Genomic DNA, 71,767 nt, shown 5'->3' on the forward strand with positions numbered 1-71,767 from the left:
TAGCTCGGGCCCCGGGGCGGCGGCTTATAAAGCCCCGGCCAGGCGGAGTCCTGGCCAGTTACGGCCCAGGGGCGGTTCGGACTTTTTTCAAAATTAATTCCGTGCAGAAAACTAACAAAAGAAATACTAAACGGACTCCAAAAATCCCGAAATAAATTTTCCCCGGCTTCTAAAATCAAGCCGCACAGGATGACATTTATTTGGGGCCTGAATGCAATTTTGAAAAATGCGCATTTTCCTAAATTCAAATAAAATAGCAAATAAAACCAAATAAAATCTTATTTGATTTTTTTATTAAATCCTCAATATTTCTTTATGTTGGGAAAGTCATTTATTCCTTCTCTCATAACTTTTATAATAGAAATAATTGAAGATAAAATAAATAAAATCAAATGATCCTATTTTCAAAATTTGAGACAACTCAAATATGAAAATAATGAAATCCCCAACTCTCTCCGAGGGTCCTTGAGTTGTGAGATTTTTAGGATCAACCAAATGCAATAAAATATGATATGCAAAGATGATCTAGTGTATAACATTCCAAATTGAAAATTTAGGATGTTACAGCGCCGGAGTAGCCGCCTCGGCAACCGCGTATCATTAATGTGGGTGAGAGATGAACGGACGGACGACACTTGTGTCGTTTGAAGGCGGAGCAATCACCTGCACCGGGAAGCGGGGCGGGCGGCGCTGACTGTTTCGGGCGGAAAGCGCGCGCGGGCGAGGAGATGACTTTATTTGGAGAGGATGACAATGGGGACCCACCAGGTCCATAGCCTCACGTACGCAAGTGCCTCCTTATATATATATATATATATATATATATATATATATATAACTATAATTTATTTTGCTTCCTCCTGGTTCCTGACATCACGGACCCACACCATTGTCAACCTATGTAGTACTCCCTTCTTTCCGGTTTATAGGGCTTATCTCAAAATTTTAGTTTTCCATTTTATAAGGCTCAATTTGGTTGTTCCCCATCACATGTTCAGACTTTAAGGTGCATTAAATCATTGCATGCAAATATTAAGAGAAAATTGACCAATGCATGCACTTTATGCATGCATGCATTGCAATTAATGCATTCGTAAACATAAATTTTTGAGGAAAACGAGAGCATTAATTGGGTGCTTTTGCAAACTACAAAAAATATTCCACCACTCATCATCTACCTTGGTTGGTGAGATTTTTGAATTGAGCCTTATAAACCGGAAATGAGGGAGCAGTCAATAAACGAGAGAATTGCACAAGAAGAGGCCGACAGCTGGGACCAATCAGCTCGAGCAGTATTTGTATTTTTAAGGTGTGAGCACTGCAGAGTTTTTCGTTGTTTAGCCCAGATATTAATTTTTCTCCTCTGAACAACAACGAAAACATCGCTGCAGGTATTAACTGGGCGGGCTGTGGCCCGTCTAGTCTAGGCCAGATATCCAGCCCAGATATTAATTTTTTTTCAAGCTAAAAATGGCTAGCTCAGCTATACTTTTTTTAGGAATACTCAGACAAGGTCAAGTTGTTATTCGCTGCCTCGCTGGGCTGCAAAACTTTTCTAGGAGGGATGCATTAGGCTTAACAAGAAAATGGGCTTTAAAAAATAATAAATGAGATGTAATTATAAAAACTGGACAATAACTATAAAAAATGCACCAAACACGTGATTACTTTATAAAATATTATTTTTGGATATTAAAAATTTTAATTTCATTAATTGTTGCGAGCATAATGTTTTGTTGAATTTTACGTAATATAAATTTATATTGAAATTGTATTTAATCTGACTAGAAATTTCGAGATAAAAATATTTCGGATCCCATCAAAATATGGGAAATTTTATTGAATTCTGTTTTGAACGGTTGGTTGAAATGGGTTGTACTTTTAACAAATTGTAAATGGCTGTAGTAAATTCCATTAAAATTCAAAAATGGGTTACACATTTTTACAAATCCCAAATGGGCTATAAGTTCTCTGCCATACACTTCTGGCCTTACTAAGTTGACGCGTCCCTAAAAAACAGAGTTGACGCGTATGCAAGGCTTTGTCAACTTATAATCAACACACGGTTCTAGCAGCAGTGGCCATTGGATGTCCATCCAATGGATGTCGTGCTTCTTTTTTAATCTCAGATATTCTAGCTTCACCCGCCCAAAAAATGATTCCTCCCCCTGACATCTGGGGCGCATCGTTTCGTAAGCTGACCTGTGGGCCTACTAAGTTGATGAACCAAGGGTTTTGTCAACTTAGTCAATATAAACGATTCTAACTGGAGTGACCGTACGATATCCATCCAACAGCCGTCGTGCTTTTTCAACCTCTGGTCTTCTTGCTCCAGCCGCCCAAATCAGCGCCGGTCGTGCCGCCTGCTGCTGTCTCCCGTGGCAGGTTGTGCTGCCGCAGAGGCCTCACCGCCCCCTACTACTCCCATCGCTGGCCAGGCCATCCCTCCACTCACCCACACCCCCTGTTATTCTGCAGCGACGGCAGCGCAGCCGAACCAGTGAACCCTTGTACTCCTCTCCGCGTGTGCATCCACTGCCGCGTCTTCACCGGCTCCGCGTCGTCCCCTTCCTAGGCCTCGCCGTCGTACAGCGCCTTGGTGCTCTCGGCGCAGCATGGTCAATGTGGTCAAGGAATGACTTCCATCGGACATGGACTGTACATGGAGAGGCTGACAGCTGGGTCCACGGTAGCCGCAAGGAAGTGATTCCTTATTACGCGCAAAATAATTATTCCTCCACCTGACAGCGGGGACCCACCGTACGGGCCACCGTATTTCGCGAAAAAATGATGCGCCCCCTGACTGCTGGGACCCACGAGCTACATCTTCGCACGCAAGGAAGTGCGTCCGAAAAAATGATTCGCCCCCCTGACTGCTGGGACCTACCAGTTACATCTTTGCACGCAAGGAAGTGCGTCCAAAAAAACGATTCGCCCCCGACTGCTGGGACCCACTAGCTACACCTTCGCATGCAAGGAAGTGCGTCCGGGCAAAAAAAAACATTTCGCGCCCCCTGACTACTGGGACCCAGCTGTTGGAAATATGCCCTAGAGGCAATAATAAAAGCATTATTATTATATTTCCTTGTTCATGATAATTGTCTTTATTCATGTTATAATTGTGTTATCCGGAAATCGTAATACATGTGTGAATAACAGACACCAACATGTCCCTAGTGAGCCTCTAGTTGACTAGCTCGTTGATCAACAGATAGTCATGGTTTCCTGACTATGGACACTGGATGTCATTGATAACGAGATCACATCATTGGGAGAATGATGTGATGGACAAGACCCAATCCTAAACATAACACAAGATCGTATAGTTCGTTTGCTAGAGTTTTCCAATGTCAAAGTATCTTTTCCTTAGACCATGAGATCGTGTAACTCCCGGATACCGTAGGAGTGCTTTGGGTATGCCAAACGTCACAACGTAACTGGGTGACTATAAAGGTAGACTACGGGTATCTCCAAAAGTGTCTGTTGGGTGACATGGATCAAGACTGGGATTTGTCACTCCGTATGACGGAGAGGTATCACTGGGCCCACTCGGTAATGCATCATCATAATGAGCTCAGAGTGACCAAGTGTCTGGTCACGGGATCATGCATTACGGTACGAGTAAAGTGACTTGCCGGTAACAAGATTGAACGAGGTATTGGGATACTGACGATCGAATCTCGGGCAAGTAACATATCGATAGACAAAGGGAATAGCGTACGGGATTGATTGAATCCTCGACATAGTGGTTCATCCGATGAGATCATCGTGGAGCATGTGGGAGCCAACATGGGTATCCAGATCCTGCTATTGGTTATTGACCGGAGAGTCATCTCGGTCATGTCTGCTTGTCTCCCGAACCCGTAGGGTCTACACACTTAAGGTTCGGTGACGCTAGGGTCATGAAGATATGTATATGCAGAAACCCGAATGTTGTTCGGAGTCCCGGATGAGATCCTGAACGTCACGAGGAGTTCCGGAATGGTCTAGAGGTAAAGAATTATATATAGGAAGTGCTATTTCGGGCATCGGGACAAGTTTCGGGGTTATCGGTATTGTACCGGAACCACCGGAAGGGTCCCGGGGGTCCACCGGGTGGGGCCACCTGTCCCGGGGGGCCACATGGGCTGTAGGGGGTGCGCCTTGGCCTAGATGGGCCAAGGGCACCAGCCCCTATAGGCCCATGCGCCTAGGGTTTCCACCATGGAAGAGTCCATGTGGTGGAAGGCACCCCTAGGTGCCTTGGGAGGGAGGGAAACCTCCCCTTGGCCGCCGCCCCCCCTAGTAGATCTCATCTACTAGGGCCGGCGCCCCCCCTGGCACCCCTATATATAGTGGGGAGGAGAGGAGGGATTTCACACCAGCCCCTGGCGCCTCCATCTCCCCCCGTTACGTCTCTCCCTCGTAGTCTCGGCGAAGCCCTGCTGCTGTGACGCCCTGCATCCACCACCACGCCGTCGTGCTGCTGGATCTTCATCAACCTCTCCTCCCCCCTTGCTGGATCAAGAAGGAGGAGACGTCTCCCGTCCCGTACGTGTGTTGAACGCGGAGGTGCCGTCCGTTCGGCGCTGGTCATCGGTGATTTGGATCACGTCGAGTACGACTACATCATCACCGTTCTTTTGAACGCTTCCGTGCGCGATCTACAAAGGTATGTAGATGCATCTAATCACTCGTTGCTAGATGAACTCCTAGATGATCTTGGTGAAACGAGTAGGAAATTTTTTGTTTTCTGCAACGTTCCCCAACAGTGGCATCATGAGCTAGGTCTATGCGTAGTTCTTCTTGCGCGAGTAGAACACAATTTGTTGTGGGCGTAGATTTGTCAACTTTCTTGTCGTTACTAGTCCTTTCTTGCTTCAGCGGTATTGTGGGATGAAGCGGCCCGGACCAACCTTACACGTACGCTTACGTGAGACCGGTTCCACCGACTAACATGCACTAGTTGCATAAGGTGGCTGGCGGGTGTCTGTCTCTCTCACTTTAGTTGGAGCGGAATCGATGAACAGGGTCCTTATGAAGGGTAAATAGAAGTTGACAAATCACGTTGTGGCTTTAACGTAGGTAAGAAAACGTTCTTGCTAGAACCCTAATTCAGCCACGTAAAACTTGCAACAACAATTAGAGGACGTCTAACTTGTTTTTGCAGCAAGTGGTTTGTGATATGATATGGCCAAAGTTGTGATGAATGATGAATGATCTATATGTGATGTATGAGATGTTCATGCTATTGTAATAGGATTCACGACTTGCATGTCGATGAGTATGACAACCGGCAGGAGCCATAGGAGTTGTCTTTATTCTTTTTATGACCTGCGTGTCATCGAGAAACGCCATGTAAATTACTTTACTTTATTGCTAAACGCGTTAGCCATAGTAGTAGAAGTAATAGTTGGCGAGCAACTTCATGGAGACACGATGATGGAGATCATGATGATGGAGATCATGGTGTCAAGCCGGTGACAAGATGATCATGGAGCCCCAAGATGGAGATCAAAGGAGCTATGTGATATTGGCCATATCATGTCACGTTTATTATTTGATTACATGTGATGTTTATCATGTTTTGCATCTTGTTTACTTAGAACGACGGTAGTAAATAAGATGATCCCTCACAATAAATTCAAGAAGTGTTCCCCCTAACTGTGCACCGTTGCGACAGTTCGCTGTTTCAAAACACCACGTGATGATCGGGTGTTTTATTCAGACGTTCACATACAACGGGTGTAAGACAGATTTACACATGCAAACACTTAGGTTAACTTGACGAGCCTAGCATGTACAGACATGGCCTCGGAACACAGAAGACCGAAAGGTCGAGCATGAGTCGTATAGAAGATACGATCAACATGAAGATGTTCACCGACGTTGACTAGTCCGTCTCACGTGATGATCGGACACGGTCTAGTTAAACTCGGATCATGTAATACTTAGATGACTGGAGGGATGTCTAATCTAAGTGGGAGTTCATTAATAATTTGATTAGTTGAACTTAATTATCATGAACTTAGTCTAAATATTTTACAATATGTCTTGTAGATTAAATGGCCAACATAGTCCTCAACTTCAACGCGTTCCTAGAGAAAACCAAGCTGAAAGACGATGGCAGCAACTATACGGACTGGGTCCGGAACCTGAGGATCATCCTCATAGCTGCCAAGAAAGATTATGTCCTACAAGCACCGCTTGGTGATGCACCCGTTCTCCCTGCAGAACAAGATGTTATGAACGCTTGGCAGGCACGTTCCGATGACTACTCCCTCGTTCAGTGCGGCAAGCTTTACAACCTAGAGCCGGGGCTCCAAAAGCGTTTTGAGAGACATGGAGCATATGAGATGTTCGAAGAGCTGAAAATGGTTTTCCAAGCTCATGCCCGGGTCGAGAGATATGAAGTCTCCGACAAATTCTTCAGCTGTAAGATGGAGGAAAACAGTTCTGTCAGTGAGCACATACTCACTATGTCTGGGTTGCATAACCGCTTGACTCAGCTGGGAGTTAATCTCCCGGATGATGCGGTCATTGACAGAATCCTCCAGTCGCTTCCACCAAGCTACAAGAGCTTTGTGATGAACTTCAATATGCAGGGGATGGAAAAGACCATTCCTGAAGTATTTGTTATGCTGAAATCAGCAGAGGTAGAAGTCAGGAAGGAACATCAAGTGTTGATGGTCAATAAAACCACTAAGTTCAAGAAAGGCAAGGGTAAAAAGAACTTCAAGAAGGACGGCAAGGAGGTTGCCGCGCCCGGCAAGCAAGCTGCCGGGAAGAAGCCAAAGAATGGACCCAAGCCCGAGACTGAGTGCTTTTATTGCAAGGGAAGCGGTCACTGGAAGCGGAACTGCCCTAAGTACTTAGCGGATAAGAAGGCCGGCAAAACAAAAGGTATATGTGATATACATGTAATTGATGTGTACCTTACTAGTGCCCGTAGTAGCTCCTGGATATTTGATACCGGTGCAGTTGCTCACATTTGTAACTCAAAGCAGGGGCTGCAGAATAAGCGGAAACTGGCAAAGGACGAGGTGACGATGCGCGTCGGGAATGGTTCCAAGGTCAATGTGGTCGCCGTCGGCACGCTACCTCTGCATCTCCCTTCGGGATTAGTTTTAAACCTTAATAATTGTTATTTAGTGCCAGCTTTGAGCATGAACATTGTATCGGGATCTCGTTTAATTCGAGATGGCTACTCTTTTAAATCTGAGAATAATGGTTGTTCCATTTTTATGAGAGATATGTTTTATGGTCATGCTCCTATGGTGAATGGTTTATTCTTTATGAATCTCGAACGTGATGCTACACATGTTCATAATGTGAGTACCAAAAGAAGTAAGGTTGATAATGATAGTCCCACATACCTGTGGCACTGCCGCCTTGGTCACATAGGTGTCAAACGCATGAAGAAGCTCCATGCTGATGGACTTTTAGAGTCTCTTGATTATGAATCATTTGACACATGCGAACCATGCCTTATGGGTCAAATGACCAAGACTCCGTTCTCAGGAACAATGGAGCGAGCAACCGACTTATTGGAAATCATACATACTGATGTGTGCGGTCCAATGAGTGTTGAGGCTCGCGGTGGCTATCATTATGTTCTCACCCTCACTGATGATTTAAGTAGGTATGGGTATATCTACTTAATGAAACACAAGTCTGAAACCTTTGAAAAGTTCAAGGAATTTCAGAGTGAGGTTGAAAATCAACGTGACAGGAAAATCAAGTTTCTACGATCAGATCGTGGAGGAGAATACTTGAGTCACGAGTTTGGCACACACTTAAGAAAATGTGGAATAGTTTCACAACTCACGCCGCCTGGAACACCTCAGCGTAATGGTGTGTCCGAACGTCGTAATCGCACTCTATTAGATATGGTGCGATCTATGATGTCTCTTACCGATTTACCGCTTTCCTTTTGGGGCTATGCTTTAGAGACTGCCGCGTTCACTTTAAATAGGGCTCCGTCGAAATCCGTTGAGACGACACCGTATGAATTATGGTTTGGGAAGAAACCTAAGCTGTCGTTTCTAAAAGTTTGGGGATGCGATGCTTATGTCAAGAAACTTCAACCTGAAAAGCTCGAACCCAAGTCGGAAAAATGCGTCTTCATAGGATACCCAAAAGAAACTATTGGGTACACCTTCTACCTTAGATCCGAAGGCAAGATCTTTGTTGCCAAGAATGGGTCCTTTCTGGAGAAAGAGTTTCTCTCGAAAGAAGTAAGTGGGAGGAAAGTAGAGCTTGATGAAGTATTACCTCTTGAACCGGAAAATGGCGCAACTCAAGAAAATGTTCCTGAGGTGCCTGCACCGACTAGAGAGGAAGTTAATGACAATGATCAAGATACTTCTGATCAAGCCCCTACTGAAATTCGAAGGTCCACAAGGACACGTTCCGCACCAGAGTGGTACGGCAACCCTGTCTTGGAAATCATGATGTTAGACAACGGTGAACCTTCGAACTATGAAGAAGCGATGGCGGGCGCGGATTCCGACAAATGGCTAGAAGCCATGAAATCCGAGATAGGATCCATGTATGAAAACAAAGTATGGACTTTGACTGACTTGCCCGTTGAGCGGCGAGCCATAGAAAATAAATGGATCTTTAAGAGGAAGACAGACGCAGATGGTAATGTGACCATCTATAAAGCTCGGCTTGTCGCTAAGGTTATCGACAAGTTCAAGGGGTTGACTACGATGAGACTTTCTCACCGGTAGCGAAGCTGAAGTCCGTCCGAATCATGTTAGCAATTGCCGCATTCTATGATTACGAAATATGGCAAATGGATGTCAAAACGGCATTCCTTAATGGTTTCCTTAAGGAAGAATTGTATATGATGCAGCCGGAAGGTTTTGTCGATCCTAAGAATGCTGACAAAGTGTGCAAGCTTCAACGCTCGATTTATGGGCTGGTGCAAGCATCTCGGAGTTGGAACATTCGCTTTGATGAGATGATCAAAGCGTTTGGGTTTACACAGACTTATGGAGAAGCCTGCGTTTACAAGAAAGTGAGTGGGAGCTCTGTAGCATTTCTCATATTATATGTAGATGACATACTTTTGATGGGAAATGATATAGAACTCTTGGACAGCATCGAGGCCTACTTGAATAAAAGTTTTTCAATGAAGGACCTTGGAGAAGCTGCTTATATATTAGGCATCAAAATCTATAGAGATAGATCGAGACGCCTCATAGGTCTTTCTCAAAGCACATACCTTGATAAGATATTGAAGAAGTTCAATATGGATCAATCCAAGAAGGGGTTCTTGCCTGTGTTACAAGGTATGAAATTGAGTTCAACTCAATGTCCGACCACGGCAGAAGATATAGAAGAGATGAGCGTCATCCCCTATGCCTCAGCCATAGGTTCTATTATGTATGCCATGTTGTGTACCAGACCTGGTGTTAACCTTGCCGTCAGTTTGGTAGGAAGGTACCAAAGTAATCCCGGCAAGGAACACTGGACAGCGGTCAAGAATATCCTGAAGTACCTGAAAAGGACTAAGGAAATGTTTCTCGTTTATGGAGGTGACGAAGAGCTCGTCGTAAAGGGTTACGTCGACGCTAGCTTCGACACAGATCTGGATGACTCTAAGTCACAAACCGGATACGTGTATATTTTGAATGGTGGGCCAGTAAGCTGGTGCAGTTGCAAGCAAAGCGTCGTGGCGGGATCTACATGTGAAGCGGAGTACTTTGGAGACATAGAGATTTGTAAAGTACATACGGACCTGAATATAGCAGATCCGTTGACTAAACCTCTCCCTAGAGCAAAACATGATCAACACCAGAATTCCATGGGTGTTCGATTCATCACAATGTAACTAGATTATTGACTCTAGTGCAAGTGGGAGACTGTTGGAAATATGCCCTAGAGGCAATAATAAAAGCATTATTATTATATTTCCTTGTTCATGATAATTGTATTTATTCATGCTATAATTGTGTTATCCGGAAATCGTAATACATGTGTGAATAACAGACACCAACATGTCCCTAGTGAGCCTCTAGTTGACTAGCTCGTTGATCAACAGATAGTCATGGTTTCCTGACTATGGACACTGGATGTCATTGATAACGAGATCACATCATTGGGAGAATGATGTGATGGACAAGACCCAATCCTAAACATAGCACAAGATCGTATAGTTCGTTTGCTAGAGTTTTCCAATGTCAAAGTATCTTTTCCTTAGACCATGAGATCGTGTAACTCCCGGATACCGTAGGAGTGCTTTGGGTATGCCAAACGTCACAACGTAACTGGGTGACTATAAAGGTAGACTACGGGTATCTCCGAAAGTGTCTGTTGGGTGACATGGATCAAGACTGGGATTTGTCACTCCGTATGACGGAGAGGTATCACTAGGCCCACTCGGTAATGCATCATCATAATGAGCTCAGAGTGACCAAGTGTTTGGTCACGGGATCATGCATTACGGTACGAGTAAAGTGACTTGCCGGTAACGAGATTGAACGAGGTATTGGGATACTGACGATCGAATCTCGGGCAAGTAACATATCGATAGACAAAGGGAATAGCGTACGGGATTGATTGAATCCTCGACATAGTGGTTCATCCGATGAGATCATCGTGGAGCATGTGGGAGCCAACATGGGTATCCAGATCCCGCTATTGGTTATTGACCGGAGAGTCGTCTCGGTCATGTCTGCTTGTCTCCCGAACCCGTAGGGTCTACACACTTAAGGTTCGGTGACGCTAGGGTCATGAAGATATGTATATGCAGAAACCCGAATGTTGTTCGGAGTCCCGGATGAGATCCCGGACATCACGAGGAGTTCCGGAATGGTCCGGAGGTAAAGAATTATATATAGGAAGTGCTATTTCGGGCATCGGGACAAGTTTCGGGGTTATCGGTATTGTACCGGAACCACCGAAAGGGTCCCGGGGGTCCACCGGGTGGGGCCACCTGTCCCGGGGGGCCACATGGGCTGTAGGGGGTGCGCCTTGGCCTAGATGGGCCAAGGGGACCAGCCCCTATAGGCCCATGCGCCTAGGGTTTCCACCATGGAAGAGTCCATGTGGTGGAAGGCACCCCTAGGTGCCTTGGGGGGGGGGGGAGGGAAACCTCCCCTTGGCCGCCGCCCCCCCTAGTAGATCTCATCTACTAGGGCCGGTGCCCCCCCTGGCACCCCTATATATAGTGGGGAGGAGAGGAGGGATTTCACACCAGCCCCTGGCGCCTCCATCTCCCCCCGTTACGTCTCTCCCTCGTAGTCTCGGCGAAGCCCTGCTGCTGTGACGCCCTGCATCCACCACCACGCCGTCGTGCTGCTGGATCTTCATCAACCTCTCCTCCCCCCTTGCTGGATCAAGAAGGAGGAGACGTCTCCCATCCCGTACGTGTGTTGAACGCGGAGGTGCCGTCCGTTCGGCGCTGGTCATCGATGATTTGGATCACGTCGAGTACGACTACATCATCACCGTTCTTTTGAATGCTTCCGTGCGCGATCTACAAAGGTATGTAGATGCATCTAATCACTCGTTGCTAGATGAATTCCTAGATGATCTTGGTGAAACGAGTAGGAAATTTTTTGTTTTCTGCAACGTTCCCCAACACCAGCAGCTACACATTCGCACGCAAGGAAGTGCGTCCAGGCAAAAAAAAACGATTCGCCCCCCTGATTGCTGGGACCCACCAGCTACATCTTCGCAGGCAAGGAAGTGCCTGACAGTCGGGACCCACCCGATCGAAGCGTACGTAGCATTGTCATTCTGGTCGCAAACGTGTACGTACATACTGGTCGATGTAGAGGCGCGCACGTGTTGTAGTAGATGCGCGCATGTGTCGTAGTAGAGGCGCGCATGTAGCATGTTGAAAGCATAAGTGCTCCCTGGATGGTTTTGGTAATTAATGTCAACATATCTCTTGTTGGACTAACACTTTTACCTAGTATGTTTCAGATAAGTTCAACAATGGAGTGGCATGGACTAGAGGATGTGGAACCCCTTCAAGATGCTAAGGACAAAGGATTGGCTCAAGCTTCAAGATCAAGACTCTACATTTTCTATTTTAGTGATCCAAGATCACATTGAGTCTATAGGAAAAGCCAATACTATCAAGAGGGGATGAGGTGTTGCTTAATGGCTTGCTTGCTCAAAGTGCTTAGTGATATGCTCCAAAACCCTCAACTACCTTCCCACATCCACATATGACCTAAACCAAAAGTCAAACTCGGCCCCACCGACTCTATCTATCCGGCACCTCCGAGTTTCAAATGTCATAGCCACTGCCACAAACCTAGCAAATCGTTTTCATCGATAGGGATCTCGGTCTCACCGAGATGGGATTGTAATCTCTCTGTGTATGTCCATTACCAAAATCGGTCTCACCGAGTTTGAGCAATTGGTACTACCAAAATTACAATGCAAACCCTCTGGTTAGCTTATTACCAAAATCGGTCCCATCGAGTTTGTGTAATCGGTCTCACCGAGTTTGCCTGACCAACTCTCTGGTTAGCTTATTACCAAAATTGGTCCCACCGAGTTTGTGTAATCAGTCACACCGAGATTACGTTATGCCCTAACCCTAACCATATCGGTCCTACCGAGTTGCATCTCAGTCCCACCGAAAATCCTAATGGTCACTAGTTTTGTTGAATCGGTCCGACCGAGTTTAACCATTCGGTCCCACCGAGTTTGGAAAATTGTGTGTAACGGTTAGATTTTATGTGGAGGCTATATATACCCCTCCACCCACTCTTCATTCGTGGAGAGAGCCATCAGAACATACCTACACTTTCAATACACATTTTCTGAGAGAGAACCACCTACACTTGTGTTGAGGTCAAGATATTCCATTCCAACCATATGAATCTTGATCTCTAGCCTTTCCCAAGTGGCTTTCCACTCAAATCTTTTTTCCACCAAATCCAAATCCTGTGAGAGAGAGTTGAGTGTTGGGGAGACTATCATTTGAAGCACAAGAGCAAGGAGTTCATCATCAACACACCATTTGTTACTTCTTGGAGAGTGGTGTCTCCTAGATTGGCTAGGTGTTACTTGGGAGCCTCCAACAAGATTATGGAGTTGAACCAAGGAGTTTGTAAGGGCAAGGAGATCGCCTACTTTGTGAAGATCTACCGCTAGTGAGGCAAGTCCTTCGTGGGCGACGGCCGTGATGGAATAGACAAGGTTGCTTCTTCGTGGACCCTTCGTGGGTGGACCCCTTCGTGGACTCGCGCAACCGTTACCCTTCGTGGGTTGAAGTCTCCATCAACGTGGATGTACGATAGCACCACCTATCGGAACCACGACAAAAACATCCGTGTCTCCAATTGCGTTTGAATACTCCAAACCCTTCTCTTTACATTCTTCCAAGTTGCATGCTTTACTTTTCGCTGTTCATATACTCATTGCATGCTTGTTTGATATGTATTGTGTTTGTTAAACTTGTGCTTAAACTCCACTTAAACTTAAGAATATTAAAAAGTGTAACTTTTGGCACTTAGTGTCTAATCACCCCCCCTCTAGACACCTCTTCTCGATCCTTTCACATGTACACGTACGTACAGCGGCCAGGGTGCAAGAAAAAAATACGGCCACATATGTGTACATACAGGCAGGGTCTCGAACGCCTACTCGCGCATACGTACGGCCAAGGCTCGTGTACATGGCTGGGTCGGAACGGAGAAACAACGTCGTCGTCGTGTTCATGGGGAGGCAACGGAATGCGTCATGTTCATGGGGAGGCAACGGAATGTGTCGTGTTCGTGGGGAGGCAACGGAATGCGTCGTGTTCATCGGGAGCAACAGAATGCGTCGTGTTCATCGGGAGGCAACGGAACGCGTGGGAGCGAACCGGATGGGTCGGAACGGAATGCGTGGTCATGTTCATCGGGAGGGCTTGGACGGAACAAGCGATGGAAATGAGGCTTGGCGTACCGCAGAACGGAGGAAGCGGACCTCCTATGGTCGAAACGGGGGTCCTTTTGATCGGGAGGGGTGTGGCGTACCGCAAAACGGAGGAAACGGACCTCCTACAGTCGAAACGGGGGTCCTGTTGATCAGGAGGGGTGTGGCGTATCGCAAAACGGACGAAGCGGACCTCCTACGGTCGAAACGGAGTCCTGTTCATCGGGAGGGGTGTGGCGTACCGCAAAACGAGACTCCACGGGATATTGTTCATCTCCACCGTCGACCTCCTCCAGCCTCCACGGGCTACCGTCGACCTCATCCAACCTCCACGGACTCCTATTCATCCAGCCTCCACCGCACGCTACTTCATCGGCTACTGTTCAACCACCCCTCCATCGTCTACTATTTATCCAACCCTCCACACCACGAGGTCCTATTCAACCACCCCTCCACGGGCACCCCTCCACCGTCTACTGTTCATCCAACCCTCCGCACCACGGGGTCATGTTCATCCAGAGGCAACGACACCGCTCACTGTTCACCCCCCCCCCCCCGCAACGCTCACTGTTCATCCAATCGACCGGTTTCAGTTAGCAACAGTAGCGAAGGAATCGCTCGATCGGGTTCAGTTAACAGTCATCGATCGATCGCTCGGATTCAGTAACGCGTAGCCTGCAGTGCAATCGCTCGGGTTCAGTTAGAACCCAACGCCTCGCTCGGGTTCAGTTAGAGCCAACGCCTCGCACACACGCGCGTACGTATACGAGAGAAACGCGCATCGCTCGGCCCCCGGCCTCCCACCGTAACCGGAAACTCCCCGAAATTTTCCTCGCACTCACTTCTACCATGGTTTTTTCCGTCATGGACGGCCCAAAGAATGTCATGCAGCTGCATCTCCGGACCGCCCAGGAAGAAAAGCCCATTTTCTGTCATGATTTTTTGTCATAGAAGTAGGAGCCCACCACATCTATGATGATACCGGATTTTGTCGCAATTATTATCATAGAAGTGTCATATGTATGACAGAAAAAAAATTCGTTCGGCCCAAAATGTCACGGATGTGTCTTTTTTTGTAGTGATATGGCAGGGGGCAGACGGCTTGGGAGGGACTCCAAGTAGGATTCCTCCTACTTGGGCGCCTCCTATGGATGCTTCTCCCTCCCTCCCAACTATATATATGAGGAGGGGGGCGCCTAGCACACAACAGACAATTGCCTACCCGTGTGCGGCGCCCCCTCCACACTTTACACCCTCAATCATATCTTTGTGGTGCTTAGGCGAAGCCCTGCGTGGATCACTTCACCATCACCGTCACCACGCCATCGTGCTGACGGATCTACTACCTCGACGTCTTGCTGGATCAAGAAGGCGAGGGACGTCACCGAGCTGAACGTGTGCAGAACTCGGAGGTGTCGTACGTTCAGTACTTGATCGGCCGGAGCTAGAAGAAGTTCGACTACATCAATCGCGTTGTCAAACGCTTCCGCTTTCGGTCTACGAGGGTACGTAGACACACTCTCCCCCTCACGTTGCTATGCATCTTCTAGATAGATCTTGCATGAGCGTAGGATTTTTTTTTTTGAAATTGCATGCTACGTTTCCCAACGGCACCATACTCACAAGTGGCAGCCGACAGGTGATCTGTATTAGACGACACCACTGGCCACTAGCTCCATCATCTTCACTTATGGCAGCAGATCATAACGATGTCGTAATCACGAGAGCAGCGCCAAACAGCCACTCTGGATCGACACCGCCTAGCAGCGTGCTGACTAGATCCACAACGCCATATGCACGCCCAAGAGCGGATGATCGCCATGACATGGGGAAGCATATGGCTACCAAAGAGAGCTCGCCGCAGGCGCCCACGACCAACAGAACATGGGAGTATAGTGCACGTTGCCTTCCCACACCAGCAGCTTTCCCGCCAGTGGCAAGGGTGACTCTACCGAATGACCACCACCGCTTGGGCTTTGTTGGCACCTGGCTTGAGCAGGCTCACAGCTCACCACGTGAGATCTTGAACAGGCTCACCACGTAGGGTCATGGCAGATGTTGGTCCTTTCCCTCCTTCGCTTGATGCGGCCGCAACATGGCGATACTGACGCAATCAGAAGAGGGGGAGTCGTGCTCTCGGTGCTCGGAGGCTGCCGCGCCGCTGCTTCAACCACATCCATTCCCGCAAGCCGTTGCCATCACAACACCACACACACCTGATCAGCAACAGGGAGGGAGCCCCGCCGCCGCCGTTGGTCACGTGGACAAGCCCGGCGGTCCTGGCCGGCGACGGCGAGGGGAGGGTGCGTGGATCGAGGCTGTCGAGATTATCGGATCTGGACGCTGCCCGAGTCGCCCAAGCGGACGACGCGGACCATTGGAGCCCTACAACGATTCCGCTAGAGTTGCTCTAACCTTACAAACGAGACTTGTACGACTGTACGGCAACTCCACAACCGCCTGCCAATTAGGAACAACACAAATATACAAATACTCCAGCTCCACATGGAACAAGATCCATTCTAGAAAAACATAATGGAAATGGTCCATTTTTATATACAGCAATTGCTTGACCGGGATGATGAGAAACAGAGATATTTTCCACAATCGATGTCACCCCCGTTCCCACCACCCGCGCACGCACTCGCCGACAGATCCCCAGAGCGCCTGTCACCCAAATCCGTCCTATTCTACCTCATCGATCGTCGTCGTGCAGCGCCGACAAGAAAACCCAATCGCAAAACATCACAATTCCATTCACGCTTCCTAGGTACTACCAGATTATTATTTTTCTCCAAGATAAAGATATGAGTTTTTACCAAATTAGTACTAAAGCAAGCATTGCCATGCCAATGTCTTATGTCTTGGCAGAATCAAACGTATGATGAACACAGCATGGCGACAAAGAAATCGAAAGGCTAACCGTACATAGTATAGCTAGTACACTAGCTTAACTAGCTGCATCCTTCCTCCGTCGGTATGAGTATGACCCTCATAGCGTGCAGCCGCAGAAGAGGAAGAAGCAGCACATCATGGAGATGAGCGCGACGGACTCGACGGCGGTAACGACGCCCCAGAGCACGGCGTCCACGACGAGGGGCACGTCCGCCACGAGCTCGGGCCACCGCCGAATGGCCGCGCCGAGCTGCTCCGGCCGCCAGTCCCACTGGAGGGACGCGTATGACGTCGGCGACGGCGGCGACGGCAGCAGGGCGGCCAGCTGGCTAGGCAGGACCCCGAGATCTAGCGGCCACCGGAGCATGGAGACCAGCCTTCCCGCCATGGCGACAACTCGGCGAGCGCTGCGTCGGCGTCGGCCGGTGCCGGTCTCCGTGGACGTGGGCGTTGCTGGCTCGAGGTTGTTTTGGTTGATGGGGTGGAGCCGTCTAGTGTGGAAGTGTAACGTGTTACGGCTACTTACCCGTCTCGTGCGTAGCGTGTCTCTTGTTCGTACTTCTAGTCTCTATCTTTTTTTCCTTCTTTTTTTTTAAAGAAAAAATTCTAGCCTCTATCTAGTCTCTAGACTTAATTTTTTAGAAAATCTTCTCTAGACTTAGCACACGAGGGGGTCACATGGTGGTGGGCCGGCTGGAGGGCGACCGTGTGATGCGCAGGAGCATCGGGGCCCGCTTCACACATACTACTACTGGTATTCGTGTCTAAAAAAACACACACATACTGGTATTCGGTGGGCCGGGCTTCTGGACATCGCCACTTCGGCCAGGCACGGCGGTATGACGAGCAACAGTGAATTGAGCAGGCCCAGCGCAGGATCCCTCTTCCGCTTCCGGTTTTGGACCATTTTTATCTTTTATTTTTAATTTCCATGTTTGTTTCTAATTTTCCTATTCCCTCTATTTTCCATTTAACAGATACTCCCTCCGTTCCTAAATATAAGTCTTTTTAGACATTTCAAATGGACTACAATATATGGATGTATGTAGACATATTTTAGAGTGTAGATTCACTCATTTTGCTTCGTATGTAGTCATTTATTGGAATTTTTAAAAATACTTATATTTAGAACGGAGGGAGTAGTTTTTAAAATTATAGAATATTTTTTTAAAAATTGTGAAAATTGTGTGTCCATCAAATTAAAAAAATGCTCATCACAATTCAAAAATGTCTTCATGTTTTTTTTCTAGAATGTTGATTAATTTCAATATATGTTCATTGAATTCAGAAAATGTTCATCCAATTAAATATTTGTTCACCAAATTCTCAAAGTTCATCTAATTCAAAATTTCTTCATCAAATACAATAAATGTTCATTGTCATAATTCACAACTATTTTTTGAATCGGCAAACATTTCATGAAAGTCATGAAGACTTGTTTCTAAATTTGTGAACATTTTCCCGAATTTGTAATTTTTTCCAAATTTGTGAACATTTTTTGAAATGCATGAACATTTCTTAAAGTTTAGGATTTGTTTAAAATTTATGACCATTTTTTCAAAATCGTGAACATATTTTGGAAATCCAAAATTTGATTTAAAGAAGCCAAAAAGAAAAACAACAAAAGAGAAAAACGAAAGAAGGGCGCTCCGCCCCGCACGTGGGTAGACCCAAAAAGGGCGGTGCCGCCGCTATTACGCCTGGCTAGCCGCCCAGCGCCAGTCACTCTTCCTTCATACCCTGCGGCGGGGGGAGGGGAGATGCAATGAAGTTGGCGTTGTGGTTAGGGAGTAGGTGACACGATGCGAGAGAATTGTATAAGAGACATGCAGTGGGGAAAAGGAGAGTGTTCGGGACGTTGGATTTTTTTTTGTCTAACAAATTCTTGCTTTGGCATGTTTGACCTCCCTTGCTTCAAGATTTGTGCCTCAGTCGTTCGTAAAGTGCAAAAATCTGACGTGAGATTTTTATCACCAGTTCTTTTAAGCGGCAAAAGGGGAAATCATTCAAAACCCTGACAGAACGGCTTTGTTGATTAGGGTACCGGCTACAAACTTTGTTCATGTAAATTCACCAAACCAGCCAACCCGAAAGATGGACCAGATATGGAGGAAACTTGATTCGGGCTTTGTGAAAATCAACGTGGACGCGTCATTCCATGCTGATACACTGGCTGGGGCCTGTGGTGCCGTGGCGAGAGATGATCAAGGTAAGTTCATTGTTGCTGCAACCTGGGTTCTGCCTCATGTCCTCTCGGCTGATTCTGCGGAAACAAATGCAATCCGTTATGGGTTGATTCTGGCTGCTAATATAGGATGCACCAAATTGCAATTGAATGAAATAGCATGAATGCTCTTGAGGCTGTTTCTGACCCTGATGTGTATATGGGAAGTGATGCTGCAATTATAACTGAAGCTACAATATTGGCTATGGAGTTTTCTTCTATTTTTTTTGTTCGATGCTGTAGGGAAGCCAATCTAGCTGCAGATTGTTTGGCAAAACACTGCTTTAGCACTAGAACTTCAGAGTTTTGGGACTCTTTTTCACCTGACTTTATTCTTCCAAATATTGTAAGCGATATGTCTATCATTTGAGGAATAAAGTTACTGATAAAAAAACACGGTAATCGAGCCGTGGACCGAGCTTGAGTGAGTGGCTCTGGCACAACGTAATCGAGCCTCATTCGCAGAAAAGGAAAAAAAAACATGCGCAAAAAACAAAACGTAATCGAGCCTGAGACCAAGTTTTACACGTTCACGAAAACCGAACGCGATAGGGGCTGCAAGTGCAGGGTCACATAGGGCGCCTTCCAGGCTGGTAAACGAAAACCACGGAAACCCGCTACCACGCGAGCGGAGTCCCATCTCGCAGCCTCACGCCGACCTAATAGTCGCGCAATTCACAAATATAAATCCGGCGATTCTTCCAGAAACGGGAGCTAGGGTTTCGCCTCTCTCCCGCCTATTCCTCCTCCGCGCACCAGCGACCTCTCTCGCCGCCGCCATGGGGACGGAGCGGAAGCGCAAGGTGAGCCTCTTCGACGTGGTTGACGAGACCTCCGTATCCGCTAAGCTCGGCCGCGCCGGCATCAATGGTGCCGCCGCCGCGGCCAATCCGTCCATCAACCGGTGGAACGGCCGGCCCTACTCGGCGCGGTACCTAGAGATCCTCGAGAAGCGCCGCACGCTCCCCGTCTGGCAGCAGAAGGACGAGTTCCTCCGCGTCCTCCGCGACAACCAGACCCTCATCCTTGTCGGAGAAACCGGAAGTGGCAAGACCACTCAGGTACTATATCTGCACCTATATCCGATACGTCTCCATGTATGTGTTGCTTAGGTTACTGGTTTGTGCCCTCAATTTTCGGATTGAGAAGTTAGGAGGTGTTCTAGAGGCTAGATGCCTGGTGCTGTGGTGAATTTGTTAGGTTAATGCTTGTGAGGTGTCTGTCCTTATTGATTGGTTTGTTCCGATGATTGATTGTTCTGTGTGGAACAGATCCCCCAATTTGTGCTCGAGGCTGAAGGTCTGAGCAACCGCTCTATGGTTGCCTGCACCCAGCCGCGGAGGGTTGCTGCAATGTCGGTCTCTCGGCGTGTCGCGGAGGAGATGGATGTCACAATCGGGGAGGAAGTTGGTTACAGTATCCGATTTGAAGATTGCAGCAGTCACAAAACTGTTCTCAAGTAAGATTGTTGGTTCTTGTATTTCGTGGAAGAACAGTATCAGTTGCACCACCCTTTTGGCTGATTGATATGAAGTGTATGTTTCTTTTGTTTTTTTAGGTATTCTGATCTAATCATGTTGTGTTGAACACTATTGCTTCCTATCAGATATTTGACAGATGGTATGCTTCTGAGAGAAGCAATGGCAGACCCACTTTTAGAGAGGTACAAGGTGATTGTTCTTGACGAGGCTCATGAGCGCACGTTGGCAACGGATGTTCTGTTTGGGCTTCTGAAGGAAGTTCTAAAGAACAGGCCTGACTTGAAGCTTGTTGTTATGAGTGCTACTCTTGAGGCAGAGAAGTTTCAGGGTTATTTCAGTGGTGCACCATTGATGAAGGTTCCTGGTAGACTTCATCCTGTTGAGATCTTCTATACACAGGAACCAGAAAGGGACTATCTAGAAGCTGCTATCAGGACAGTTGTGCAGATACATATGTGTGAACCTGCTGGTGATATCCTTGTATTCCTTACTGGAGAAGAGGAGATTGAGGATGCGTGTCGGAAAATAAACAAGGAAGTTAATAACATGGGTGATCAGGTTGGCCCAGTTAAAGTCGTGCCATTGTACTCTACTCTCCCCCCTGCAATGCAGCAGAAGATTTTTGACCCTGCTCCACCTCCATTGAAAGAGGGAGGTCCTGCTGGAAGGAAAATTGTTGTGTCCACAAACATTGCTGAGACATCCCTAACCATCGATGGTATAGTGTATGTTATAGATCCAGGGTTTTCCAAACAGAAGGTTTACAATCCAAGGATAAGGGTGGAATCCCTTTTGGTGTCTCCAATTTCCAAGGCAAGTGCGCATCAGAGAGCTGGTCGTGCTGGAAGAACACAGCCTGGGAAGTGCTTCAGGTTGTACACAGAGAAGAGTTTTAATGGTGATTTACAGCCTCAGACCTACCCAGAAATTCTTCGGTCAAACCTGGCGAATACAGTTCTTACTCTGAAGAAGCTTGGAATTGATGATTTGGTGCATTTTGACTTCATGGATCCTCCTGCACCCGAAACTCTAATGAGGGCCTTGGAAGTTCTGAACTACTTGGGGGCACTCGACGATGAAGGCAACTTAACATCTTTAGGTGAAATGATGAGTGAGTTCCCCTTAGACCCACAGATGTCAAAGATGCTTGTCATCAGTCCAAGGTACAACTGTTCAAATGAGATCCTCTCAATATCTGCCATGCTATCAGGTATGTCGAACTAACAATTCCTCTCTCCAAATTGCATTTCTGCAACTACATTATCATGTTGTTATGCACGTGCACTGTTTTGCTTGCACCAGTATGTGCAAGCAAGTTGCCATGGTTCTAGCATGCAGACTAGTGCATGTTTTCTATTTTCTCTTGTTTGTATATATTGTGTATTGTCATCAGCAACTGTCATGCACCTGGCTTCTAGCTATTGATCAAAATGATCATACAGTTTAGGCTGATGCAGATAGTTGCTGTATGTTGAGTTATTCTGACAAAGCAAATGGTATCGTCTCGCCTCTTTGCATCTGCTGACCAACCGTGGGCTTCGTCTGTTATTACCATATCCTTTGTCTAGTACCCAATTGCTTTCTCCGGCCTAGGGAGGCACAAAAGGCTGCTGATGAGGCGAAGGCTCGATTTGGGCACATCGATGGGGATCATCTGACACTTTTGAACGTGTACCATGCATACAAGCAAAACAGTAAGCCTATAACCATTCTCATTCGATCTGCACCCGGTCAGACTGCAATTTTTTGGGGGCTAACAGACTCTTCCTTCACTATGCAGATGAGGATCCTACATGGTGTTATGAGAATTTTGTCAATGCCCGGGCGATGAAGTCTGCTGATAATGTTAGACAACAACTTGTGCGCATCATGACCAGATTCAACCTCAAGATGTGCAGTACAGACTTCAACAGTCGTGAGTACTATGTCAACATCAGGAAAGCAATGCTTTCAGGGTACTTTATGCAGGTTGCTCATCTGGAGCGAACTGGGCATTACTTGACCGTTAAGGATAATCAGGTTGGTATTCTGATTTTTGTCTCTTTTATTTCCTTTATTATTATGGAGTATTGTATTGCAGCTTTTCACCCTTCTTTCCTTGCCAGGTTGTCCATCTTCATCCCTCGAATTGCATGGACCATAAGCCGGAATGGGTCATCTACAATGAATATGTTTTGACCACCAGGAATTTCATCCGCACAGTCACCGATATCCGTGGAGAGTGGTAAGTCCTCGTCTAAAGTCTGAAATGAAACTTGTCCAATTGGGTATTTGATTGACAATGTTGACCTTTCTCTGTGTTCTGTTCCCAGGCTGATCGATATAGCTCCACAGTACTATGATCTGACCAATTTCCCATCATGTGAGGCCAAGCGTGTTCTTGAGAGGCTACACAATAAGAGGGAGAGGGAAAGAGCTGCTAGTAGGAACTGAATTGATGTCATTCTTCTGGTCCCTTGGAATGTGGGCAGCGCCGCCAAAGGCTTTGGACATCACTGTTGGCCTCCACCATTGTCATGATATCTTCCATGTAGTAGTTTTCCAGTATTGTGGATGGTGAAATCACTATATGCGACATATGTCAAATGTCCCTCTGCTACTGCATTCCGAATTATGGAGTAGATGCTTGTTTTCCCTCTGTTTTAGAAGGTGTAGGTTATCATACATTAATTATGTGTCGGTCTCCATATTTTTGGTGTATCAAACGCTGTTGTTTACTTTGTACTTCAGCATCCTTTTGGCTAGTTTTCATGGAATTGCTGACATCGTACTGTGTTTACTTCCTTTTGAGACAACTTGTGTAACTAGTCAGGAAATTACTCCCCCCGTCCTGAATTATTTGTCTTAGATTTGTTTTAGGTTTGAATACAGAAAATATGACTTAGGGTCACGTCTTAGATTTGTTAGATACGGATACAGGAAATGTCACTACATGCTCTCAGGATACGGCCACTGTTTACTGTGCTATGCGTATTCGGCCTGAGTGGAATTAATTGACCGGTCAAACTGCGAAGTGCTTTTGCAAAATGAAAAGGTGAGAAAAAAAATTCCCGTCGGCCTCGGCCATTCTGGAGCCGCCGGCCACCTTTCTCTCCTCCCCTTCTCCCCTGGTGCTCCCACCGATGGTCGGATCTCCCCTCCGATGGTGGGGGCTCGGTGCACTCCCACGGGAGGTGCCTCGCCGGTGGTTGTGCCCGTTGTGGATGGCAGTGGTGAGGCGGCCCATGCCTGGCAGGTGTCCGGTGGTCTGAACTTCAGCTACTCCAGCGACATGTATTTCGATACAGAGAGAGTATAATTGAATTTCGTTATCTGGATTTTTAATTGTTGAAGACTTGTCGAGTTCTTCTGCCAAGGCTTGATTAATAAACCTATAAAATCCCTTGAGTTGGATCTGACTAAATCTAGGCATTGTAAACATTTTTTTCGCTCACATTCTGAAGCATTTAATCTTAAGTTTCCTACTTATCAAAGAAAAATTCCACCACCAGCTCACTCTTCATCAATACCTATCTTAACTTTCCTTCTTATCAAAGAAAAATTCCATTATCAGCTCACTCTCCATTATCAAAGAAACATTCCATTCTGTTTACTGAATCACATGAAATTCTAGCGAATTCCACATACGTATTTCATACATATGAATTTTTCCTTTGCCAAATTGCCTGAAAATTTTATGCTATTTTCAATCCAATCATGGATATTATGCTTGTTATACCTCTATTCTTTTTTCTATTGGCCTTTGTTTGACAAGTTGTTATAAGTTTTTGATGAAATTTTTAGTACTTCGTATGCCAAACTGAATGATGTGTTCATTCCACAAAGAAAATAGAAGTGTGTAAAAGTCGAGAAGTTCTATTTTTGTGAACCTTTGGTTCTCAAATTTAAATTCTTCTATATCGAATGGGTAGCTACAACAACAAAAAAAAAATTGGTTCATTGCCCTGCTGCGTGTACAACGCGTGTGTGGCGTTGGCAAAGTTCTTAATCAATTTGAGCACCTTGGCGGCTCAGCTCCGCCGTCAAGGCGACGTGCTCCACGGCGACATGGAGACATCAACGCCATCGTCAGCTTAAGCAAGTCGCGCAAAGAATCGACATAGCTGCCGTTGGTACTTGGCCAAGTGGCCCAGGGCCACACCAGGCTGACTTCATACACGGAGGGCTACAGTTGCGCTGGTGACCGGAGAAGCTCGACTCTCTTCGTCTTTATTTCTGTTTTTAATAATTTTAGTTTAGAACTATGTCTGTCAGTTGAATTGTGATGCTCTTTTGATCTATGTTTGGATTATGTGGCTTTCTTTGTACGGTTATGTCCATTTCTATGTCCGTTTGCTCCACATTCATCATAGCCTCGTGTGTGGTGCCATCGAACATGGGAGGCATTCCACCGAACAGTGACTGCGCACCTACAGGGAAGCAGCTCCCCTGACGTACGTTACATGCCGTTGGGGACACTAGTATGTGGGGCTGATTCACAGCGAGCCCACCTGTCAATCGCCGAACGGCACCCTGCCGCATGGCAGAGGATCCGCGTCCCACCTACAGATGAGGGCTCGTGGATGGAAACCACGAGCAGACGGTCGAGGATAGCTGGAGGAGGTGACTGAGTGCTACATGACTGTTGTGTGTCAGGCTGACTGTGTAGATGGTCGACGTGATAGTAGGGCGGCTTGTATTGGGAGGGGGCTTTGTGAATTTGTGATTGTTCGGGCGGCACCGACACCTTCTTTGTAGGACAAGCTTCGACTGCCAGTGCCTTCATCTCCCTCGCCTTCACGGTCTGGCCTTGCCACTCCGCGGACACGGCCACGCACATGACCATCTCCGGCTTGAAGGAACCATGAACCCCCCGAACGAATCCCGTCGATCCATCACGTCGGCGACAAAACAAGCAATGAAAGACCGGGTGGGGCGCCTGCTATCGGGACAGAGAGGGCAGGCTTTCACACAGGAATAGTGGAGCAGAATGTCCAAATTTGCGCACTCCGCCATGGTTTTGGGTAGGCTAGGGTTTCAGTTAACACAGGAATACTGGAGCAGAGTATCCAAATGTGCACACTCCGCCATGGTTTTGGGTGGGCCAGGGTGTCAAGCCCGAACTCCCATAGGCCTCCCCTGATTTGTTGTCAGTTTGTAGGATTTTAAACGTCTGGTGGACGGAATTGGTAAGCTATGTTGGATGGCTAAAAGTGTCAGGACCGTCCAATCCAGACATTTTCAAGCAATTTGATGATCCACGTTGGAGTTGCCCAAGTGCTCGCTCTGGTATGCATTTCAACAGCTATACTAGTACTTTTTTTTGGTGATAAATTCTTGTATTACTCAACCACAAGAATTACAATCACGACCGACAATGTCAAGGACGTGTGTGTACATATGTGTACGTATGTGTACCCTTATCATATTCCCACTTGGGGCACATTGTACATTTTACACTCTTCAAGACTAAACTTTTGCACGCCGACTCAAGTCCAAGGTGAAAGAGAGGCAGTTTATGCGATGTGCATCATGCTTCGCCTGTTGACATTTATCTCACCGACAATCAAACTAGCTTTGTTGACACCGTAGACTATAACTAGAACTAACAAACTAATGGCTAGATTTGCTAGTATCCTGCTATGCCAACTAAGGCAAATGATACAGAGTAGAGTGCAACTGAAATGGCAATCCCTGTGACAAAATTGTATGAGAGGCGCTTGTTATCACGAGGTACAAATGCTATCTTCAAAGCATTAGTCAGTTCGAAGAGCCTATGGGAAACCTGCAGAAACACATGCTGGCATAAGCAAGTCGCTTTACGGACTAAATTCTTCAATGTCATACATGGGGAAAGTGCACATACCGCAACATATAGCGCAGTAGTGAGCATGAAGTTAAGTAGTGGGTAATCTGGGATTATTGTCAATAGCCACTTGGGTTGCCCATTGGGCACCTTTGATCTTCAAGAGTCATCAAAGCAAACAAAATAAGTTTCATTCATTTAAAATCTGAAGGCAATTATCCAGTGGCACAAATGGCAGAACCTATAAAGTACCGAAACTGCATATGGTACCTGAGCCAGATATGGAACTGAGATATATATGTTTCTAGTGTAATCTTTCCAAGCCAGCTAGAACAAACAAATCAACAAGCATGTGTTAGTCGCATATTCATAGATCATTAGCATTACATTTAGTCATAACGATATAACTTGCTCTGTTAACACAAAACTTACGCAAATAGCGTTAGAGAGCATGCCCGGAATTCTTGAGTGAAGTTGCGCAGGCAGATGTAAACACTTTTGAATGCAACACACATGGATCAATCAGATTTAACAGTATACAGATGGATTTATACTCGACACAAACAGGAAAGATACATACGTTATGGGAATCCAGGATGTGTAGGGATGGTATTTATTGTAGGTAATCTTGTCCAGCTTATAGATGTACTCATACCACAAATACCCAGCCTGTGTTCACCAGAAAGCCAGCAGATCGTATCAAAATATATCTATGACAGACAATTTGCTGTAGATGTTTGATAATTACCGTTAAAGAAACTGTAACTGTAGAGGCCTTAATATAGAGTTTCGTTCTTGTTTCAGCTTCTTCAAGCTTTTCCATCCACTTCTCAACCTATGACATGGAGATGTCAAACACATTTCACCCGCTCTTTTGATAATTTTGATGAAATTGAAACTATCTTTGGATTTAAAAAAACATATCAGTTATGCCAGCATACTGCATAAAACAAGTTGTACGGAACATACCGTTGGATGGTAATAGGCATATATCATCCCCACAATCCATATGTAGCGATCCAGTCCAGATCGGAAGTGCCACTCATGCAACCTGGGGAGATCTGGTTTAGAAGGATCATCATAACCTGCACACAAGACGAATAACATTGCTAAGTTTCATTGAAGAAAAAAAATGCAGACTAGCAAACTCACTAACTGTTACTGAAGGAAAACTGACCTAGAAGAAAAGTGAATGGGCTCCAGACTATCTCAAAGACGCCTGGGATTTCCCATACCAAGATAACTACCAAGAAGCACCCAACAAATTTTATAGCAATCACTGATGTAATCTCATTATACTTGTTTAGAATTCCAAGAGCACCATACACCATGAGGGTGAAAAGAGTGTGCATAGGGCAAATATAATATAGTGTGTAATCATTATTTAGGACAATGCAACAGAATGCCACAAAGAAATTGAGGCGCCACATCATCTGTTGAAGGTGCAGCCATGTTAGTAAATTTCTGCGGATGAAAAGAAAGAACAATTGGACTAATTAAGAATGGACCTGAGCAAATCGTCCCAGACTGAAATCCTTCCGCACATAATAATAGGAGAAGTTACCAAATCCAGTCATCCAGACATATGCAGCAATGAACACACGAATTGCATTGTAGATCTCTTTAGCATTGAAGTAGTGGTACATCAAGAATAGCACCTGGAAACAAACAAAGCAATGCTGAGAAGTGGTGCTCTGCTGGCAGAGAGATCAAAACCTTTGAGGTTGCAAATGGATGCCCTTGGTAAATCAGCTTATTTACAACTAACATGTTACAAATGAAGGTGAAGGAGGTAAGCAAGTAAGCACTGCAGGATGACAGTTTCATTCTTGTTATGACCGGTTTGGTCTATACCAGGAAGAGGCCCACCGGGCATTAGTATTAGGGGCTTGGCCCACAAGTTATCTTAGGCAAGTTATCTTAGGCTAAAGTTATAAATACTAGTTGTAAGACACCGTTTGAGATTAAGCAATAAAGATATCATAATCTTCTGTTGCCCGGCTCCCCAAGGAGCCGGAACCCTAGCCGCCGCCGCACCCAACCCTAGCCGCGACGGCGCCCACTCCAGCCCTCGTCCCCCTCCTCCTTGTTCGGCCTGGTAGGAACCCTAGTCCTACCAATTTGGTATCCAGAGACACCAGACCGATCATGTCGCTTCCTCCATCACCGCCGCCGCTGCCAAACACCACCGCCCCACCTACGCTGCCGCCAGCCCCGTCCGCGCCGATGCCGGCGATCACGTCCGGGACCGCCACCCCGCCAGCGCCGACCACCACCGCGGCGGAGCCGCCCCCCATCCTCTCGCCCGAGGAGGTGTCGGGAACCCTTCGGGAGCTCGTCCAGGCGGTCCAGGGCATCAGCCTCTATCTCGCCGGGAACCAGCCCCCGCCGCCTACGGGCCGCCGCTGCTCCAGTGGCCCGCCCCGGCCTTCCAGTCGCCCTACGGAGGGGCGCCCCCGCCGCCGCTGCTGCTGCAGCACTACCCGTCCACGGGGACCCCTTGGCCAGCGTGGCCGGCCACCACCGCACCGCTGGGGGGCCCTTCCCAGCAGTTTCTACAGGCGCCCCCGCCGGCCACCTCGACGCTGGCTGCGGCGCCGCAGCACCACCAGGCGCCGCCACCGTCGACAGCACCACCACCCGCGCCCAGGCCCACTGGTCAGCCGCTGCACTAGGTGCAGTTTCCGCCATCGCCATCGCCAATTCCCGCGTGGGTGGCCGGCTCGTCGCCGGGCCCGGTGTATACCACGGCGCCGGAACACCCGACGCCCTCCCTTCGGTTTGACCGTCCCTCCGGCTCGGCGAACTACGGCCCGGAGATCCCCGACCCGTCACACGCGTTGCCGCCAACTGCAGCAGCCCCCGGGCACGGCAGTCCGACACCCCCTCGATTCGCCAAACTGGACTTCGCCACTTACGAGGGCACGGAGGACCCTCTCAACTGGCTCAATCAGTGCGAGCAGCGGACGCTCGCTTCGGACCATACTTGGCTCGCGTCCTATCATCTCCGAGGCGTGGCGCAGACCTGGTACTACGCCCTCGAGCAGGACGAGGGCAGCATGCCACCATGGGAACGCTTCCGGGAGCTCTGTCTCCTCCGGTTCGGGCCTCCTATCCGCGGGAGCCGACTGGCGGCCCTCGGCCGCTTACCTTTCACATCCACGGTGCAGGACTACGCCGACCGCTTCCAGGCCCTGGCGTGCCACGCGCCGAACGACTCCGGGATTCAGCGGGCCGAGTTACTTGTGGGCGGTCTGCCGGACCATATTCGCGTGGACGTCGAGCTCCGGGATCCCCCCGACCTCCAGACGGCCATGTACTACGCCCGGGCTTTCGAGCAGCGGGCCCAGGCACTGCAGCAACCGTCCGGACGGGGCGGCCGCCAGCCCGGTTGACCAGCGCCGACTCCTCCAGCACCGGGCCGGCCTCCTCCAGCCGCGACGGCCGCACCCCCGGCCACCACACGGACCTTCCGTCGGTTGTCACCGGCCGAGCAGCAGGAGCGTCGCCGTCAGGGCCTCTGCTTCAACTGCGATGAGCCCTACACGCCGACCCATGTCTGCCCCCGCCTATTTTACTTGGAGACGGTCGACTACACCGAGGCGGACGACTCGACCGACGCACCACCACCACCCGAGGCGGCCGCGGACACACCCGCGGATTCCACGGCGACGGCGTGCGTCGTCTCCCTCCACGCCCTCGCCGGCATCCGTGGCGAGCGGACCATGCTGCTGCCGGTGACGATCCATGGCGAGCGGCTGGTGGCCCTGCTGGATACTGGCTCCACCCATAACTTCCTGCCCGAGGCGACCATGCGTCGGCTAGCCCTTCCGACGACGGGCGGGGAGCGCCTGCGGATCACAGTGGCGAACGGCGATCGCCTCCGGTGTCATGGGCTCGCCTGCGGATCACGGTGGCGAACGGCGATCGCCTCCGGTGTCATGGGCTCGCCCGCGACGTTCCCATCTCCATCGGTGGCGAACACTTCACCATTACCTGTGCAGGGATCGACCTCGGCTGCTTTGACTTCATCCTCAGGGTGGATTTTCTCCGAACCCTCGGTCCCATCCTGTGGGACTTCGACGCGCTCACGATGACGTTCTGGCGGCTGGGCCGCCGCATCCGGTGGGACGGCCTTGGAGGCGCTGCGCCGGCCGTGCCACACCTCCAGCTGGTCACCGCGTCCTCGGAGGCCGAGCAACCCCTGCTGGATTCCCTTCTGCAGCAGCACGGCGACCTCTTCGACGAGCCACGGGGTCTTCCGCCCGCCCGGGTGTACGACCATCATATTCACCTCATGCCGGGCACCACTCCCATGGCGGTTCGGCCCTACCGCTACCCTCAGCTGCAAAAGGATGAGTTGGAGCGACAGTGTGCCCTTATGCTCGCCGCGGGCATCATTCGGATCTCCACGTCACCCTTCACCGCACCGGTGCTTCTTGTCCGCAAGTCGGACAACACGTGGCGTTTCTGCATCGACTACCGCGCCCTGAACGCGCTCACGCTCAAGGACAAGTTCCCTATACCGGTGGTCGACGAGCTCTTGGATGAGCTCCATGGGGCGCGCTTCTTCACCAAGCTCGATCTCCGGTCGGGCTATCATCAGGTGCGTATGCATCCAGACGACATCGCCAAGACAGCGTTTCGCACCCACCATGGCCACTTCGAGTTCTTGGTGATGCCCTTCGGCCTCGCCAACGCCTCAGCGACTTTCCAGGCCCTGATGAACGACGTCCTCCGACCCTACTTACGGCGGTTTGTGCTTGTTTTCTTTGATGACATTCTTATCTACAGCGCCACCTGGGTCGAGCACCTCCAGCACGTCGCCATCGTCTTCAACGAGCTTCGGGCGCACCACCTCCACCTTAAGCGCTCGAAGTGCTCGTTCGTGACACCTACCGTCGCCTACCTCGGCCATGTCATCTCGGCCGACGGGGTGGCTATGGACGCCGACAAGGTGGCGGCCGTCTCCGCATGGCCGACGCCTCACTCGCTGCGGGCTCTCCGTGGGTTCCTCGGCCTCGCCGGCTACTACCGGAAATTTATCCGGGAGTTCGGGCTCATCGCGGCGGCCCCCACGCGGTTGCTTCGCCGCGACGCTTTCGCCTGGGACGACGAGGCGATGACGGCGTTCGAGGCCCTCAAGGGGCCCCTCACGACGGGCCCCGTCCTCCAGATGCCCGACTTCGACCGCCCGTTCGTGGTGGACTGTGACGCCTCGGGCGCCGGTTTCGGTGTCGTGCTTCATCAGGGCGATGGGCCCCTCGCCTTCTTCAGCCGGCCTTTCGCTCCGTGCCATCTTAAGCAGGCGGCATACGAGCGGGAGCTCATTGGCCTTGTACAAGCCGTTCGTCATTGGCGGCCGTACTTGTGGGGACGGTCCTTCCGCATTCGCACGGACCACTACAGCCTGAAGTTCTTGCTGGACCAACGGCTGTCGACCGTGCCACAGCACCAGTGGATCAGCAAGCTCTTCGGCTTCGACTTCTCCGTCGAGTATCGGCCGGGCCGCCTTAACACCGTGGCCGACGTGCTGTCCCGTCGCGACTCCGACCTCGCTCCCTCCGCCGGGGCGGTCCTGTGCATCCGCTCCGGGCCGACGTTCGGTCTCTTCGCCGACATTCGCCGCGCAACTGCGACGGCCAACGACGCCGTCCTTCTTCAGCAGCAGCTCACGGCCGGCGACCTGGAGGAGCCTTGGCGCTTCTCTGACGGACTGCTTCTCCATGGGCGCCGGATCTTTGTTCCGGCGCATGATGATCTCCGTCACCAGGTGTTACAGCTCGCCCACTCGGCGGGTCATGAGGGTGTGCAGAAAACCCTCCATCGTCTTCACGCCGACTTCTACATCCCTGGCGATCGCGCCCTGGTCCGCAACTGGGTTTGGTCTTGTCAGACATGCCAGCGCAACAAGACGGAGACCCTGAGACCGGCTGGGTTACTTCAGCCCTTGGAGGTGCCGTCTCAGGTCTGGGCGAATATATCCATGGACTTCATCGAGGGCCTTCCCAAGGTGGGCGGCAAGTCGGTCATCCTCACGATGGTCGACCTCTTCTCCAAGTACGCCCACTTCATCGCGCTCGGCCATCCGTACACGGCGGCGTCCGTGGCCCGGGCCTTCTTCGACGGCATTGTCCGCCTACACGGGTTCCCTGCTTCGATCGTCAGTGATCGGGACCCAGTGTTCACGGGCCATGTCTGGCGCGACCTCTTCAGGATGGCGGGTGTCCAGCTCCGCCTGAGTACGGCGTTCCATCCTCAGACGGACGGTCAGTCCGAGGTGGTTAACAAGGTCATTGCCATGTATTTGCGTTGTGTGACAGGTGATCGGCCTCGCGCTTGGGTGGACCGGCTCTCTTGGGCGGAGTACTGCTACAACACCTCCTATCACTCCGCCCTGCGCGCTACGCCGTTTGAGGTGGTCTATGGTCGACCACCCCCGCCTATACTACCGGTGGACCCGGAGACGGCTCGGACGGAGGTTGCGGGTGACCTTATCCGCACCCGTGACGAGATGCTTGTTGAGGTCCGTCAGCGTCTCCTTCAGGCCCAACAGCTGGCCAAGCACTACTACGACGATCATCATCGCGAAGCGGAGTTCGCGGTGGGTGACTGGGTGTGGCTGCGTCTTCTCCACCGCTCTACGCAGTCACTTGACCCGCGCGCGAAGCGCAAGCTCGGCCCTCGCTACGCCGGGCCCTTCCCTATCTTGGAGCGCATTGGTAAGGTGGCCTATCGTCTTCAGCTTCCAGCCCGCGCTCGCATCCACGACGTCTTCCATGTGGGGCTGCTCAAGCCTTTCCATGGCGAGCCACCGGCGGCTCCTCCGGCGCTTCCTCCAACCGTCGATGGTCACATTCTTCCAGAGCCCGCAAAGGTGTTGCAGGCACAGCTCCGTCGTGGCGTGTGGTTCGTCCTCGTTCAGTGGGCGGGCCTTCCGGAGGAGGAGGCTACTTGGGAGCAGCGTGAGGAATTCCGCCAACACTATCCGGACTTTTAGCTCGAGGACGAGTTGTTTGCGCAGGCGGGGAGAGATGTTATGACCGGTTTGGTCTATACCAGGAAGAGGCCCACCGGGCATTAGTATTAGGGGCTTGGCCCACAAGTTATCTTAGGATAAAGTTATAAATACTAGTTGTAAGACACCGTTTGAGATTAAGCAATAAAGATATCATAATCTTCTGTTGCCCGGCTCCCCAAGGAGCCGGAACCCTAGCCGCCGCCGCACCCAACCCTAGCCGCGACGGCGCCCGCTCGCCGGCGCGCCCGCTCCAGCCCTCGTCCCCCTCCTCCTTGTCCATATAACCTACGCCGAAGGCCTGGTAGGAACCCTAGTCCTACCAAATGCATTAATATTCATGCATGATTGGCGGGTAGTAGAATAAAAGCCAGACAAAATGCTATAAGGAAGATGAACTATGAAAATACCTGCATCCAACCCTTCCATTCCTCCGTCTGATGCCTATTCAAATATAGTACAGATTTTCCAGTGAATGTGGACTTATCTTGGTGGACCTTGAAGGAAGTAACAGCTGCTACGATGATAAGAAGAAAATAGAGGAAAAGGAAGAGATCTCGGCTGTAATTCTGTAGATACACACAAAAAAAAGTTATCCAATTGAAAATAGCATATTGCGCACACACCTTCTATGCAGCTTCTAGTATTTTGCATTAATTTGAATAAGGCAGAAAAGCTGACATGTTCTAAGAATCTGATTTTGACCAGTATGTTACATAGGGACATCAAAATTTAGCATAAGATTCTACAGAAAAACAACATACTAAAGCATCAGCAGACCTAGAATCTGAAAGCTATTTACAATAGATAATAATGCCATATAACTATACATTCAGATGGTGTTTAAATGCGGGCATACATTTCAAGTAAGTAAGTATCAGCATAATAGTACCTTTTCAGACTCTCCGAATATATTTGTGCGGTCACATATGTAAAAATAAAGTAGATGGCCTCCAAGCTCGGATCTGATAGACCAATGGCAAGCGGTCAGCAGAATAATGCAACTGGACAAGTATCAACGAATACAGAATGCAAGTAGATTACGTTGCCCTCAGTGTCAATCGATGCTCCAGAAGAAGTGTCTCGTCCATACAGAAAAGTCTGTGGAACCAACTAAGTTAGTGCATTTGAATCTTGATATCTTAACAATCATTTATTAATTATTATGCCATCGAGAATTATAGTTCACAAGCAACCTGAGCATCTGTGATGTGAAAGAAGCATAAACTGGCTTTGCACCAGCTACTGGACCACCCTCCTCCAGTAACATTGTTTGATCCTCTCCTTTGTTTGAGCTACTATCCATGTCTGATAAATTGATGTCCGAGTGTCTACTGACAAAGAGAAGGAAGCATTACTTCGGATAAGAGTCCTTCTAGAAAGTATTGTTTCATTAAACAACATGTAATGGTGACAATACTCATTTCAAGATGGAAGAACAAAATAGATCAACCCCAAAAAGTAAGATACATTGAGCTATGGACCTATGGTACTTTCAGCATAGGCAGAGATTTCTGTTCAGAGACAATATTCAAAGGGGAGATACAACTTAGCAGCATTCCCATGATCAAAATAGAATTTACTCACGTTTTAAGTGAAGCAGCATTCTTCCTATGAAAGAGAACCTCAGCATACACCCAGGCCGCAAGAACCCAAAGAAATCCCAGAAAAGCAGAAAGCTGGGAAAAGTACAAAGCAAGTTCTGTCAGTACCAATGATCAATGTCCCAGAAATAAATAAATTATAGTCTCTGTAATAAACAAATCAACTTCATGGGGGGATAATAGCATCACTATGCATACTTAGTTAGGGGAGGTTACAAAAAGCCTTCTAGACGCGCTGTTTAAACTTCAGCCCTTCTGCCCTTGTACTATTGCAATCCACAATACTCTGCAGTTTTGCATACTAAATAATTGGCCCGCTGAACCTCACACCGGTTACTAAACTCAAGGATCGATCATGTATAGTAAAACAAGCACATCAACATTCAATTCAATAGGCTGAATGGCCAAACCTATAAAGTGGGTTAGCACACACTCACTGAATCACTAGTATGAGCATATATTCCCCAATAATACAACAGAGAAATTCATGTGTTGGAACATCTGGTGTCTCCAGATCTACAGCCCTCATTCACCAATGTGTTGGAACAGCTAAAAAAATCCACCCCAGATTAGATACTACCATTCCAAAACACCCACCAGTAATCTGTGCATAGACCCCCACCACACACACACACACACACAAAGAAACTAGCCATGGTTTTCAATCCTGAATGAGGTTAACTGGTTCCCCTCCAATCAGAATAGCACTAAATCCTAACCAACAAGCAATACTTGCACATTGACAACAATAACCAACGAAGCGCGAGCGCAACAGAACCAGCAACCATGTCACTGACCAATCTAGGAATCCCTCAAATAAGAAAAGGCACCACTGAATCCCGTTAGGAAATTTCACAACCATGCCATCTCCAGCGTTTCCTTTCAACCACCTAAAACAGAAAGCGCGCCCCGCAGTTCTGCACTAGCTTGCCCGCTCACCCCCCCCCCCCCCCCCCCCCTCCTAAAATCCCCGCCGCCACCACTCCAGCCCCGCGTCAATCGCGTACAAGCTCCAGGAAGCACCCAAGGAATCCGCACGGAGCAGCAATGCCGCGCTGACGCCCGATCGAGGGGCGATTTAGGGCTCACCTGGCCGGGCGTGAAGGAGGTCGAGGCCGCCATGGCGAGCCCACCCGCGGACGCGAGCGCCTCCGCCATTTCTACAGCATCCGCCAAGCTTTGGCGCTGGGATCCAAACGCGAATCGGAGGAGGAGGGGCGAAAATTAGGTAACCGAGAGAAAATAAGCGCGGGTATGTGTGAGAGCGAAAGGGCCTCTCCGGTTTACGACGGATGACGAGTCGCGCAGACACTGCATGTGGGGCCACCAGCGATGGACAACGCGGCCCACAGTCCGTGCGATTTGCAAGTGACGGTCTACCTAAAAGAGTTAGGTTAGATTTAGCCAGTTAGGTTGGAAAGATTTATCGTCTTCTTTTTTCGGCTACTGGAAAATTAACTTCCAAGGTACTCTCTCCGTTCTATATTACTCGTCGTAGAAATGGATGTATCTAGAACTAAAATACATCTAGATACATCAATACCTGCGACAAGTAATTTGAAACGAAGGAAGTACATAGGATAAGGCGTATAATTTTTGTCTAAAGTGATTTTTTTTCCAAGGCGAAAGGAGTTTTATTCCAAATTAAGAGAGTTACAGTCAAAAGCCAGATGGTCCTCGATACATAGCGGTGCCGTGGTACACTCGATACGACTATAATTTGTCAGACGATCGGCAACTCTATTATGATCTTTAGTCAACTCCTAGGGAATAAACTCTATGTCACACATCAACACCTTAATTTCAGCAACAAGATGACCATATGCCGAACGAACTAGTCTATCCCCTGATAAACAGGATAAAGCCTCACTTGAGTCAGATTGGACAATGACTAGAAGACTGGAATGTTGTATAGCAAACGTCATTCCTTGCATAACTGCATGTATCTCCACTTCTAGTGCTCCGTAACAATTGAAAATAAACCCATGTGTTGCAAAAATAGCTGAACCATCATGTCGTCGAAGAATCATCCCTGCCGCTCTTGCGTCGGATTCCACTGAAAAAGATCCATCCACTGAAAGTGCAACATAATCAGTGGTCGGGGTGGCCAAGGCTAAGAAACATGAGTAATCCTCACTTATGGTACGGTCGAGTCATAATCAACATTTTACCCTTGATAATCCCTGATGTACTATACTTGCACGTATCTTCAATGGACTTATATAACTGTCCAAATAATCCACCATAATGGTCATCGGGGGAACCTTTTTTACCATGAGTAACAACATTTCATAATTGCCAAATACGCCTAATAAGCATAAGAACTTTATCGAGTTCAGCTTCATTGTAATTAAGCAACCATTCCTTGCCACTATTAATAAGGAGCCGGTCTGGTGGAAGCGACCAGACTTGTCTCATGGCCTCATACGTGCATGGTAGCTGTCCTCGTCAACAATGCCGCAAAGTGGACACGTCCCATGCGTCTTCAGATGCCGGTATTGCATGCAAGCAACAGTAGCTAGTGCTCCAATCGCCGCACGCCATGTCGTATGTTTCGTACGCAGAGGCACAGAGGAGCGCCATATCAGACTCCACATAGAACGGCTCCCGTCGGGGTTAGCGCTGGACGCCCCGCCAGCGAACCGCTCATCGTGATCAATCGTCGCTAAGTGGTACACACTTCTCACATAGAATCGGCCATGCTTCTCCGGATGCCATGCGAAGAAATCATGAAGTTGTCTTGGTGAGGTACGTATTTTCAGAATTTCGTGTATGTCCATCCGCCAAAAGTGGTCATTCAAACTGAAAGCGCAACTCCCAAAGGGGTGGGGGTGAATGGAAGATTTTTAAAAATTTGTCAAACTCTGATGAATTTGATGAAGATCAGAGTAAAGAAATAGAAACACGGAGAAAACTAAGTCATCACAAAATCAGAGTACATGCAACAGGATACGTAATAGTGAAGAACTTGCAATCAGACTAACATACACACATGAAGAACATGAACTGAGGAAATAGATGATAGCAAGATGAAATACTTCAATTCAAATTCGTCAAAAGGATGGATCACAAATTCTTCAGCAGCGGGATAAAGTAAGAGATGGGTTGAGGAATTTGAAACTAGATTGGCTAGGTGAAGACAATAATTTGGTAAATCAATTCCAGTTGCCTAACCATCTGGAGGAATAATAGTCTTCAAAGATGAAATACGTCGGATCACACAGATCAATTTCTTTAATGATGCTCAATCACTTTGGCTCTGGGTTCTTCCTCTCACTTAGGATTCTCTCAAAATCGTCGGAGGATGCATTGCTCTCTTATGAAAAGTGCCAAGTTCTCTTGGAGCAGCCAACCAACAAGTGGTTGTGGGGGCCGCTATTTTATAGCCAGGGGCAACCTGACATGAATGTCATAAATGCCCTTCTCTGATTCGACCGTTGTCAGGATAAGGATCCACTTGACAGCTGGCCCGCGACACATCAACGGTCAGAATTTGAACTCTCAAATTCGTCGGGGCATTCAATTTTCTCACAATAGGCAGATCGCACTGGCTAACTCCTAACTCCTCAGCCAGACCAAATTCGTCAGCGACCAGATGAACTTCGTCATTGTCGCTAGCAAATGAGTCGGTTGTACTGGATTTCCAAAGGCTTCACTCGAACCGGCTTGTGTGTATAGGTTTGAGTAAGTCTGAGTAAGCTTGAGCATCACTTTGGAAATGTGAAAAATGTTTCACCTAGATCCCCTTTAATAGTACGGTTTTTCCTATGACTCAAATAAGAAGAAAAGAACTATGAAAACAAAAGTCTTCAAACTTCAAAGTCTTTACATCAATTTCTTCAAAGGTCGTATCAATTTTATCATCAAATTCTTCACTTGAAGAAATCCATTTTTAGGGGTCATCTTCCATGTGTTAAACCAAATCTTCAGGGACTATATTGCATGTGTATACTCGCAAACTCATTAGTTCATCAACCTATTTGTTTTGAATACTCCAAAACCACTAAGGGGGCACTTGATGCACTTACAATCTTCCCCCTTTTGGTGATTGATAACAAATTGGTTAGGTTTCAACGGGAGTAAACATATTGAAGTGTAAGTATTGAGTTTGAAGAAATTGGTTACAAGATATTGAGGAACCCCCCTAAAGATGTGCATATTAAGGAATTTGTTTTGGATTGCAAATGCACATGGCAGGTCGAAATTGGGAGATCTCCCCCTATATATTGGAATCCAATCATGCATGATCATGAGATATATATTGAAGAATATGAATGCATGATGAAAATTGGTGTCTAACGAAATTGTGCATCCATGAGCAGATATATTTAAGGATAGAGCATGCATGCGAATCAGGTATAGCAAAAGAGTCAGACAACCAATAGTTATTAAGTTACAACTCATCAAAGAGCAAATCCAAATAAGTTCAAGAGTTGCAACTTAAGCAAAAACAACCCATACAACGACCCGCTTGAAGACTAACTCAAATTTCTCTCCCTTTGTCATCAAATGACCAAAAGGAAAGAAAGTTGAGGACTAATGCCCTTGAAGAATATCATGAAGAAGTCGAGGGAGCGCCATCTGTCATGGATTTGTCACAGCAGATGTCCTTAGTGTCAGGAGTTAGTCGCAAGGCCAACGCATCTATGTGGTAGCTTGAGAGGGGTTGAGTGGGACGAGAGATGATGTCTACTACACAACCTTCTTCTTGTAGACGATGTTGGGCCTCCAAGTGCAGATGTTTGTAGGACAGTAGCAAATTTTCCTCAAGTGGATGACCTAAGGTTTATCAATCCGTGGGAGGCGTAGGATGAAGATGGTCTCTCTCAAACAACCCTGCAACCAAATAACAAAGAGTCTCTTGTGTCCCCAACACACCCAATACAATGGTAAATTGTATAGGTGCATTAGTTTGGCGAAGAGATGGTGATACAAGTGCAATATGGATGGTAGATATAGGTTTTTGTAATCTGAAAATATAAAAACAGCAAGGTAACTAATGATAAAAGTGAGCACAAACGGTATTGCAATGCGTTGAAACAAGGCCTAGGGTTCATACTTTCACTAGTGCAAGTCCTCTCAACAATAATAACATAATTGGATCATATAACTATCCCTCAACATGCAACAAAGAGTCACTCCAAAGTCACTAATAGCAGAGAACAAACGAAGAGATTATGGTAGGGTACCAAACCACCTCAAAGTTATCCTTTCTGATCAATCTATCATAGAGTTCGTACTAGAATAACACCTTAAGACACAAATCAACCAAAACCCTAATGTCACCTAGATACTCCAATGTCACCTCAAGTATCCGTGGGTATGATTATACGATATGCATCACACAATCTCAGATTCATCTATTCAACCAACACAAAGAACTTCAAAGGGTGCCCCAAAGATTCTATCGGAGAGTTGAGACGAAAACGTGTGCCAACCCCTATGCATAAGTTCACGAGGTAACGGAACTCGCAAGTTGATCACCAAAACATACATCAAGTGGATCACATGATATCCCATTGTCACCACACATAAGCACGTGCAAGACATACATCAAGTGTTCTCAAATCCTTAAAGACTCAATCCGATAAGATAACTTCAATGGGAAAACTCCATCCATTACAAGAGAGTAGAGCGGGAGAAACATCATAAGATCCAACTATAATAGCAAAGCTCGCGATACATCAAGATCATGCCAACTCAAGAACACGAGAGAGAGAGAGAGAGAGAGATCAAACACATAGCTACTAGTACATACCCTCAGCCCGAGGGTGGACTACTCCCTCCTCGTCATGGAGAGCGCCAGGATGATGAAGATGGCCACCGGAGAGGGATTCCCCCCTCCGGTAGGGTGGGGGCGCGCCCAGGGGGGCAGGCGTGCCTCCCTGCCTCGTGGCCACCTCGAAGCTTCTCTGACGTCTACTCCAAGTCTCCTGGATTGCTTCCATTCCAAAAATAACTCTCCCGAAGGTTTCATTCCGTTTGGACTCCATTTGATATTCCTTTTCTTCGAAACACTGAAATAGGCAAGAAAACAAGAATTTGGGCTGGGCCTTCGGTTAATAGATTACTCCCAAAAATAATATAGAAGTGTATAATAATGCCCATAAACATCCAAAATAGATAATATAATAGCATGGAACAATCAAAAATTATAGATACGTTGGAGACGTATCAAGAGACACGAGGTTTTTACCCAGGTTTGGCCCCTCACGGTGGAGGTAAAAGCCCACATCCTGCTTCATTTATATTGATGATGATGGTCACAATTACAGGGGTGCTCTATCTCGAGAGCTATTACTTGTGTGTCTCTCTAGACTTATGAAACTTGTTCCCCTTGGGGTGCCCTGCCCCTCCTTATATATGTTGAAGAGGCGGCTTACATAAAGAGTCCTAGTAGGATTAGTATTACTCTATTACAAGTGGAGTCCTAGTCTTCCTTCCTTTGTAAGGGGATATTCCTTATGCGTTCCTCTTAAGCCGGCCCATCATAACACAAGCCGGTCTTCCATGAACCGCCTTCTGGGTCTCAGGATCTTGTCGCTCCTCTGACCTGCCTATCAGGTCAACAATGAGTCACCTGGCTCGGCCGGGTCACTAGTGAGTGGAGAGATCCGGGCGGGTCACTTAGTGAGTCGCCAAGTCAGGGCGGGTCACCAGTGAGTCGTCAAGCCCGACCGGGTCATACTTCCGGCTGGGTCATACCGCGGGGTATATCCCCGACATTAGCCCTCAGTTTAATTTGGATTTATCCATCTTAAACTGATCCTGCAAAATAAACACAAAAACAAACTTGACAGGTTATGCTCCGGGTTAAAAATTCTTGTAAGCAGGCACCTGATCATCCTTAAGTCCTTGTCATTTCCTTCTTCTGGAAAGTCCGGGTCAATAGCCCAGCCTCATAATGAAAGTGCAACTATCCCTAGGTGGTTTTGGTAATTCCTAACAGCATATAGCTCATTGAGCTAATACTATTTCAAGATTAATATCTCAGGAAAGCTCAATGATTGGCATGGCATGGATGAGAAAAGTGGACCCCTCAAAATGCTAAGGACAAAAGGATTGGCTCAAGCTCAAAGCTCAAGACTCTACATTTTCTATTTTAGTGATCCAAGATCACATTGAGTCTATAGGAAAAGCCAATACTATCAAGGAGGGATGAGGTGTTGCTTAATGAGGCTCTTGCTCAAAATGCTTAATGATATGCTCCAAAGCCCTCAACTACTTTCTCACATTCACATATGACCTAAACCAAAAGTCAAACTCGGCCCCACCGATTCTTTCTATCCGGCGCCACCGAGTTCAGATGTCATAGCCACTGCCACAAACCCTAGGCAAATCGGTCTCACCGATAGGGATCTCGGTCTCACCGAGATGGGATTGTAATCTCTCTGTTTCCCTTCGTAACGTTTCGGTCCCACCAAGATGAGCGATCGATCCCATCGAGATTGCAATGTAAACTCTCTATTTCCCTTTCGTAATATTTCGGTCTCACCGAAATGAGCGAATCGGTCCCACCGAGTTTACCTGGCCAACTCTCTGGTTAGCTTATTACCAAAATCGGTCTCACAGAGTTTGTGTAATCGGTCTCACCGAGATTACGTTATGTCCTAACCCTAACCATATCGGTCCTACCGAGTTGCATGTCGGTCCCACCGAAACTCCTAACGGTCACTAGCTTTGCTGAATCGGTCCGACCGAGTTTATCAATTCGGTCCCACCGAGATTGGCAAGTTGCGTGTAACGGTTAGATTTTGTGTGGAGGCTATATATACCCCTCCACCACCTCTTCATTCGTGGAGAGAGCCATCAGAACAAACCTACACTTCCAACTTACTTTTTCTGAGAGAGAACCACCTACACTTGTGTTGAGGCCAAGATATTCCATTCTTACCATATGAATCTTGATCTCTAGCCTTCCCCAAGTTGCTTTCCACTCAAATCTTCTTTCCACCAAATCCATATCCTGTGAGAGAGAGTTGAGTGTTGGGGAGACTATCATTTGAAGCACAAGAGCAAGGAGTTCATCATCAACACACCATTTGTTACTTCTTGGAGAGTGGTGTCTCCTAGATTGGCTAGGTGTCACTTGGGAGCCTCCGACAAGATTGTGGAGTTGAACCAAGGAGTTTGTAAGGGCAAGGAGATCGCCTACTTCGTGAAGATCTACCGCTAGTGAGGCAAGTCCTTCGTGGGCGACGGCCATGGTGGGATAGACAAGGTTGCTTCTTCGTGGACCCTTCGTGGGTGGAGCCCTCCGTGGACTCGCGCAGCCGTTACCCTTCGTGGGTTGAAGTCTCCATCAACGTGGATGTACGATAGCACCACCTATCGGAACCACGACAAAAACATCCGTGTCTCCTATTGCGTTTGAATCCTCTAAACCCTTCCCTTTACATTCTTGCAAGTTGCATGCTTTACTTTCCGCTGCTCATATACTCTTTGCATGCTTGCTTGAATTGTGTTAAGATTGCTTGACTTGTCCAAAGTTGCTAAAATCTGCCAAGAACTAAAATTGGGAAAAGGATAAGTTTTTATTTGGTCAAGTAGTCTAATCACCCCCCCTCTAGACATACTTTCGATCCTACAAGTGGTATTAGAGCTTTGGTCTCCATTTGCTTTGATTTCCATAGCTTTTGGAAGTCATAGCCTTGGTTTCACAACCTAGGAGAGTATGGCGTCTAGCGAGAGAAATTACCACCGTAGAGGTCCTTACTTTGATGGTACTAATTTTGCTAGTTGGAAGCATAAGATGAAAATGCATATTCTTGGACATAACCCCGCCGTATGGGCTATTGTGTGTATTGGCTTGCAAGGTGAATTCTTTGATGGGAGAGAACCGAACCGTGAAGCTACCGCGGAAGAGTTGAAGATGCTGCAATACAATGCTCAAGCTTGTGATATCCTCTTCAACGGATTGTGCCCCGAAGAATTCAACAAAATCAGCCGTCTTGAGAATGCAAAGGAAATTTGGGATACTTTGATTGATATGCACGAAGGTACCGACTCCGTCAAGGAATCCAAGTTGGATGTGCTTCAAAGTCAGCTTGACAAGTTCAAAATGAAGGATGGTGAAGGTGTCGCTGAAATGTACTCTAGGCTTGCTCTTATCACAAATGAGATCGCCGGCTTAGGAAGTGAAGAGATGACCGACAAATTCATCATCAAGAAGATCCTAAGAGCTTTGGACGGAAAATATGATACCGTATGCACATTGATCCAAATGATGCCCAATTACAAAGATCTCAAGCCAACGGAAGTCATTGGAAGAATTGTTGCTCATGAGATGTCACTCAAGGATAAGGAGGAGCTCCATAACAAGTCAAGTGGTGCTTACAAAGCCTCATGTGAAGCTCCCACATCATCAAGTGAGAAACAAACCTTCAATGAAGAATTGAGCCTAATGGTGAAGAACTTCAACAAGTTCTACAAGAGTAGAAGCAAAGAGAGAAGTTCCAAGTCAAGGTCCTACAATGACAAAAGATCTTCTAGTCGAGAGCGAAATTGCTACAATTGTGGAAGACCCGGACACTATTCCAATGAGTGTACGGCACCCTACAAGAGAAGAGAAGATTCTCCAAAAAGAAGAAGTAGAAGAGAAGAATCACCATCAAGAGAGAGAAGGAGTAGAGATGATCGTTATGAACGAAGAACATCCCGGAGAAGCAAGGATTCGGAAAGGAAGGACAAGTCATCAAGGAGCTACACAAAACGAAGACATCAAGCTCATGTTGGTGAATGGGTATCCGGCTCCGACTCCGACAATCACTCCGAGAGAAGCTATCACTCCGACTCCGAATATACTCAAGATGAAGGTGTTGCCGGTCTAGCACTTGTGTCAACCAACTCCTACGACATATTTGATTCACCAAATGAAGGACTTGGAAGATGCTTCATGGCTAAAGGCCCAAAGGTATCACACCCCGAGTATGTTGATTTCAATAGTGATGAAGATGACTTGTTAGGTGATGATGATTTACTTGTTGACAACTCTAGTGATGAATACTATGATGAAACGTCAATTAATCATGCTAATCAAGATAAAACGAATGACAATGATAAGGAGAAGATTGAGTTTCTAACTAAAGAACTAAACACTCTTAAGTTAGCTCATGAAACTATCTTAGGAGATCATCGAGAACTTTTAAGGACTCATGAGAAATTACGTTTTGAAAAGCTCAACCTTGAGCAAGAGCATGAGTTCTTAAAGGCAATCAATGATGATCTTCGCAAGAAAAGTTCTTCTTACATTGCCAAGCATTTACTCTTATCCACTTACATGCCTCAAGTCAAGTCTAGTAACAAGAACAAGAAAGATTCTTCCTCTAGTAGTAACAATAATCATGCTAAATCCAATGTTGTTGCTTCTAGTAGTTCTCTTGATTCCACTAATGATTCTCTTAGCCAAGTTACACTTGAGCAAGAAAATAGCTTATTGAAGGGAATTATAGAGAAAGGTGTTTACAAGAGCCTTGCCGGGAGTAAGCAATTCGAGGAAATTGTACGCAAGCAAGGAAGGCACCGGAAGAACCAAGGTGTTGGTTTTGAACGAAAGTTCAATGCCAATGGAGTTGAGTGGGAAGAAGATCAATACCCCAAGACGAAGTTTGTTCCTCAACAAGAGAAGTATGATCCTACTTCCTTCAAAGGGACACAAGCTCAAGATGATCTTCCACCACAAGACCACAAGCAAAAAGGCAAGGATAAGCTTCAAGAGGAAATTGATGCATTTGAAGAAGCACCCAAGGCCTTGGTCAAGTGGGTTCCCAAGACTACATCAAGTTCTACTTCATCAAGTACGACTACAACTCCAAGGATTCCCATCAAGATGATGTGGATCCCGAAGAAGAAGAACTAGAGAGTTCTTGAGGGTGACTCCGCCAACATACTTCACTCTTATCATTTTGGCAAGAACAAGTGCAATCAACTTCCACATCTTGCACTAGTTCAAGGAGTCACAAACCCTCTTGTTGGTAAGACAAGGGACAAGGTAACCTAATGCTTTCATAGACATCATCTTGTGTGTGCATCACTCTATGTCTATGGATATCCTTGTTTGTTCCTTGTGGGACTAACCCGTGTAGGTATTGAAAGTGCAACTCACTCCAAAGGATTGCTCCAAATGATCTACATCAACATTGAGCATCCACATCTTCAACACCTACATGAAGTCATCATCGACAAAACCCAAGGTTAGTTCATCCCTCTTAGGGGGGATCTCACATCTAGGGGGAGCTTTACTCTAAGAATTGAGCTAAAGCAACTCTAATGGTGTGAACACAACAACGCTTTATGTAAAAGTGGTAACCCCACTTGTGCTTAAACGATGAGTATGACCTATGATCAAATGTTCTCATTTGACTCCTAAGTCAATATACTCATATATAGATGACCTAGTCATCGCCAATTGCTTGATAGATGCTAGAATTGGTTGTGCATGCTTTGCCACATATTTCATTTGCCATTTTTATTGTGTGAGCATGTTGGTTGCATAATTTACTCATTCGAGGACATCCACTTGTTGTTTTGATTGTTTGGTTCCTTTTCTTTTGCCAAGTGGATGGACAAGAATGCCTAAGAACCTTCTCTAGCTATCTATGCTTTTCTCGTCTCAAACTCTATTCATGCTACATCACAAAGTTTGATCAATTCAGATTCGAACCACTCCGTGTGAGGAGCACTCGGAGTCCCCGATTCGTCATAGACTTAAACTTCCAAAACTTCTTTGTGCGTTTCGGTCTGACCGATTCATCCATTTCGGTCATACCGAGATCACTAAGTCGATCTAGGTTTCAGTCTCGGTGCAACTGATTTGAACTTTTCGGTCACACCAAGTTTTAGTAACTGCTTGCATTTATGAATCTCGGTGCCACCGAGTTGTTCCATTCGGTCACACCGACAGGGTCAGGCTATATATATCCCCGGGCCAAAATTTGGAAAAATTTCCAAACCCCTTCGCCCGCGCTCAGCCTGTTGTGCCTCCCTGGGTCTCCGGATTGTCCTCCTCATCGCCAGCTGCCTCCCGCTGCTGGTCTCCGCCGCCGTCAATGGAAATCATCTCCGTCGTTGCCGCCGTAGCAGGTCCATCGCCGCACTTAGGGTATGGACTTGATCCTTGTGCTAATCCCTCTCCGATTCTTAGCACATTGTTTTTCCATGTACCTTGCCACGATTGAGATCACTCTATCCAGTGAAATCACTCCATGGTTTAGTCGTGGATTGAAAATTTAGGGTTAGGTTTCCGTCGAAATCATCTCGGACCAACCGAGTTGTTGAAATCGGTTCCACCGATTTGGCTAAGGCCATTGCACATGTGATTCTCGGTCAGACCAAGAATTGCAAATTGGTGTGACCGAGTTCAATACTTTGTGAAACCCTAGCAGTCTCGGTGCACTGAACTATGACTCGGTCTGACCGGGTTCACTAGTTTAGGTTCCAAAAGCTGCTTCGGTATCACAGAGTTTTCAAATCGATAGATCCGAAATGCTTTCTGTGAAAAACTAAAACTAAGTTTTTAACTCATTCTTTTGCAAAAACCTCTGTACTTTGTGATGCTTATCCAATCTACATCATCTATAATCTATTCACAGGGTTTGTTGTCAGTGTTTGCATCATGTCAGATCAGAGTGACAGTCAGAACAAGTCTGAGGAGTTAGTTAACATGAGTGAGGGCACTTGTCCCTCTAGCAGCTTTGATGAGGGAAGCATGAGTACACCCAACAACTTGCCTAAGGCAGCCACCAGGACCAGAAAGAAGAGAACCTCAGATTCTGAGGATGAGGACTATGTGGCTATTGAGGAAGAGGCCACCTCAAAGAGGAAAGTTCTGAAAAAGGAATATGGCACAGCCGCTGCCACTAAGCCAGGAATGAAGCAAAAGGTTCCTGCCAAGAGAGTTCCTATGTCAAAGGCCAGAACATCCACTCAAGAGACTTTGGGATCTGCACCCAAAGAACAGGTTGTGGCAGAAAAGAAAAGGAAGGAAAGGGTCAAGAAGACCACTGCCAGAGTGCTTGGCAGATCTTCAATAATGAAGATTCTGAAGAAGAGGAAGAGGAAGAGGATGCAGCACCAGCACCCAAAGCTCAAAAGCTTATGGGAGATGCTATAAGGGCAGGGGCTGTTCCATCTAAGCCTAAGACTGCTCCTAAGACTGCTGCTCCAGCTCCAAAGCCAAAACCCAAGAGGAGCACCAGGAACATCCCTGCTGAGGAGAAGAACAAGGCCCCAGTGCCTCAAGCTGCTGAAGAAGAAGATGATTCTGTCGTTTTGAGGAAGTTGAAGCCCAAAATTCCCAGATCACAATGATGCTCACCCAGTTGCAGAGAACATGAAAATCAGGAAGGATTCAGGTTTAAGGCTATGGAGAGAGTCTGATCCATATGCCACCAAGAGAAGGACTGTTGTGGACTACAGGTTCCATACAAAGGAACAACAGGACTTCTATGAGACTATTTACTTGACAAGAAGCCCATAGTGTGTGACATGAGATGGGTTGATTGGAAATTCATTGAGGAAAATGAGGATCACTTCCCTGGTGTATATGACAGCTTCAAGGCATGTGGAGTCGATGAGTTTGTGGCTCAGAAGCTCACAAAGTGGAATGATGAGCTCATTATGCAGTTCTACTCCACAGCTCATTTCTACCCAGATGGAAGGATTGTCTGGATGTCTGAAGGTACTAGGTACCAGTCAACGGTTGAAGAATGGGCAAAATTGATCAATGCTCCTGAGGAGAGTGAAGATGACTTGGATGTCTATGCCAAGAAGAAGAAGGATCACAACACCATGGCACATATGTACAAAGAGATCCCAGATGCTGCTCTTGAGACACACAAGTTTGGATCAGTACATTACCTTCTGTCAGGTTTGCCAACGATCAACTGGATCCTCAGGCACACTCTCTTACCAAAGTTAGGTGATCACAAGATGATCAGAGGCCATGCAATTAACCTGCTTCACATATTTGATGTGCCTCAAAAGTTCAAAGTCATGAGCCTAATTGTGGAAACCATAAAGAGAACAGCTGCAGATCAGAAGAGAAGTTGTGGGTATGCCCAACAGATCCAGGAGCTAATCAACCCCAAGATGGGCACTGACACATATCTCTTGGACAAGGAACACATGCCCATCTACCTAGACTTTGAGGACAACACTGTGGTGATGGATGAAAATGAACCATCTTCTGTGCAAGCACAAGCAAAGAGGAAGAAGGCAAGAACTAAAACGGCTGCAAAGATGCCAACCATTGATGAGGCATCTCAGTATCTTCTGAAGAGCAAGTAAGATCAGCTTGGCTACTTGATTGCCTCCACTCTGAGGATTGAGAAGGGATTGTCCATCCTGACTCAAAACCAGGAGAGCTTGGAGAGGATCATGGAGCAGAAGTTCTATGATTTAGATGTGAAGGTCACTAAGATCCAGTCAGTTGTTGAGCAACTTTAGGATGAAGTGCAAGAGAAGAAGGGAAAGTCTACCACTGATGCTTTTGCTAGAGTGCCCAGAGGACAGAGATCTGTTGCAGTGCCTATTACAGACACCAAAGCAATTTCATCTGCACCAGCTACAACTTCAGTGCCACCAGCTCCGGCACCCACTCCACCAGCTCCATCTACATCAACTGATGCCTTTGTCCTTGGCGTGTTATCTACACCACCACCTGAAGACCAAGCCTGAGAGTCGATCTAGCACTATGCATTTTTTATGAACTTTTTGGTAACTTGTTGTCAAAGGGGGAGAAAATGTATAGATCATAGGGTTCGAGAGAGAGTGTTGCTCTTTGTTCTCTCTTACTGTTTGGTGGTTGGACTTTGTTTATTTGCTTGTTTGAGATACTTTATGCTTTTGTGTGATACTTGGATGATCATGTGTTTGATCATATGCTACCTTAATGCTTGTTGGATGACATTATCCTTTTATATTCCCATATGAACATTCACTTTGCTTGGTGATGAGTGCATATATTTAATTATTATCATTTTGAGCGCTCCACCAAGATGTATGTGACATAGAAGAGTAACCCATGGTCCTAACTCATTGTGCATTCGCAGTCCAAAGCAAATCTTAAACTATGCACAAATTTAGGGGGAGCTCTTGCTTTTCACATACTTCTCAAAGCGACAATGTTTATCACTCTTATTATCATTTGTCGAAGCTTTGATCTATATGTTATCATCAATTACCAAAAGGGGGAGATTGAAAGTGCAACTATCCCTAGGAGGTTTTGGTAATTCCTAAAAACATATAGCTCATTGAGCTAATGCTATTTCAAGATTAATATCTCAGGAAAGCTCAACGATTGGCATGGCATGGATGAGAAAAGTGGACCCCTCAAAATGCTAAGGACAAAAGGATTGGCTCAAGCTCAAAGCTCAAGACTCTACATTTTCTATTTTAGTGATCCAAGATCACATTGAGTCTATAGGAAAAGCCAATACTATCAAGGAGGGATGAGGTGTTGCTTAATGAGGTGAAAGTGCAACTATCCCTAGGTGGTTTTGGTAATTCCTAACAACATATAGATCATTGATCTAATGTTACTTCACGATTAATATCTCAGGAAAGCTCAATGATTGACATGGCATGGATGAGAAAAGTGGACCCCTCAAAATGCTAAGGACAAAGGATTGGCTCAAGACAAAGGGCAAGACTCTACATTTTCCATTTTAGTGATCCAAGATCACATTGAGTCTATAGGAAAAGCCAATACTATCAAGGAGGGATGAGGTGTTGCTTAATGAGGTTCTTGCTCAAAATGCTTAGTGATATGCTCCAAAAACCCTCAACTACTTTCTCACATCCACATATGACCTAAACCAAAAAGTCAAACTCGGCCCCACCGATTCTTTCTATCCGACGCCACCGAGTTTCAAATGTCATAGCCACTGCCACAAACCCTAGGCAAATTGGTCTCACTGATAGGGATCTCGGTCTCACCGAGATGGGATTGTAATCAATCTATTTCCCTTCGTAACATTTCGGTCTCACCGAGATGAGCGACTGGTCCCACCGAGATTGCAATGTAAACTCTCTGTTATCCCTTCGTAACGTTTCGGTCTCACCGAAATGAGCGATCGGTCCCACCGAGTTTACCTGACCAACTCTCTAGTTAGCTTATTACCAAAATCGGTCTCACCGAGTTTGTGTAATCGTCTCACCGAGATTACATTATACCCTAACCCTAATCATATCAGTCCTACCGAGTTGCATGTCGGTCCCACCAAATACTCTAACGGTCACTAGCTTTGTTGAATCGGTCCGACCGAGTTTAACAATTCGGTCCCACCGAGTTTGGAAAGTTATGTGTAACGGTTAGATTTTGTGTGGATGCTATATATACCCCTCCACCTCCTCTTCATTCGTGGAGAGAGCCATCAGAACAAACCTACACTTTCAACCTATATTTTCTGAGAGAGAACCACCTACACTTGTGTTGAGACCAAGATATTCCATTCCTACCATATGAATCTTGATCTCTAGCCTTCCCCACGTTGCCTTCCACTTAAATCTTCTTTCCACCAAATCCATATCATGTGAGAGAGAGTTGAGTGTTGGGGAGACTATCATTTGAAGCACAAGAGCAAGGAGTTCATCATCAACACACCATTTGTTACTTCTTGGAGAGTGGTGTCTCCTAGATTGGCTAGGTGTCACTTGGGAGCCTCCGACAAGATTGTGGAGTTGAACCAAGGAGTTTGTAAGGGCAAGGAGATCGCCTACTTCGTGAAGATCTACCGCTAGTGAGGCAAGTCCTTCATGGGCGATGGCCATGGTGGGATAGACAAGGTTGCTTCTTCGTGGACCCTTCGTGGGTGGAGCCCTCCGTGGTCTCACGCAACCGTTACCCTTCGTGGGTTGAAGTCTCCATCAACGTGGATGTACGATAGCACCACCTATCGGAACCACGACAAAACATCTGTGTCTCCAATTGCGTTTGAATCCTCCAAACCCTTCCCTTTACATTCTTGCAAGTTGCATGCTTTACTTTTCGCTGCTCATATACTCTTTGCATGCTTGCTTGAATTGTGTTAAGATTGCTTGACTTGTTCATAGTTGCTAAAATCTGCCAAGAACTAAAATTGGGAAAAGGCTAGATTTTTATTTGGTCAAGTAGTCTAATCACCCCCCTATAGACATACTTTCGATCCTACAAGTGGTATCAGAGCTTTGGTCTCCATTTGCCTTGATTTTCATAGCCTTTGGAAGTCATAGCCTTGGTTTCACAACCTAGGAGAGTATGGCGTCTAGCGAGGGAAATTACCACCGTAGAGGTCCTTACTTTGATGGTACTAATTTTGCTAGTTGGAAGCATAAGATGAAAATGCATATTCTTGGACATAACCCCGCCGTATGGGCTATTGTGTGTGTTGGCTTGCAAGGTGAATTCTTTGATGGGAGAGAACCGAACCGTGAAGCTACCGCAGAAGAGTTGAAAATGCTGCAATACAATGCTCAAGCTTGTGATATCCTCTTCAACGGATTGTGCCCTGAAGAATTCAACAAAATCAGCCATCTTTAGAATGCAAAGGAAATTTGGGATACTTTGATTGATATGCACGAAGGTACCGACTCCGTCAAGGAATCCAAGTTGGATGTGCTTCAAAGTCAACTTGACAAGTTCAAAATGAAGGATGGTGAAGCTGTCGTTGAAATGTACTCTAGGCTTGCTCTTATTACAAATGAGATTGCCGGTTTAGGAAGTGAAGAGATGACCGACAAATTCATCATCAAGAAGATCCTAAGAGCCTTGGATGGAAAATACGATACCGTATGCACATTGATCCAAATGATGCCAAATTACAAAGATCTCAAGCCAACGGAAGTCATTGGAAGAATTGTTGGTCATGAGATGTCACTTAAGGATAAGGAGGAGCTCCATAACAAGTCAAGTGGTGCTTACAAAGCCTCATGTGAAGCTCCCACATCATCAAGTGAGAAACAAACCTTCAATGAATAATTGAGCCTAATGGTGAAGAACTTCAACAAGTTCTACAAGAAAAGAAGCAAAGAGAGAAGTTCCAAGTCAAGGTCCTACAATGACAAAAGATCTTCTAGTCGAGAGCGAAACTGCTACAATTGTGGAAGTCCCGGACACTACTCCAATGAGTGTACGACTCCCACAAGAGAAGAGAAGATTCTCCCAAAAGAAGAAGTAGAAGAGAAGAATCACCATCGAGGGAGAGAAGGAGTAGGGATGATCGTTATGAACGAAGACCCTCCCGGAGAAGCAAAGATTCGGAGAGGAAGGACAAGTCATCAAGGAGCTACACAAAACGAAGACGTCAGGCTCATGTTGGTGAATGGGTATCCGGCTCCGACTCCGACAATGAATCCGAGAGAACATATCACTCCGACTCCGAATATACTCAAGATGAAGGTGTTGCCAGTCTAGCACTTGTGTCAACCAACTCCTACGACATATTTGATTCACCAAATGAAGGAATTGGAAGATGCTTCATGGCCAAAGGTTCAAAGGTATCACACCCCGAGTATGTTGATTTCAATAGTGATGAAGATGACTTGTTAGGTGATGATGATTTACTTTTTGACAACTCTAGTGATGAATGCTATGATGAAACGTCAATTAATCATGCTGAAACGAATGACAATGATAAGGAGAAGATTGAGTCTCTAACTAAAGAACTAAACACTCTTAAGTTAGCTCATGAAACTATCTTAGGAGATCATCGAGAACTTTTAAGGACTCATGAGAAATTACATTTTGAGAGGCTCAATGTTGAGCAAGAGCATGAGTTCTTAAAGGCAATCAATGATGATCTTCGCAAGAAAAGTTCTTCTTATATTGCCAAGCGTTTACTCTTATCCACTTACATGCCTCAAGTCATGTCTAGTAACCAGAACAAGAAGGATTCTTCGTCTAGTAGTAACAATATTCATGCTAAATCCAATATTGTTGCTTCTAGTAGTTCTCTTAATTCCACTAATGATTCTCTTGGCCAAGTTACACTTGAGCAAGAAAATAACTTATTGAAGGGAATCATAGAGAAAGGTGTTTACAAGAGCCTTGTCGGGAGTAAGCAATTCGAGGAAATTGTACGCAAGCAAGGAAGGCACCGGAAGAATCAAGGTATTGGTTTTGAACGAAAGTTCAATGCCAATGGAGTTGAGTGGGAAGAAGATCAATACCCCAAGACGAAGTTTGTTCCTCAACAAGAGAAGTATGATCCTACTTCTTTCAAGGGGACACAAGCTCAAGATGATCTTCCACCACAAGACCACAAGGAAAAAGGCAAGGACAAGCTTCAAGAGGAAATTGATGCATTTGAAGAAGCTCCTAAGGCCTTGGTCAAGTGGGTTCCCTAGACTACATTGAGTTCCACTTCATCAAGTACAACTACAACTCCGAGGATTCCCATCAAGATGGTGTGGACCCCGAAGAAGAAGAACTAGAGAGTTCTTGAGGGTGACTCCGCCAACATACTTCACTCTTATCATTTTGGCAAGAACAAGTGCAATCAACTTCCACATCTTGCACTAGTTCAAGGAGTCACAAACCCTCTTGTTGGTAAGACAAGGGACAAGGTAACCTAATGCTCTCATAGACATCATCTTGTGTGTGCATCACTCTATGTCTATGGATATCCTTGTTTGTTCCTTGTGGTACTAACCCGTGTAGGTATTGAAAGTGCAATTCACTTTAAAGGATAGCTCTGAATGATCGACATCAACTTAGAGCATCCACATCTTCAACACCTACATGAAGTCATCATCGACAAACCCAGGGTTAGTTCATCCCTCTTAGGGGGGATATCACATCTAGGGGGAGCTTTGATCTAACAATTGAGTTAAAGCAACTCTAATGGTGTGAACACAACAACACTTTATGTAAAAGTGGTAACCCCACTTGTGCTTAAACGATGAGTATGAACTATGATCAAATGTTCTCATTTGGCTCCTAAGTCAATATACTCATATATAGATGACCTAGTCATCTCCAATTGCTTGATAGATGCTAGAATTGTTTGTGCATGCTTTGCCACATATTTCATTTGTCATTTTATTATGTGAGCATGTTGGTTGCATAATTTACTCATTCGAGGACATCCACTTGTTGTTTTGATTGATTGGTTTCCTTTTGGCCAAGTGGATGGACAAGAATGCCTAAGAACCTTCTCTAGCTATCTATTCTTTTCTCGTCTCAAACTCTATTCATGCTGCATCACAAAGTTTGATCAAGTCAGATTCGAACCACTCTGTGTGAGGAGCACTCGGAGTCCCCGATTCGTCATAGACTTAAACTTCCAAAACTTCTTTGTGTGTTTCGGTCTGACCGATTCATCCATTTCGGTCATACCGAGATCAGTAAGTTGATTTAGGTTTTCAATCTTGGTGCAACCAATTTGAACTCTTCGGTCACACCGAGTTTCAGTAACTGCTTGCAGTTATGAATCTCGGTGCCACCGAGTTTTCCACTCGCTCACACCGACACGGTCAGGCTATATATATATCCACGGGTCAAAATTTGGAAAACTTTCCGAACCTCCTCGCCCATGCTTAGCCTGCTCTGCCTCTCTGGGTCTCCGGATCATCCTCCTCATCGCCAGCCGCCTCCTGTCGCTGGTCTCCGCCGCCGTGAATGGGATCGTCTCCGCCGTTGCCGCCATAGCAAGTTCATCGCCGAACTAGGGTATGTGTCGGGGATATACCCCGCGGCGTAAACCGGCGGCAAGTTAACCCGGCCAGGACTTGGCGGTTTATCTGAAGACCCCGCTGACACTTGGTGAGTTACTGGCGACCCGCCCTGACCTAGCGGTTTACAAGCAACCCACCTGGTCATTATGACTCACTGGTGATCCGGCGTGCGGGACAGACGGATGACAAGGCCCAAGGCCCAGAAGGCCGGTTCACGTTTAATGGTGGGCCGGTTTAAGAAGAAAGGCATGAGGAACGTTTATCTTACAAGGAGTTAAGACCTGGACTTGTATCCGGTTTGTATTAGAGATAGACTAGTCCTAATCCTAATAGGACTCCACATGTAAACCGCCCCTTCAACATATATAAGGAGGGGCAGGGCTCCTCAAAGGGGGACAAGATTCACAAGTTCCACAAGTTGGACAAGTTAGGTTTAGACAATAGCTCTCGAAATAGAGCACTCTTGTAACCGTGATCATCATCATCAATATCAATGAAGCAGGATGTAGGCTTTTACCTCCACCGTGAGGGGCCGAACCTGGTTGGCACCCACCATGGGGCCTGCGCACGGTGGTGTTGAGTTCTTGAAGGGATCTTTCTCAGGGATCGAGAAACTCGCAATTGAATCAGATTGCTGATCTTTTTGCGTCGATGTCCACATCAGTACGGATGAAGGCTGGTGATGATTGTTCAATCTAGCTGCAGAAATCCAAGGAATCAAATAGTACTTGCACTAAGCGATCTACAATCTGCTAGCCGTGTTCATCGAGACCTGGTCATAGAAGGAAAAGTCAAAACAACCACGACCCGGAAAAGAACGGGGACTCAGAGTAATCAATCGCCGTGGTTTTTGCCTCCACTATAGCTGCAACAGCGCCCCGTGCCGCCCGGTTTGCCTTGGACATTGACCCGCCGACAGCACCGCTTCACCTTGTCGGTGTCACCTTCGAGCCACCATTACATGGCAGCAGCCGCGCCTCAAGTCAGCTCCGCTTCAACTCGCCGGGGGCCGGTTTGAGCCCACTGCGCCCAGCGCTCCTCACGAAGTCAAGGGAGAGCCGGGCGTGCATGAGTCAAACTTGCTACGACTCGGAGAGCCACCCACGATCCGTGACCCACCTTGCTCCGTATCTGACTCCAAGCCGCTGGCAGTCTAGGTAGTCTAGGCAAGGGAAGTCACGGTCCAAGGAAAACTAGCTGAATCAAAGCGTATACTTCCACATGGTTCAAGGAGAAACATCACGTAGTGGAAGAGTGGATTGTGGCAACCGAAAGAGACAAAGCAAATCACATGCAGATTCTGCGCGCAATGAAAGAGACAAAGCAGATTCTCCACGGGCTCGGGCTCCTCTGTTGACCCGCGTCGTTGACCCGCTAAGCTACGCCATGAGCAGTGATGGGGTCTCCCCCGCCGCGCCTTGAAAGGATCAACGCAAAAAAGAATCTTGGTTATCTACGGATGCCGTATGGTGATCATCCGTCGCCTAAAATCAGGTGATATTTATCCTATATATTTTGTTAAGTATTCTTCGAGAAACAACTACTCTGCTCTGCTGTATTTTTTGAACGCAGGATAATTGTTCACTGCAAATGTGGTTTATACCACAAGTACGGAGCATGTACTAGCAACATTGCGCCTGACGGATGCGCGCAAGTCGCCGCCCTTCGGCCCGGACTACTTTGACTAACCGAGACCGTGCTTGTGACCGACTCACCCGTCTGCACCGGCTTACAATGCCGTGGCCGACTCATCTGTCCGAGCCGCCGGGAGCACTGTTTCTACCGCGTTGAGCCGCCTTTGCCGTGTTGAGCCACTGGGGTTCTGTCTAAACTGTCTCTGTCACGTTGAACGGCCATCCGTCGTCCAAACAAATCAGGTGATATCCATCCAAGTTTGATTTATTAGCACATGTTGTTTTTTGTCAAAAAACAATTTATCTTTGCTGCAATGTTTTTATGCAGGATAATTATTTATGACAAATGTATTGTTATACCGCGGACATGGAGCGCGTGCCAGCATAGTTTCGCAGTGGCGTTCTTCCGGGCCATGCTGCTCGACGGATAAACATGCAAATCGCCGCCCCTGCTGTTCGGTTTACATCCGTCCACGCGTGCGGCCGACTCATTGTCCGCGCCGGTTTACAAACATCACGGCCGACTCACCCGTCCGCACCGGTTTACCACACTGCGGCCGGTTCACCCGTGATTAATTTCAGCTTCATACAGTTATCATCAACTTCATGGCGGGTTATTTCCGGCCTAAACACATCAGGTGATACCCATATGAAATATATTTTATTAGCACATATTATTTTTATCAAAGAGCAGTTTATCTTTGCCTTGGTCTGCAATACTGTTTATGCAGGACAATTGTTCATTACAAATGAGGCGCTATGTTACGGGCATGGAGCACGCGCAACATTCTGCACTGGCGTTTCGTCCGTGTCCTACCACCCGGTGAATAAACGTGAGAAGGTCGCCGTCCCCGTGGCCTGGTTTACATCAGTTTGCCGGGACCGCGCCCGCGATTAACTCGCCCGTCCGAGCCGGTTTACGACATCGGTGCCGATCTTCCCCGTCCGCACCAGCTTACAATGCCGCGGCCGACTCATCTGTCCGAGCTGTCTCTGATGTTGCGGTCGTCCTTATCGTTCGTCTCTTGCGGCCTGGTCTACATCAACATACCGGGCCGCACTTGTCTGGATGAACTGTTTATTGACTATGAGCAAGTCACTACTTAGGAAGCCCGGTTTTCTTCCAACAAATTGGAGGTAAATTATCATATATTATCAGCCGCCGTATGCACTGGATGGTTCAATGGGTAGGCGCACAAGTCGCCGCCACTACAGTTTGGTTAACTTCAAATCGCCAGTTGGAAGGAACCATTGGCCGAATTGCTGACACGGCTCATACATGATCATTTATAACCCGCCGCAGTCACCTCAACCTTCTGTGGATTCACATCGGGCTATCAGCGCCAATGATATACAAGTTATGCCGGTTTATATCACGGTCAAATATGGAGAATCTCAAGCCAACTCCTCGAGTCACCTTGAGACTTGGGGGCTACAATGATATGATTTAGCAAACGTTGTCGGTTTTCAGTGAAGTCAAGAACCCCAATACGTTGGAGGGAAAGATAACCCGGTCCCGGATTCACATCGTGCTGTCAGAAGATTTCCGGATTAGAAAGTATATGACAGTTACAAAATCCCGGCTCAATGAAGAAGTTTCGGGTCATCAGAAAAGGACTCCGGTTTACAATCCGGTACAAGGGAAATCTGTTCTCCCACAAAGCTCTGGAGCGCTCAAATCCGGTTTAACAATGTCCGGTTCAAAAAGGAATTAACTTCTCGCAAGTTCGAGTTTAAAGGTCGTCAGAAAATTTCCGGCTAAAAATGAAGATTCCGGTTTAAAATCCGGTTCAAGGGAAAGATGTCTCCCACAAAGCTTTGTAGCTCTCAATATCCGGTTCAAGATCCTGGTTCAAAGAAGAATTTATCTCTTGCAAAAAGTTAAAAATTGCCGAAGAGGACCTACTGCCACGATGCACGGTTCAAACATGGATATCCCGCCTTACTGGCCTGACATATTATTGATCACATGGGTGCGTCTGTTTCATAAAGCGGGGTCTCTGTTCTTTTACATCATGCGTGGTTACATGGAGTTGTTCTGTCTTAAATCAGCCTCCTGTTTACCCCTTGAAAATTTTATAAACATCACTTGGGGGCTTGGTCGTGTCCGAACCGATGCAATACCTCTTGATGGGCGAGAGCCACCAGATCACTTGGGGACTTGGTCACGTCTGAACCAGTCATGCCTCTTGATCGGCCTAAGGCCACAGAATCACTTGGGGGCTTGGTGGAACCCGAACCATTGCCATGCCACTTGATCGGCATAAATGCCACGGTTTCATTTGGGGACCTGGCTGACTTGAACCATAGCTACACCTATCGGGAGCTTGGTCGTGTCCGACCATGGTAACGCCATCTGATCAGCTCAAATAAGCCTCTTTTTGCAAATGGTTTTATCATGGCCTTTGCTTCAATATTTTCCTTGATAACTGTTTCTTTTATTTTTGTTGCGTTTCTAAATTGGCAATTCTTAAACCGGCTCGACTGTCAAATTACAAATTGACGGAACACGGTCAAATCTTAATCCGGAGACTATCTGCCCGGTTTGATTTTCTGTTACCATCCTATTATCGAGTAAACCGGTGTTCATCAACCCGGTCCGGCTATCAACTACAAGTTGTCAGTACATGATCAGTTATAATCTGACGATTATTAACCCGGTCTGATTGACTACAAGTCGCCAGTATTATATATGGATAATCCGATGTCTATCATAACCCGGTACGATTTTATCATAAACCAGGACAATATGGAAAGAGTTATCAGTACTCGAGATTGAGATTATCACCCTTACTACGAAAAGTTGGTAAAACCAACAATGTGATTCAATGTCACAGGTATGATATATTTCATATTTGATTATTCTTAAAGTGCAGCCTTGGTTATAAACCTGGGTTATATGTTGGGCATTATGACCTGTCCGGCGGTAAACCGCCAGGACACTTTAAACTTGTTGTATGCAGAAACAGGTTTGTTAAACCGGCCTGGCTTTGGACTATAAGTTGCCAGTATATATATTTGGATTGCGCCATTGGAATCATGCGCTTATAAATCATTGGGTTATATTATTCAAATAGCCAAACTTGGCTGGATTTTCATTATGATATTGAATGAATAAGGTTTTCATACCGGATTATATTATCTTGAATAGCCAACATGGCTGGATTTTTATGGTTATTAATAACCGGTATTATTGAGTTTTCAAAGTCGCTTTAGCGCAATGGTTATTATTTTATCAGAGGATATGATTTATTCTACAATGGAAGGAATAGTCCCGAGTCGCTGCAGGCTTACAACCCGGCACTTGGGGGCTACATTATTCAAATCGAGATTACATGCAAGTCTCATGTTGCTGCAAGCATGCATCATGACACTTGGGGGCTAATGCCAAGTCATTTTTAGTCTTATTGAAGACCCGACTCATCATATTATAATGAGCCGGCCCTTGGGGGCTACCAATTGCTCCTGTCAACAATTCAAGGTACACAAGTTTTTATCCATTATATTGAAGGGTCCACTCCTCAGTTGGTAAAGCACAAAGCTCTTAACCTTGTGGACGTGGGTTCAAGCCCCATGATGGGAGTTACATCATATGATGTTATTTTCAATGAAGTATATATAAAGTCCCAGCTCAATATTATCTTACTAAACCGGCCCTTGGGGGCTACACTGATTGAAGTTTTTATAAGCAACTACAAGTCCCAGGTTGCTGCAAGCATGACAACCCGACACTTGGGGGCTACATATATGGAGTATTCAGTTTATATAATTGAGATCAAAAAAACCGGATTTCTTCAAGGTTGAAACACTTATTGGAGCAAGTCTTAAGTTATCACTATGTTCTCCTCTTAAGACTTGGGGGCTACAGGTATTATGCATATAAAGGAGGAACATCTTCATTTTATCAGTTTTGAGAAAATCAGGAAGATCAATTACATGACCCGGTGTCGACAACAATTATGACCCGGCGCCATCAATATTTATAAACCGGCTATTTTGGTAATATTAAACCGGCAAGTTTTACATCTTCAAACCGGTTGAATATCAGATAAGTATTTTCAGACCCATGTTTCTTAAACCGGCGCTTTGGGAGCTGAGTCAAAGGAGTTATTATTCACGATATTTCTCGGTGACAAACCAAGGTCGGCAAATTGATTATGAAGCTGGTCTGTTGACCCAGATTTCTCAGAAGGAGGAAGTAACAAGGACTTAAGGATGATCAGGTACCGGTTTACAAAAATTCTTAACCTGGAGCATAACCTGTCAAATTTGTTCTTGTGTTTATTTTGCAGCATAAGTTTACCATGAATAAATCTAAGCTAAACTTGGGGGCTAATGTCGGGGATATACCCCATGGCGTAAACCGGCGGCAAGTTAACCCGGCCAGGACTTGGCGGTTTATCTGAAGACCCCGCTGACACTTGGCGAGTTACTGGCGACCCGCCCTGACCTGGCGGTTTACAAGCAACCCACCTGGTCATTATGACTCACTGGTGATCCGGCGTGCAGGACAGATGGATGACAAGGCCCAAGGCCCAGAAGGCCGGTTCACGTTTAATGGTGGGCCGGTTTAAGAAGAAAGGCATGAGGAACGTTTATCTTACAAGGAGTTAAGACCTGGACTTGTATCCGGTTTGTATTAGAGATAGACTAGTCCTAATCCTAATAGGACTCCACATGTAAACCGCCCCTTCAACATATATAAGGAGGGGCAGGGCTCCTCAAAGGGGGACAAGATTCACAATTTCCACAAGTTGGACAAGTTAGGTTTAGACAATAGCTCTCGAAATAGAGCACTCTTGTAACCATGATCATCATCATCAATATCAATGAAGCAGGATGTAGGTTTTTACCTCCACCATGAGGGGCCGAACCTGGGTAAAACATCGTGTCTCTCGTCCCGCTCAACCCCTCTCAAGCTACCACATAGATGCGTTGGCCTCGCGATTAAGTCCTGACACTAAGGACATCTGCCATGACAATTCCACGACAGTATGGACTAGAACTTTGTGCTGTTCTAACTCCGATTCTTAGCACATTGCTTTGCCATCTATCTTGCCACGATTGAGATCAACCTATCCATCAAAAACACTCCGTAGTTTAGTCGTGAATTGAAAATTTAGGGTTAGGTTTCCGCTGAAACCATCTCGGACCGACCGAGTTGATGAAATCGGTTCCACCGATTTGGCTTAGGCCATTGCACATGTGATTCTCGGTCTGACCAAGAATTGCAAATCGGTGTGACCGAGTTTAGCACTTTGTGAAACCCTAGCAGTCTCGGTGCCACCGAACTGTGACTCGGTCTGACCGAGTTCACTAGTTTAGGTTCCAAAAGCTGCTTCGTTATCACCGAGTTTGCAAATCGGTAGATCCGAAATGCTTTTTGTGGAAAACTAAAACTAAATTTTTAGCTCATTCTTTTGCAAAAACCTCTGTACTTTGTGATTCTCATCCACTCTGCCTCATCTATAATCTATTCACAGGGTCTGCTGTCAGTGTTTGCATCATGTCGGATCAAAGTGACAGTCAGAACAAGTCAGAGGAGCAGGTTCACTTGAGTGAGGGCACTAGTCCCTCTAGCAGCTCAGATGATGGTAGCAGGATCACACCCAGCAATCTGTCAAAGGCTGCTATAAGGGCTAGCAAGAAAAGAACCTCAGAGTCAGAGGATGAGGACTATGTGGCTGAGGAAGAAGAAACCACCTCAAAGAGGAAAGTCCTGAAAAAGGAATATGACACAACTGCTGCCACTAAGCCAAGGATGAAGCAAAAGTTTCCTGCTAAGAGAGCTCCAATGTCTAAAGCCAGAGCATCTACTCAAGTGACTTTGGGATCTACACCCAAAGAGCAGGTTGTGGCAGAAAAGAAAAGGAAAGAAAGGGTCAAGAATACCACTGCCAAAGTGCTTGGGAGATCTTCAATCATGAAAGACTCTGAAGAAGAGGAAGAGGAAGAGGATGCTGCACCAACACCTAAAGCTTAGAAGCTTATGGGAGATGCCATAAGATCAGGGGCTGCTTCATCTAAGGCCAAAGAAACTTCTAAGCCAGTTGCTCCAAAACCCAAAACTACACCCAAGAGGAGCACCAAGAACATCCCAACAGCAGAGAAGATTAAGGCCCCAATGCCTGAAGCTGGAATGGAAGAAGAAGATGATTCTGTTGTCTTGAGGAAATTGAAGCCAAAAATTCCAGATCACAATGATGCTCATCCAGTAGCTGAGAACATGAAGATAAGGAAGGATTCGGGATTGAGGCTATGGAGAGAGTCAGATCCATATGCCACCAGGAGAAGGATTGCTGTGGATTACAGGTTCCATACAAAGGAACAACAGGACTTCTATGAGACCATCTTGCTTGACAAGAAGCCCATAGTGTGTGACATGAGATGGGTAGATTGGTCATTCATTGAGGAAAATGAGGATCACTTCCCTGGTGTATATGACAGCTTCAAGGCTTGTGGAGTTGATGAGTTTGTGGCTTAGAAGCTCACAGAATGGAATGATGAGCTCATCATGCAGTTCTACTCCACAGCTCACTTCTACCCAGATGGAAGAATTGTCTGGATGTCTGAAGGTACTAGGTACCAGTCCACAGTTGCAGAATGGGCTAAGTTGATCAATGCCCCAGAAGAGAGTGAAGATGACTTAGATGTCTATGCCAAGAAGAAGAAGGATCACAACACAATGACACACATGTACAAGGAGATCCCAGATGTTGCTCTTGAAACACACAAGTTTGGATCTGTACATTACCTTCTGTCAGGCTTGCCAACTATCAACTAGATCCTCAGGCACACTCTCTTGCCAAAGTTAGGTGATCACAATATGATCAGAGGCCATGCAATTAACTTGCTTCACATCTTTGATGTCCCATAGAAGTTCAAAGTCATGAGCCTAATAGTGGAAACCATAAAGAGAACATCTGCAGATCAGAAGAGAAGTTGTGGGTATGCCCCACAGATTCAGGAGCTGATTAACTCCAAGATGGGCACTAGCACATATCTGCTGGACAAGGAGCACCTGCCCATCTACCCAGACTTTGAGGACAACACTGTGGTGATGGATGAAAAATGATCCATCTTCTGTGCACGCACAAGCCAAGAAGGAGAAGGCAAGGGCTGAAAAGGCTGCAAGGATGCCAACTACTGAAGAAGCATCTCAGTATCTTCTGAAGAGCAAGCAAGATCAGATTGGCTACTTGATTGCCTCCACTCTGAGGATTGAGAAGGGACTGACCACCCTGACTCAAAACCAAGAGAGTTTGGAGAGGATCGTGGAGCAGAAGTTCTATGACTTAGATGTGAAGGTCACTGAGATCCAGTCAGTCATTGAGAAACTTCAGGATGAAGTGGAGGAGAAGAAGGTCAAGACAACCACTGATGCTTTTGCTAGAGTGCCCAAAGGTCAAAGGTCTGCTGCAGTGCCTATTCCAGACACCAGAGCTACTTCATCTGCACCAGCTACAGCTTCAGTGCCACCGGCTCCAGCACCTACTCCACCAGCTCCATCTACATCGACTGATGCCTTCGTTCTTGGAGTTCTGTCTACACCACCACCTGAAGACCAAGCCTGAGTGTCGATCTAGCACTCTGCATTTATTATGAACTTTTTGGTAACTTGTTGCCAAAGGGGGAGAAAATGTATAGATCATAGGCTTCGAGAGAGAGCGTTGCTTTTTATTCTCTCTTTTTGTTTGGTGGTTAAACTTCGTTTATTTGCTTGGTTGAGATACTTCATACTTTGTGCTTGCTTAGATGATCATGTGTTTGATCATATGCTACCTTAATGCTTGTTGGATGACATTATCCTTTTTATATGATCACTCACTTTGCTTGGTGACGAGTGCATGTATTTTAATTATTATCATTTTGAGCGCTCCACCAAGATGTATGTGACATGGAAGAGTAACCCATGATCCTAACTCTTTGTTCATTTGCAGTCCAAAGCAAATCTTAAACTATGCAAAAATTTAGGGGGAGCTCTTGCTTTTCACACACTTCTCAAAGCGACAATGTTTTTCACTCTTATTATCATTTGTCGAAGCTTTGATCTATATGTTGTCATCAATTACCAAAAAGGGGGAGATTGAAAGTGCAACTATCCCTAGGTGGTTTTGGTAATTCCTAACAACATATATCTCATTGAGCTAATGCTATTTCAAGATTAATATCTCAGGAAAGCTCAATGATTGGCATGGCATGGATGAGAAAAGTGGAGCCCTCAAAATGCTAAGGACAAAGGATTGGCTCAAGCTCAAAGCGCAAGACTCTACATTTTCCATTTTAGTGATCCAAGATCACATTGAGTCTATAGGAAAATCCAATACTATCAAGGAGGGATGATGTGTTGCTTAATGAGGTTCTTGCTCAAAATGCTTAGTGATATGCTCCAAAAACCCTCAACTACTTTCTTACATCCACATATGACCTAAACCAAAAAGTCAAACTCGGCCCCACCAATTCTTTCTATCCGGCGCCACCGAGTTTCAAATGTCATAGCCACTGCCACAAACCCTAGGCAAATCGGTCTCACCGATAGGGATCTCGGTCTCACCGAGATGGGATTGTAATCTCTCTGTTTCCCTTCGTAACATTTCGGTCTCACCGAGATGAGCGATCGGTCCCACCGAGATTGCAATGTAAACTCTATGTTATCCCTTCGTAACGTTTCGGTCTCACCGAAATGAGCGATCGGTCCCACCGAGTTTACCTGACCAACTCTCTGGTTAGCTTATTACCAAAATTGGTCTCATCGAGTTTGTGTAATCAGTCTCACCGAGATTACGTTATGCCCTTACCTAATCATATCGGTCCTACCGAGTTGCATGTTGGTCCCACCGAAAACCCTAACGGTCACTAGCTTTGCTGAATCGGTCCGACCGAGTTTAACCATTCGGTCCCACCGAGTTTGGAAAGTTATGTGTAATGGTTAGATTTTGTGTGGAGGCTATATATACCCCTCCACCTCCTCTTCATTCGTGGAGAGAGCCATCAGAATAAACCTACACTTCCAACCTATATTTTTTGAGAGAGAACCACCTACACTTGTGTTGAGACCAAGATATTCCATTCGTACCATATGAATCTTGATCTCTAGCCTTCCCCAAGTTGCTTTCCACTCAAATATTCTTTCCACCAAATCCATATCCTGTGAGAGAGAGAGAGTTGAGTGTTGGGGAGACTATCATTTGAAGCACAAGAGCAAGGAGTTCATCATCAACCCACCATTTGTTACTTCTTGGAGAGTGGTGTCTCCTAGATTGGCTAGGTGTCACTTGGGAGCCTCCGACAAGATTGTGGAGTTGAACCAAGGAGTTTGTAAGGGCAAGGAGATCGCCTACTTCGTGAAGATCTACCGCTAGTGAGGCAAGTCCTTCGTGGGCGACGCCCATGGTGGGACAGACAAGGTTGCTTCTTCGTGGACCCTTCGTGGGTGGAGCCCTTCGTGGACTCGCGCAGCCATTACCCTTCATGAGTTGAAGTCTCCATCAATGTGGATGTACGATAGCACCACTTATCGGAACCACGACAAAAACATCCGTGTCTCCTATTGCGTTTGAATCCTCCAAACCCTTCCCTTTACATTCTTGCAAGTTGCATGCTTTACTTTCCGCTGCTCATATACTCTTTGCATGCTTGCTTGAATTGTGTTAAGATTGCTTGACTTGTCCAAAGTTGCTAAAATCTCCCGAGAACTAAAATTGGGAAAAGGATACGTTTTTATTTGGTCAAGTAGTCTAATCACCCCCCTCTAGACATAATTTCGATCCTACACATAATCAATTTGCCGACATTGGTTTCTCACAGAAAAATATTGTGAAGAATAATTTATTTGATTCAGCTCCCAATGCTTAACAAAAAATATTGGTGTTGAAATACCCATTTGATTTTTAGCCGGCCTAAAGATGTAGAATTTGCCGATTTATCATTGCCAAAATTGCCGGTTTGTAAATATTGATGGCACCGGGTCATAATTGTTGCTAACATCAAACTTGAAAATGTACCTCCCTTATATGCATATCACTTGTAGCCTCCAATTCTGAAGAAGGGAGCGTAGTAATAGCTTAAGACTTGCTTCAATATAAATGTTGCAACCTTGAAGAAATCCAGATTGTTCATCTCAATCACTAGTCAAAACTGAATATTCCACATATGTAGCCCCCAAGTGCCGGGTTGTCATGCTTGCAGCAACCTGGGACTTGTAATTGCCCTATGCTCATAAAAAGTTCTACCAGTGTAGCCCCCAAGGGCCGGGTCATTATGCAATAATGAGCAGGGACTTTAGAGATATGATCATGTAGACTTGAACAACAACGTGTAGCCCCCAAGGGTCGGCTCAGTAAGATAATACTGAGCTGGGATTTTATATATACTTCATTGAAAATAACATCATATGATGTAACCTCCATCGCAGGGCTTGAAACCACGTCCACAAGGTTAAGAGCTTTGTGCTTTACCAACTGAGCAATGGACCCTTCAATATAATGGATTTAACTTGTGTACCTTGAATTTTTAACAGGAGCAATTAGTAGCCCCCAAGGGCCGGCTCATTACGATGTGATGAGTCGGGTCTTCAATGAGGCAAGTAAGAAAGGACCTTGCATTAGCCCCCAAGTGCCATGGTGCATGCTGGCAGTGACATGGGACTTGCACATTTGATGTAATCTCAACTTGAATAATGTAGCCCCCAAGTGCCGGGTCGTAAGCCTGCAACGACTCGAGACTATTCCTTTCATTGCAGAATAAATCATATCCATTGATAAAGAAATAATAGCCATTGTGCTAGAGCGACTTTGAAAACCTCAATTATCAACACTTATCTGTTGACAAGTAAATCCGGAGTTAAATACCCGGTGGCTCTTGGCCGATGGCGACTTAATGCGCATTCATTTTAAGCCGGAATTTTTATAACCCGGCGGCTTATAGCCTTTGAGAAAATCCAGAACGGATAACCCTTTTGAAACATCAATTTTGATGATGAGCTTGAACTTAATCATTTATGGAATCCATAGCTCTGCATGTTCTGCACAAAGTTTAAACAACATATGCCCTGGCGACTTAACGTCCAAAACCAGGGCGGGTAACAACCCAAACATAATATAGTCTTATGCAATGATGGAAAAAGCTAGCATCAAGTCCATTCAAGCCTAAACATACTGGCAACTTAAAGTTAAAAGTCAGGGCAGGGTATCAAACCTCGCATATTCATATAACCAGGAAAACATACCTGTAGGATTGATTTATATTGCCGGCTTACATTGTCATCCCAGTGAAGGTAACAATCCAATGATTTATAAGCACATGATTCCAATGGCGCAATCCAAAATATACTGGTGACTTAACGTCAAAACCAGGGCGGGTTATCAAACCTCAGATAATAAACATAAATATCATACCTGTGATACTTATGAACATTGCCGGCTTATCATGCCAGTAAGGGTAATAACCCTGAAGATATAGAGCACAATGCCCTGTTCACTTTAGGCATGCCGCCGACTTATCACGCCATATGCAGCAAGGGGTAATATCCCAAAGCTTAGAGCCAGTAGTCAAAGCACATATCCATCATGCACTGGCTACTTAACGTCCCAAGCCAGACTGGGTTAATAACCTCCAGATAGATTCATATCTGAACCATAAGGCATCATAACCCTCGTTGGTTTTTAACCGTGTATTAACATGTCACAAGAGATGAACCTCAAAAAATGTTCAAATCAAATAACAAAAAATCAAGGCTTTCATAGGCGTCCAAGCCTAAAAAATCAAGTGCTTTCAAGGGCCGCACAACCACTGAGTTAAACCTTCATACAGACCTTATAAGCCGGACCTCACATAGCCAATCGTCGTTTTAACTTTGACAAGTTCAAGGTCTGTATAAGATTGACTTGTCAAAAGTACGGCGGGTCGTTTCAGGATTACCTGGGCGGAGTGGAAGACTTAAAAAGGTAGGATAACTGGGTTTTTAGGTGAATACACCTGGCTTTTAAGCCTATTACAAGGGTCATAAAAACTCTTGTCCGTTAAACAAAGAGCCCCCAAGTAACATTTTATTTCAGGCATATAAGTCGGATCAACAAGGGTAGTCATAGCTATGCTCGATGAGCAAGAAGCCCCCAAGTGATATATTTCTGAGCTGTGCTCGCCGGGTACCTATGTTTGAGTTGCGCTGTGCAACATACTCTCTTTGGTCCCTGTAACTCGGGCATCAAGCCTCCAAGTGATTTGTAATAAGGCGTGTAAGCCGGAGAAAGAGGGTAAGCACAACTATGCTCATTGAGTAGGAAGCCCCCCAGTGACCAATAAGATAAGCCAATAAGGCAGGATACCCATGTTTGAACCGCGTATCATGGCAGCAAGCTCTCTTTGGCATCCTTTAATTTTTCTGAGAACTCGAACTTGCGAGAAATGGATTCTTTTTGAACCTGTAACGCCTGGATAAGCATGCTACAGTCATCCCATGTTAACGGTGCTACGTCACCCCGGTTACTGTTGCTAATCTCGCGTTGGATCAAAACTTTTCAAATTCAAAAGTTTAAATAAATGTCAGACATCAAACTTTTCTAAAGTTAAAACAAAAATGTTCGGGAGGTGCCATATTTTGCTTATGTAAATATGGTATAATAAACACATGTTTAGAAAATGCATAAATATTTTAAATTGAATTAAAACAAAAAAGAAAAATAAATAAAAAGAAAAGAAAACACAAAAACATAAAAGAAAACTAACAAAAAAGGAAGAAACCCCCCTCTCCCTGGGCCGAATGGCCCAGCTAACCAGCTGGGCACCAGCCCAACTGGCCTAGTCGGCCGGCCCATCCACCCCGCTCCCTCTCCATGACCCCCTCCCCACTCCACCGGTCAACCCACCGACACCCCACACTCCCCCGAAAATATCTCCCCCCCTCTTCCCCCCGATCGGATCGGGATCGAGAGGAGGAGGCCGCCGCCCGGATCGCCCGTCACCGGCCATCGCCGCCCGGAGCCCCCCTCGCCGGCCTGCTTCCTCTACGCCGCATCGTCTCCGCCCTCCTCCCCGTGCCCCACTACCATTTTCCCTATGGCCCCAGTGAGCCTCCGCCTCCCCCTCTCCTCCTGCCTCATTGTGCTCGTGCTCACGGCCGCGGCCTCGTCCCGCGCGCGCCCGCGCCGTCCCGCACGCGCACGCTGCCCGCGCACCGCGCCCCCTCCCCGCGCTCGCCCGCGGCCACGCCCCTGCGACTGCTCCTCTGGCGCCGCTTGCCCGTGAGCCTCCCCTACCGTCCACTCGCGCACGGCACGCACTGCCCGCGCCCACTGGCCTCCATCCCCCACTGCCCTCGCGCTCACCACGCCCCGCGTCGCCCCCCCACCGTTGCTGCTACCCAGCGTCGCCCCGCTCGCCGTGCCCCTCGCCGCACGCATGCCCACCACCGTGCCAGCCCCCAGACCGCGCTCGCCGCCCGCCCCTGACCTCGGCCGCACGCCCACCCTGCTGCTGCCACGGCCCGCGCCTCCCGCCTGCTGCTGTTCTGCCGCTGCTGCAGCCAGCCCCCCCGCGCGCCCCACTTTCCTCCCTCCCGCGCGTGCACGACCGCAGCGGCCGTCGTGCCTGCCTGCCTTCGCATCGCCGCCGCTGTTGCGGCAGCTGCTGCCTCGGCCGCAGCCCCCCCGCTGCCAAGCATCGCCGGCGCCGCCCCATTTCGGTGAACCACCCTGCCGCACCCCGCCGGCCTTGCCCGCTGCGCCCGTTCGGGCCTTGCCCATGCCCGCACGCCCGTTCACCCGTTAGGGCCCCTGGCCCAATGATAGCCGGGGCCCACCCCTATAACGTTTTTGTAAAAAAATAAAGTAAAACAATATTAATTAATTAATTAATTAATTAAAGAATTAATTAACTTAATTAATTATGATTAATTAAACTAAACAACTAATTAAACTAATTAATCATGATTAGTTAGTATAGTCAATGACGAACGGGACCCACACATCAGTTTGACCAGTCAACACCTCTGTTGACTGCTGGCGTCAGCAAACACTATTCTGGATAATGTTGAATTAAAATAATTAAATAAATGCTAAAAATGATTTAAATATTTTAAAATTAATACAAAATAAACCGTGGCTCGGATGGAAAAACTTTGTACATGAAAGTTGCTCAAAACGACGAGACGAATCCGGATATGTAGCCCGTTCGCCCGTCACGCATCCCTAGCATAGAGAACACGCAACTTTCCCCCTGATTCATTTGTCAGAAAACGCGAGACATCGAGGACATTTTCCTGGATGTTTCCCCCGTTCACCGGTATCACCTCATACCGCGTTAGGGCACACCTAGCACCGCTACTTGTCATGTCATGCATCGTTATGCATCTGTTTGCATTGTATTCATTGTTTCTTCCCCCTCTTCTCTCAGGTAGACTACGAGACTGACGCCGCTGCTGGTGCCTCGGTCGACTACGTTGTTGACGACCCCTACTTGCCAAAGCAACCAGCCAAGCCCCCCTTGATCACCAGATATCGCCTATTCTTCTCTCTACTGCTTGAATTAGAGTAGTGTAGCATGTTACTGCTTTCCGTTAATCCTAGCCTGATGCATAGCCTGTCATTGTTGCTACAGTTATTGATAG

At 46.7% G+C, this 71,767-nt stretch overlaps 3 protein-coding genes across 7 annotated transcripts; 1 reads left to right on the top strand and 2 right to left on the bottom strand.

The window, feature by feature from the left end:
• Positions 1 to 16,677: 16,677 nt before the first annotated feature.
• On the bottom strand, positions 16,678 to 17,280 carry LOC123085690 (uncharacterized). Its single transcript, XM_044507370.1, has one exon. It carries the CDS (start codon positions 17,150 to 17,152, stop codon positions 16,862 to 16,864), a length of 291 nt encoding a protein of 96 aa, XP_044363305.1. The 5' UTR covers positions 17,153 to 17,280; the 3' UTR covers positions 16,678 to 16,861.
• A 2,350-nt stretch (positions 17,281 to 19,630) lies between these two features.
• LOC123085691 (probable pre-mRNA-splicing factor ATP-dependent RNA helicase DEAH3) lies at positions 19,631 to 23,232 on the top strand. 4 transcript variants are annotated; one of them, XM_044507375.1, is made up of 8 exons: positions 19,646 to 20,049; positions 20,260 to 20,447; positions 20,595 to 21,679; positions 22,038 to 22,163; positions 22,250 to 22,488; positions 22,575 to 22,693; positions 22,782 to 22,831; positions 22,941 to 23,029. In XM_044507375.1, exons 1-8 carry the CDS (start codon positions 19,768 to 19,770, stop codon positions 23,027 to 23,029), a joined length of 2,178 nt encoding a protein of 725 aa, XP_044363310.1. In that variant the 5' UTR covers positions 19,646 to 19,767. The 4 variants fall into 4 exon arrangements, with proteins under 4 accessions (XP_044363309.1, XP_044363310.1, XP_044363307.1 ...); XM_044507372.1 differs by having other exon boundaries at positions 19,649 to 20,049; positions 22,782 to 23,232; XM_044507373.1 differs by lacking the exon at positions 19,646 to 20,049 and having other exon boundaries at positions 20,547 to 21,679; positions 22,782 to 23,232.
• A 2,575-nt stretch (positions 23,233 to 25,807) lies between these two features.
• Positions 25,808 to 36,216, bottom strand: LOC123085692 (protein REDUCED WALL ACETYLATION 4). 2 transcript variants are annotated; one of them, XM_044507377.1, is made up of 15 exons: positions 35,966 to 36,216; positions 34,860 to 34,951; positions 34,469 to 34,603; positions 34,317 to 34,373; positions 34,165 to 34,237; positions 33,683 to 33,841; positions 27,763 to 27,912; positions 27,432 to 27,687; positions 27,224 to 27,339; positions 27,003 to 27,089; positions 26,835 to 26,923; positions 26,687 to 26,749; positions 26,525 to 26,581; positions 26,315 to 26,411; positions 25,808 to 26,233 (listed from the first exon to the last, which is right to left on the bottom strand). In XM_044507377.1, the coding sequence occupies exons 1-15, from the start codon at positions 36,032 to 36,034 to the stop codon at positions 26,078 to 26,080; spliced, it is 1,656 nt and encodes a 551-aa protein (XP_044363312.1). In that variant the 5' UTR covers positions 36,035 to 36,216; the 3' UTR covers positions 25,808 to 26,077. The 2 variants fall into 2 exon arrangements, with proteins under 2 accessions (XP_044363312.1, XP_044363311.1); XM_044507376.1 differs by having other exon boundaries at positions 34,469 to 34,606.
• Positions 36,217 to 71,767: the final 35,551 nt, after the last annotated feature.

This window comes from Triticum aestivum, chromosome 4A (assembly GCF_018294505.1).
Source record: "Triticum aestivum cultivar Chinese Spring chromosome 4A, IWGSC CS RefSeq v2.1, whole genome shotgun sequence".
NCBI lineage: Eukaryota > Viridiplantae > Streptophyta > Magnoliopsida > Poales > Poaceae > Triticum > Triticum aestivum.

Bases quoted from the DNA above. Each gene is read 5' to 3' on its own strand.
- LOC123085690 (XM_044507370.1), bottom strand. From the start codon at position 17,152: ATGGCGGGAAGGCTGGTCTCCATGCTCCGGTGGCCGCTAGATCTCGGG.
- LOC123085691 (XM_044507375.1), top strand. From the start codon at position 19,768: ATGGGGACGGAGCGGAAGCGCAAGGTGAGCCTCTTCGACGTGGTTGAC. The intron at 20,448-20,594 runs GTAAGATTGTTG...GCTTCCTATCAG, and splicing joins AGTCACAAAACTGTTCTCAA to ATATTTGACAGATGGTATGC. The intron at 22,832-22,940 runs GTGAGGCCAAGC...GAATGTGGGCAG, and splicing joins TCTGACCAATTTCCCATCAT to CGCCGCCAAAGGCTTTGGAC.
- LOC123085692 (XM_044507376.1), bottom strand. From the start codon at position 36,034: ATGGCGGAGGCGCTCGCGTCCGCGGGTGGGCTCGCCATGGCGGCCTCG. The intron at 34,952-35,965 runs GTGAGCCCTAAA...TACTTTTCCCAG, and splicing joins CCTCCTTCACGCCCGGCCAG to CTTTCTGCTTTTCTGGGATT. The intron at 34,607-34,859 runs GTGAGTAAATTC...TCTCTTTGTCAG, and splicing joins AATGCTGCTTCACTTAAAAC to TAGACACTCGGACATCAATT.